The sequence below is a fragment of the Rhinopithecus roxellana genome, chromosome 8, assembly GCF_007565055.1.
Source record: "Rhinopithecus roxellana isolate Shanxi Qingling chromosome 8, ASM756505v1, whole genome shotgun sequence".
Taxonomy (NCBI): domain Eukaryota; kingdom Metazoa; phylum Chordata; class Mammalia; order Primates; family Cercopithecidae; genus Rhinopithecus; species Rhinopithecus roxellana.
Window position 1 is genome coordinate 121,321,682 of NC_044556.1, and position 72,089 is coordinate 121,393,770.

Consider the following 72,089-nt stretch of genomic DNA (forward strand, 5'->3'; position numbering starts at 1 on the left):
ATCCTGGATAAAGAATTCAAAATACTGAATTTAAAGCAGCTCAGTGTGATACAAGAGAATGCTGCAAATACAGGTTTCTTTGTACTGAAAAAAATACAGAGAAATCAGGAAAACAATTCAAGATATGAAAGAGAAATTTACCAAGAGATAGATATTTTTTAAAGAACAAAAAGAAATTTTAGAAGTAAAAAATTTATTGAATGAATACAAAATACATTTGAAAGCTGAACAGACTAATAATGAGTAGTGAGACTGAATCAGTAATAAAAAGTCTCCCAAAAAGAAAAACCCAGGGCTGGATAAATTCACAGCTGAATTCTACCAAATATGTAAAGAAGGAGTAATATCAATCCTCCTGAAACTATTGAAAAAATTGAAGAGGAAAGAACTCTCTGTAACTCATTCTATGAGTCTAGCATTTATCCTGATGCCAAAATCAGAGGACAAAACACAAAAAGAAAACTACTAGTAACAGCCCTGGTCCTCAGCAAAATACTAGCAAATTGAAACCAAAAGTGCATCAAAAAGATAGCACACCATGACCAAGGGAGATTTATACAGGGATGCAAGAATGGTTCAACATACACAAATCAATAAACATGATACATCACATCCACAAAATGAAGCTGTCTCTGTAAGAACCACTCGGTAAAAAATTAACTACAAAGAAAATAAATCTATAAAGCGGAATGAAGGACCAAACCACATGATCATCTCAATACATAGAGAAAAAGCTTTTGATAAAAGTTAACATCCTTTCATGATAAAAACTAGCAATAAACTCGGAATAGAAGGAACATCCCTCAGTATAATAAAGACCTTGTATGAAAAACCACAGCTGACATCATACTGAATGGGGACAAGCTGAAAACCTTTCCTCTAAGATCTGGAACAAGACAAGGATGCCCATTTTTACCACTCCTATTCAACATAGTACTGGAAGTCCCAGCCAGAGCAATTAGACAAGAGAAAGAAAAAGAAGACATCCAAACTGTAAAAGAGAATGTCAAATTGTCCCTCCTTACTGATGACATGATCTTACATTGAGAAAACCCTAAATATTCCATCAGAAAACTCTTATAACTGGTAAACAAATTAAGTTAAATTGCAGGATAGAAAATCAACATACAAAAATCAGTAACATTTCCATTCACCAATAATGAACCAGCTGTGAAAGAAATCAACAAAGCAATCCCATTTAGAATAGCCAAAAATACATACATACATACATACATACATACATACATACATAAAACACTTAGGAGTAAATTTAATCAAGAACGTAAAAGATATCCTCAAGAAAAACTACAAAATGCTAATGAAAGAAATTGAAGAGGACACAAATAAATGGAAAGATATCTCACGCTCTTGGGTCAGAAGAAATAATATCATTAAAATGATCATACTGCCCAAAGCAATCTACAGATTCAATGCAAACACTATCAAAAGGACAATGTCATTTTTCACAGATTTCAAAAAAAAATCCTAAAATTTATATGGAACCAAAAAAGAGTCAAAAGAGCCAACGCAGTCCTGTACAAAAAGAACAAAACTGGAGGCATCAGACTACCTGACTTTAAAATATATCACAAGGGCTGGGCACAGTAGCTCATGCCTGTAATCCCAGCACTTTGGGAGGCTGAGATGAGTGGATCACGAGGTCAGGAGATCGAGATCATCCTGGCTAACACAGGTGAAACCCCATCTCTACTAAAAATATAAAAGATTAGCCGGGCATAGTGGTGGGCGCCTGTAGTCCCAACTACTCAGGAGGCTGAGGCAGGAGAATGGCAGGAACCCAGGAGGCAGAGCTTGCAGTGAGCCAAGATCATGCCACTGTGCTTCAGCCTGGGTGACAGAGTTAGACTCTGTCTCAAAAAAAAAAAATGTGCTTCAGCCTGGGTGACAGAGTTAGACTCTGTCTCAAAAAAAAAATGTGTGCCCAAAAATATGAAAATATTCATATATATATATGACTACATTAACCAAAACAGCATAATATTGATATAAAAACAGACAGACATGATCAACGGACTAGAATGGTAAGTCCAGAAATAAATCCGTGTGCTTATAGCCAAATGATTTTCAATAAAGGCACCAAGAACATGCATTGGAGAAAGGACACCCTCTTCAATAAATGGTGCTAGGAAAATTGGATATCCATATGTAGAAGAATGAAACTGGATCCCTTTCTCTTCTCATATACAAAAATCAACACAAAGTGAATTAAAGACTTAAACATAAGACTGCATGCAGTGGCTCATGCCTGTAATCTCAGCACTTTGGGAGGCCGAGGCAGGTGGATCATGAGGTCAAGAGATTGAGACCATCCTGGCCAACATGGTGAAACTCTGTCTCTACTAAAAATAGAAAAATTAGCTGGACGTTGTGGCACATGCCTGTAATCCCAAGTACTTGGGAGGCTGAGGCAGGAAAATAACTTGAGGTTGCAGTAAGCTGAGATCATGCCATGAAAAAAAGAAAGAAAGAAAGAGAGGGAGAGAGAGAGAAGGAAAGAAGGAAAGAAGGAAGGAAGGAAGGAAGGAAGGAAGGAAGGAAGGAAGGAAGGAAGGAAGGAAGGAAGGAAGGAAGGAAGGAGGAGAGAAAGAAACAGAGAAAGAAAGAGAGAAAAAGAAAGAGAAAGAAAGAAAGAAAGAAAGAAAGAAAGAAAGAAAGAAAGAAAGAAAGAAAGAAAGAAAGAAAGAAAGAAAGACTTAAAACCCAAAACTATAAAACTACTAGAAAAAAAAAAAAAACAGGTAAAACACTTCAGGACATCAGTCTAGGCAAAGATTTCATGGCTAAAACCCCAAGAGCACAGACAACTGTAATAGAAATAGACAAATGAGACTATATTAAACTAAAAAGCTGCACAGCAAAGGAAACAATCAACAGAGTGAAGAGACAACCTATTGAATGGGAGAAAAGATTTGCAAACCATGTATCTGATGAGATGCTAATATCCAAAAAACAAAAATCGTAACAACAAAAACCACAGGCCAGGCCCAGTGACTCATACCTGTAATGTCAACACTTTGGGAAGCCAAGCAAAAGGATCACTTGAGCTCAGATGCTCAAGACTAGTCTGAGCAACATAGTGAGACCTCATCTCTGCAAAAAAATTTTAAAAATTAGCTATGCATGGTGGTTTGTGCCTGTGGTTCCAGCCACTTAGGAGGTTGAGGTGGAAGGATCACTTCAGCCCAAGCGGTGAAAGTTGCAGTGAAGCCATGACCTAGCCACTGCACTCCAGCCTGGGCAGTAGAGTGAGACACTGTCGAAGAAAGAAGAAGAAAGAAGAAGAAAGAAGAAGAAAGAAGAAGAAAGAAGAAGAAGAAGAGGAAGAAGAGGAAGAAGAAGAAAGAAGAAGAAAGAAGAAAGAAGAAGAAGGGGAAGAAGAAGAAGAAGAGGAAGAAGAAGAAGAAGAAGAAGAAGAAGAAGAAGAGAAGAAAGAAGAAAGAAGAAGAAGAAGAAGAAAGAAGAGAGAAGAGAGAAGAAGAAGAAGAAGAAGAAGAAGAAGAAGAAGAAGAAGAAGAAGAAGAAGAAGAAGAAGAAGAAGAAGAAGAAGAAGAAAGAAGAAGAAGGAGGAGGAGGAGGAGGAGGAGGAGGAGGAGGAGGAGGAGGAGATATTGGTGTTTATTAATGAAAACTGTTCTTTTGTCCTATCTGTGGGCTTGATATTGAGAGGTGAAGCCAGCTGGACTTCCTGGGTCGAGTGGGGACTTGGAGAACTTTTCTTACAGGAGGATTGTAAAATGCACCAGTCAGCACTCTGTAGCTACCAAGAGGTTTGTAAAATACACCAATCAGTGCCCTGTAAAAACACACCAATCAGTGCTCTGTAGCTAGCAAGAGGTTTGTAAAATGCACCAATCAGCACTCTGTAAAATGGATCAATCAGCAGGATTCTAAAAGTAACCAATCACGTGGAGGATTGAGAAAATGGCATTCTGATAGAACAGAAACAGGACATGGGAGGGGACAAATAAGGGAATAAAAGTTGGCCGCCCAGTCAGCAGCAGTGACCATCTCGGGTTTCCTTCCATGCTGTGGAAGCTTTGTTCTTTCACTCTTCACAATAAATCTTGCTGCTGCTCACTCTTTGCATCTGTACCATCTTTAAGAGCTGTAACACTCACCGCGAAGGTCCATAGCTCCATTCTTGAAGTCAGTGAGACCATGAACCCACCAGAAGGAACTAACTCCAGTCACAATATTTTTCATTTTTCATTTTAAAACTTTTTTATTTCTTCTAAAAAGAAAAAAAAGGGATACATGTGCAGAACGTGCAGGTTTGTTGCATAGGTACACGTGTGCCATGGTGATTTGCTGCACCTGTTGGCCCGTTCTCCTCTAAGTTCCCTCTCCTCACCTCCCACCCTACAACAGGCCCTAGTGTGTGTCATTCCTCTCTCTGTGTCCATGTGTTCTCATTGTTCAGCTCCCACTTATGAGTGAGAACATGCAGTGTTTGGTTTTCTGTTCCTGTGTTAGTTTGCTGAGGATGATGGCTTCCAGCTTCATCCATGTCCCTGCAAAGGACATGATCTCATTCCTTTTTATGGCTGCAAAATATTCCATGATATTTTTCAAAAGAAAGTATTTGCTTCCAACAGAAGATTTTATATTAAAATCTGCATTTGCAGCTTTTACTGAAAAGAGCCTAAGGCCTTGCCATATTGGGCTCATTTTATTAAATAGCAATATTTAGCTAAATTGAATAGACAGAGAAAGTATTTTCCAGTCAGATCATATCTGACCCACTTTCCTCAAGTATGTTACCCTCCTCACTCCTGTAGGCATTTGCATGTGTAGTCACAAGCACATGTGGTTTAGAAATTGTTCAGTGAACCATGTTGGAAAATATCCCTAAGCACAAGTCCTAAATATGGTCTGTTATGTTATCTTCCAAGCACACAGTGGAAGGAAAAAAAGTAAGTTTTCTATTACTGCCACAGCTTCTATAATTACTACCTTTCTTGTGCCCTAGGTTAATATCTAAAATTAGCTTTATGCTTTCTCAAACACATTTCACCAGCTCCCTCTGCTGATCCAACCTGAAGGATAAAACAGCTTAAATTCCTTGTAAGTCCTGAACTTTAAAATCATTTCTGGGGTTGGAGAACTCCAAGCATGAAAGAACTTGATGAGGTAATGGTCATCTAAATAACTTTCTCCTTTGGACAGCTCCTATGGTAATTCAAGCAAGAGTCAGGGTGTAGAAGTTTGTTTCCAAAAGTAGAACTCCTGTTTCGCTGAGAAAGCTGATTTGGGGTGATTTGGCGCCCTCTACAGACTATAATGGCAAGAGCGACGCTATCATGTGCTTCCCGTAAGTTTTAGGGCTTTGCCAGAACTATGACGTGGAGGAGGGTGGGGTAAAGGGGCAGGAAGGGTTTATGTTCTGCCAATCCAACAGCTGTATTCTAACTCACCATTCGGCCCTCCCTTAAGATCACGGAAGTATTACGCTTGTCTCCTACACAACTTTTTTTCCTTGGTCCGTATACTTTCTGCTGTCACCAGCAAAGCAGAAAAGACAAATGGCTTTTGTTTTAAACTGAGGGTACTTTTACAAAAGTCATCTTTCCGTTTATTTTTCTTTTAGAAAAAAGAATTTGGGTTTTGAGCTTTTTTAAAAAAAAAAAAAAAAGACAAACACTTTCCTTGCCTATTTGACTTTGAGAAATAATTTAAGTCAAAGACTGCTCTATGCTAACCAAGGTAAGTGTCCTGGATTTTTTTTTTTTTTAATGGGGAAATGATCCAGAAACTGCTTTCACAAAAGATGAGTGTTCTTCTTTGAGTGTGTTCCTTAAGAATGAATGTGATTATCTTCTTTTGGGGTCTCTTGATTAGGGCTAAAGCAAGAGAATTAAGGAGAAAGTCAGGAAGCAAAGGGAAGTTGTAAGGAAACAAAGTTATGTTGTTAGAACCATCTAAAAGGAAGGTGTCAATGAGATAAACAGAATCATGAGTCTTTCAGTGACTCCAGGCTCACCTGATTTCATCTTATGAATGAGATGGAAATGCCAGCCATTGGGAAACAAAATACCCCACAGATGGTGTGAAAAAAAATACTGTAACAAAGTAAGAGCATGGTAGGATGATAAGAAACATAAAATGATCAAATTCCAAATTCAAAGAAATCATAATTGATTACATGATTTGCAAATCACCCAAGTCTTTCCATGTCTCATAAAGGATTCCTGCATTTGCTGATCAGTCAGGTGTGGGTTGGGGTTTTCCCGTTGTACAAAGGTCTAGTTCAATAGGTCAGGGCTCCTGTCTGCCAACGGACTAAATATAAGCAGCCTATGGCCGGCACGGTGGCTCACGCCTGTAATCCCAGCACTTTGGGAAGCCAAGGCGGGCAGATCACTTGAGATCAGGAGTTTGAGACCAGCCTGACCAACATGGTGAAACCCCGTCTCTACTAAAAATACAAAGATTAGTCAGGCATGGTGCTGCATGCCTGTAGTCTCAGCTACTCAGGAGGCTGAGGCAGAAGAATCACTTGAACCTAGGAGGCGGAGGTTGTAGTGAGCCGAAATTGTGCCACGGCAGTCCAGCCTGGAAGACAGAGTGAGACTCCATCTCAAATAAATAAATGTAAGCAACCTTTGAGCAACCAAGTACTTTATGAAGTCCACTTTATAGTTTACAGAGTTTGCACACACATATTCTCCCAATCCTTCAAGCCTGCAGTGTTCTCTCCTACCTTTGAATTCATATCTTTTTTTTTTTTCACCAATTACTTGGTTTTGAGACATAAGAACAGTCCTTTCAAGCTAGAAGGAAACAAAGAGAGAGCCACTTGAACCCTCTGTTTTACAAATGTGGAAGCACTGGCTCAGAGAAATCGAGAATTTTGTCCAGGGTTACAAGCTGCTTAGAGGCAGAAGCAGAACTAGAACTCAGATCTCTCAATTTCCACTTCACTCACTACCTTCATCTACTGACTCGAGGCAAAATTTAAAATGGTTGCTCCCATTCAGAAATGTATAGTCTGTAAATATGGATTAATTTTAAAAAGTGCAAATTCCCAAGTTGTTTCTACTGCCTGTAGAGTCTCTAAGTCAGTCCTTAAAGTGCTCTTGCCCAGCACCTTTTTAACCCACAGCCCACTCTGTCACTAACTAGGTCTCTAGGCAGGGATAAACAGGCCAGGAGAGTGCAAGCATTCGTGCCTAGAGCATGCTGCTACCATAGGACTTAGAACAAGGTAGCGTCAGTGTCTCCATATACAACATCTTAAGAGCAGTCACTGTTTTTTTTTTTTAATTCTAAGACTTTACTACTATTTCTTAGTTGCAGCGTCTTCATTATCTTCAGGGCCCTACACTTGGCTTAGTACCTGCACTTAGAGGTACCCAGGGATATTTGTTGAATGAATTAATTTGCTGCCAGTCTATTCATGCCAGTATATTTTTCACTTTGGCAATTTAGTTAGCAGCCATTTCTTTTTATGTTATTATTGCAGAGAGAGAGCACAGCAAAGATCTGCCAGCCCCAGGCCTCTACCTAGTGGCCTGGAAATTCAAGTATTCTTATTGGTGGAGGCCATTTATTTCTGGTTAGAAGCTGTCTAAACCTCCTACTCCTCAACTCAAAGGAAAACACAGGTATGTCTGCCTACTCCTTTCCAAACTTGTTGATACATTTTATCTGTGTGAACTGTCTTTGCCAAGGAGAAGAAAAGGAAGAAAGGAGACAAGTAGGGAGGTAGAGAATGAACACTGAGTAAATATTTTGTGTAAGGCACTTTTTTTGTGTAAGTAATATCATGTTTTTTAAAATGCAAACAATCCTTCAACATAGGTATTTTTCTTATTTTACAAAGAATATATCTAAGGTTGCTCCAGTAGGTTGCCCAGGGTCATATGGCCAGTTGGTAGCAGAGAAAGTTCGAACCCAACTCTGCTGCCTCCAAAATCCATTTTCATTGCATCCCATATAGCTCTCTCAACTAAACGGGATTCCCAAATAAAAAGTCTAAGAGGAAAAATTATACCTTTTGTAATAGATAATGAAGCCGGGTATGGCAGTCTCAGCCTTGCAAAGGGCAAGGCAGCAAATACAGTCGGAAATTGAAGCCCCTAGGAAATTCTTCTGATCCTCATTGCAAGTTCATGTGTCTGCCTTAGAGTCAGGTAAGTCTGAGGGTTCCTGGAGGACTCAGGAGTCTTTCTTTACTCCCTGCAGTCAGTAAATTCACTTTGACTCTGGGCCTTCTGATCTGATTAAGAAGCAAGCTACAAAGCCATAGAGAAAAACTCCTCCAAGCCCATCCCAAAGGTGCAGCAGCAAACCTGAGCAAAGATGAAGAGGCAGGAGAATCACTTGAACGCAGGAGGCGGAGGTTGCAGTGAGCTGAAATTGCGCCACTGCACTCTAGCCTGGAAGACAGAGTGAGACTCCATCTCGAATAATTAATAAATATAAGCAACCTTTGAGCAACCAAGTACCATATGAAGGTGAGGGGAACCACAGGATACCTCAGGTTCTCAGACCAACAGCATGTTCACATCTTGGTTTCAGATCCTGAAATCCATACTCAGTGCCAACTCCGCCTCTTATTAGCAGTGTAGCCTTAAGTTGTTTCAAATGATTATGCTAATTTCCCATTTACTCGCCCTAATAGCTCAAAAAATATAGGCTCTCTTGTTTCCCCAAGGCAAATACCACTGTGATAAGTGACATGAGGCTACAAAAATCACACAGGGGTTATACAGCTAGATCTCTCCTCAAAAAATACTGTATCTTCAAAGGCAAGGTGAAATGAGTTATATATGTTTCATAAAACAACAGAATACTTTGAGGTCTCAGCTATTGTTTGTGTGTCTTCTGAATTGGCCAAGGGAGTTGCAGGGAAAAGCAGCACTTGCAACTAAGTCTACATGAGATATTAAGGGCCTCAGTGTGACATAAACTTGATTTGCTAGAATTAACTCAGCCCATTTGATTGAGGCAAAAGCAATGTGAGATGTGCAGAAGCCTAAATGATAAAATCCAGAAAAACTGGTAAAAACTGGTCCTATATCCCCATGTATGTGTATGTGTACACTTCCTCCAGTTGCCGCTGACAAGCATGAGCATCCCCATTTCTAGCTGACATCGTCTTGGGCTCCAGAATATCCCTTATGACGTTCCTTGGGGACTTTGTTTTCTATTATGGTCAGTCTTGCCTCTTTGCAAGGTTAAGAACCTCCCTGCAACCCATGTAATATCCTTGTTTTATGGCAAGGCATGGCCGTGACCAGCTATTCTTCAAGACTCTAAATGCTTTGAATCAAAACCAACATTTCTACTGACTGAAATTCCTGGGATTCAGAGACACAAAGTGATAGCAAAGAGCCCCTCTAATACTGAGAAATTCTAGCACCCCAATGGGGTCGAGGTACTGTCTACACTCTAAAATACTACAGATTGAGTACTCCTTATCCAAAATACTTGGGACCAGGCCGGGCATGGTGGCTTACCTCTGTAATCCCAGCACTTTGGAAGGCTGAGGCCAGCAGATCACTTGAGGTCAGGAGTTCAAGACCAGCCTGGCCAACATGGTGAAACGCCATGTCTACTAAAAATACAAAAATTAGCTGGGCATGGTGACAGGCACCTATAATCCCAGCTACTCAGGAGGCTGAGGCACAAGAATCACTTGAACCTAGGAGGTGGAGGTTGCAGTGAGCTGAGATTGCACCACTGAACTCCAGCCTGGGTGACAGAGCAAGACTCTGTCTCAAAAAAATAATAATAATAACACTTGGGGTGAGAACTGTTTCAGTAGGATGAACATGGTGGCTCACTCCTGTAATTCTAGCACTTTGGGAGGCCAAGGCAGGAGGATCACCTGAGCCCAGGAGTTCAAGACCAGCCTGGGCAATATGGTAAGACCCCATTTCTATAAAAAAAAATTAATTAAAATAAATAAAAAATAAATGCTTCCGATTTCAAGTCTTTTCAGATTTTGGAATATTTTCATTGTACTTACTGGTTGAACATCCCAAATCTAAAATCTGAAATACTCTAGTGAGCATTTCTTTTGAGTTTCATGTCAGTATTCAAAAAGTTTTGGATTTTGGAATATTTCAAATTTTGGATTTGGGGGTTTGGGCTGCTCAACCTGTAACAGCTAAATTTAGTGGAGCATTTACTATGTAGCAGGCACACTTCTAAAACCATTCCAACATTTATCAGTCATTTAATCTTCATAACAACCCTTTAAAGTCATTATTATTATTATTACTATTCAAACAGAAAAGTTTCCTGACCCCTTGCAGAACTTGCTACAGCAGTGTGGCTTGTTTGCATGTTCAAACCCCTTATGGGAAGGGGAACATGCAGATGGGCAGGTGCAGGAGCCAGGGCTAGTGCTTTTGGGCTCCAGCCCCACAGTAGGATCTAGAGGTGTGTTAAAATTAATGCTCTTTTAGCAGTTGCCATTTACAGACAGCTAAGTATGACCAGTTCAGTGGAGATTCAGGTGACACTCTTTTACACCCTACCCTCTTGGTACCCAGGTCCTTGTCCAAAGTCCAGGAAGAATCAGGTCACATGAACTTGAAGGGTGGTGAATGCGGGTATTTTATTGAGTGGTGGAGGTGGCTCTCAGCGGGCTTATTGGGGAACTGGAAAGGGGATGGAGTGGGAAGATGATCTTCCCCTGGAGTTTAGCCATCCTGGGCCAATCTCCTCTCCAACCATCCCCAGTTGAACTCCTCTTGACATTCAAACACTCCTTCTCTTCTCTCCTTCTCTGCCATGCTGCTCTGCTCTGCCAGTGGAGCTCGGGGTTTATATGGGCATGGAATAGGGGCACGGCGGGCCAGACTGGTCTTGGAAAAGGCAACACTGGGGTGCAAAAACAGGAATGCTTGTTCCCATTTAGGGCTATAGGTTTCCAGGCTTGAGAGTGGGGCCTTTGCCAGGGAACTGTTCTCTTCTACTCAGTATTTCCTTGCCTCCTGTTGGTATCACTATTATTACCATTCACATTTTACAGATGAGAAAACTGAGGCATAGACAGCATAGTTAGCCTAAGATCACACAGTTAATAAGTAGTGAAGCCAAGACTTAAACCAAAACAATCTGATTTCAGAACCTGCATTTTTAAGCAGCATGTGATTCTGCCCCCACTCAAAGATGAAAAAAAAATGCATATATATCACTATAAAAGTTGAGTCTTGTGACAAGGGCTCCCTTCCAAACTTGTTAAATAAAGAAGTTCTGCTTGACTTTCCTCTAACAGAGCATACCATGGCCAAGAAAGTTGCAGTGATTGGAGCTGGTGTGAGTGGCATCTCTTCCATCAAATGCTGTGTGGATGAGGACCTGGAGCCCACCTGCTTTGAGAGAAGTGATGACATTGGGGGATTATGGAAGTTTACTGTACGTGGTTCACATCCTCTTATCTCTATCGGTCATGATCTGGCCATTTGCTTTGTCTCTGCTCAGACATGGTGGCTTTAGCCTGTCTTGGTGATCAAGTAAGGGAGCGGCTTCCTACAACAGCACAAACATGTGCATAATGCAGTGTTAAACACTAGGCAGGATGCAGTCTGATTGGTGAGGAATCTTGAGAATGTGCAGACTTGGGTCAGGGACAGTTGGAAGAGAGAGAAAAAAAGAGTTAAGTCTGACAGATAAGCATAGTATTGGACATTTGTGATGATTTTTGGACTGTAGACTTTCTAAGACAAAGCTGCAGAGTGTAACATCAGGCAAACTGAATAGCATTGGTGAACATAAAAAAGATTACACTCTAGGGAGAATGGAAGTTGGCAACAGGGAGTGGAACCACAACCCCCAGACATTGTTCAGGTCTTTAGGAACCGAACTGGCAAGAGTGAGGCAGGGCCCCAGACCTTGGAAGGCCTTGGGGGAGGGGGAGGGTTCGCTGTCACATTTTCAGAATAGAAAGAACTCAGGCACTAACCAATCCTTCTTAGAAGTGGAATATTTAGCCTCGGAGGCTACACTTAGGTCACCTATTAGGTGACTTGAGCATCAGACAGTGGGGATGCAGGTGGTTAAATACCACCTGCCTCTGGTCAGGATTGGTGCTGGTTACTGGAAGTAGCAGAGTATCCAGTAGGCACTGAGGGATCTGCCCCAGTGGTGAAGTATAAGAAGGTATCAGAAGGTTTATGCCTGTAATCCCAGCACTTTGGGAGGCTGAGGTGGGAGGATCACTTGAGGCCAGGAGCTCGAGACCAGCATGGGCAGCATAGCGAGACCCTGTCTCTACAAAAAATAAAATTAAAAACAAACAAACAAAAAATAAGATGGAAGCTAGGCAGGCCCAAGTACTAAATGCTATAGGGGAAAAGAATAGTGACATTCATTCAACAGGCATGAATGAGACAAGCCTTCATAGAAGACATGTTGTTTGCTATTAATAGATCTCTGATGGATGATGAATAAAACAGAATAAGCAACTACATATAAGCAGGAGTAGTCATAACCCTAGGATTATAGTATACTAGGAGAAAGAAAAACTTTGGTATATTGTTAACCTCATCAAGCCACCAAATGTTAATGTGGAAGGAAAATATTGGGTCTGGTTTATGTAGCTTCTGCTATTTGGCCCCACAGTTGGTTTGGTTTACTTCTGCTGTTCTAAAGTAATACAGATTAATTTTAGAAAACAATCTTGAGTTAAACAAATAGGGAAAAAAGGAAAAATATAAATTAAGTAAGTAACAATACTCACAAATTAGTACTATTAAAATTTCAATGTAATTTCTCTCAGTCATAAATATACAGTTGTCTCTTGGTGTCCGTGGGGGTTTAGGTATCCCTTTGGTTTTGCCGTGGATACCAGAATTCACAAATGCTCAAGTTCCTGATAGAAAATGGCATAATATTTGCATGTAGCCTACACACATCCTCCTGAATATTTTAAATGTTCTCTAGGTTACTTATAATGCCTAATACAATATAAATGTTGGCTGGGCACAGTGGCTCAAGCCTGTAATCCCAGCACTTTGGGAGGCCGAGACGGGCAGATCACGAGGTCAGGAGATCGAGACCATCCTGGCTAACACGGTGAAACCCCGTGTCTGCTAAAAACTACAAAAAACTAGCCGAGCGAGGTGGCGGGCGCCTGTAGTCCCAGCTACTCGGGAGGCTGAGGCAGGAGAATAGCGTAGACCCGGGAGATGGAGCTTGCAGTGAGCTGAGATCCGGCCACTGCACTCCAGCTTGGGCGACAAAGTGAGACTCCATCTCAAAAAAAAAAAAAAACAAAAAAAACATACAATATAAATGTTATATAAATAGCTGTGACACTGTAATGTTCATGGAATACTCACAAGGAAAGAAATATGTACATGTTCAATACATATGGAAGCATCCTTTATTTTTCCCAAATATTTTCCATCCTTGGTTGATTGAATCCGTGGATCTAGAACCTACAGATACAGAGAGCCAGCTGTACTATTTTTTTTTCAAAAATGTTATCATAATATTAATTTTCACTCATTCAACAAGTACTTACCATGTCCTTCTGCGAGGACACAATGATGAATAAGATAGACAGGGACTCTGTCCTCCTTGCAGTCTGGTGAGAAACAGAAACAGTAAATAGGGAATTACAACACAGTGTCTTCAGGTTCGTGGTAGAAGTACAGGATGCAGCAGGGCCACATCAGCTACCTTATGCAGCTCTGTTGGGTCATGGATGACTTCTTAGAGAAAGTGACAGCTAAGAAAGAGGCTTAAGGGAGAAACAGAGATTAGCTTCAGCCACAAGAAGTTCATTGGTGTCTTTAATATAGACCTATTTGTTCTGTTGTTTTGTTTTTGAGTGATGGATATTGAATCAAGACAAGTTGAGGATTTCATGAGAAAACAGAGGCTACAGTAAATGGTTCTTCTATGAAGATTGAGATAGGATGGAGAGAGACAGGGCTGAAGGGGACATAGGTTGAGAGGATGTTTTGTTTGTTTTTAAAATTAGAGTATTTTGTGCTGATGAGAAGGAGCCAATAGAGGGAGGTAGATTGGGAATATACGGAGACAATAATGAGAGAAATTAGTAAGGTATTCCCTGAGGAAAGCCAAAAAGGAAGATGCCCAGGGCACGAGTGTAGACAGTAGCCATGCCAGTGGAAGAAGGAAAAGATAAACAAGACAGGTAATGAGCCCTGCATTCATGGAATTGTTTAAGGACAATGTTAGTCTTGGAGAGCCCTATTTAATTTGGTTAGCTTCTTTGTGGTTTGAAAAATATATTGAATTTAATTATACAATCCCACCAATGATTTCTGATAATTATAGTATGGAGACCTAATGCTGGGTTTCCTGGAACTCTTTACAATTACAAATAGTGGCTCAGTACAGTGACTCATGCCTGTAATCCAGGCATTTTAGGAGGCCAAGGCGGGTGGATCACTTGAGGCCAGGAGTTAGACACCAGCCTGGCCAACATGGTGAAATCTTGTCTCTACTAAAAATACAAAAATTAGATAGTCATGGTGGTGCACACATGTAATCCCAACTATTTGGGAGGCTGAGGCATGAGAATTGCTTGAACCCAGGAGGCGGAGGTTGCAGTGAGTCAAAATCGCACCACTGCACTCCAGCCTGGGCGATAGAGTGAGACTTCATCTCAATCAATCAATCAATAAAAATAAATAAAATTGGCCGGGCGCGGTGGCTCAAGCCTGTAATCCCAGCACTTTGGGAGGCCGAGACGGGCGGATCACGAGGTCAGGAGATCGAGACCATCCTGACTAACACAGTGAAACCCCGTCTCTACTAAAAATACAAAAAAAAAAACTAGCCGGGCGAGGTGGCGGGCGCCTGTAGTCCCAGCTACTCGGGAGGCTGAGGCGGGAGAATGGCGCAAACCCGGGAGGCGGAGCTTGCAGTGAGCTGAGATCCGGCCACTGCACTCCAGTCCGGGCGACAGAGTGAGACTTCGCCTCAAAAAAAAAAAAAATAAATAAATAAATAAATAAATAAATAAATAAAATTACAAATGGGACATTAATTGCTATGACCGCCCTCTCAGTGAGGCTAGCATGAGCCACCATGATCTCTGTTCTCTTCCTCCTGTCTCCATTATCCCAACAAGCTAACTATGCCTTCACCACAGGAATCTTCCAAAGATGGGATGACCAGGGTCTATAAGTCATTAGTGACAAATGTCTCTAAGGAAATGTCATGTTACAGTGACTTCCCTTTCCACGAAGATTATCCTAATTTCATGAGCCATGAAAAATTTTGGGACTATCTCCAAGAATTTGCTGAGCACTTTGACCTCCTGAAATACATTCAGTTTAAGGTAAGATACTTTGGGTTATGGAAGATGAATAGAAGGGGGCTGGCCTATTCAGCAATCTAATGAAAATTGGATGTTTAAAGTAAACTTTTTATTGATTTTATCTCTAAATAAATAGGAAGAAAATAAGGACTCCTCTCTTCTGCTGCTACTCAAGTTTTACTCAAATAAATCATTAAAATACTGAACTGGGGACAGGTGCAGTGGCTCACACCTGTAATCGTAACACTTTGGGAGGCCAAGGCGGGCAGATCGCCTGTGTCAGGAGTTCGAGACAAGTCTGGCCAACATGGTGAAACTCCGTCTCTGCTAAAAGTACAAAAATTAGCTGGGTGTGGTGGTGTGCACCTGTGATCCCAGCTTCTCAGGAGGCTGAAGCATGAGAATTGCTTGAACCTGGGAGGCAGAGGTTGCAGTGAGCCAAGATCATGCCACTGCACTCTAGCCGGGGCCACAGAGTGAGACTCCATCTCAAAAATGAAATAAAATAAAATAAAATACTGAATTTGCTGATTCATCCTCTAAATGCCAAACTCTTATTCAGGATGAAATTTTGACTTTTTTTAAGAGAGAAAAAAAGAATTTTGTTCATGAAGCCCATTGGGAAAAAAAAAAAAAAATCTAGACATCTGAACCACAGAAATTATAATTAGACAAAACTAATTTTCCTAAATTTCCCAAAGCACTGGGCATTGTAACTCATCTCCTTCTCACCAGGAATAAAACATGACTGTTTCTTCCTTCCTCTGAAAGATTCAAATGTCTCAAGTCAAAGTCTATATTGCCACCTTTGTGAGTTTGCATAAGTTACTTAACTTCTCAAGATGATAAATCAATATTAATAGACCTCCTGTCATGGGACTTGGCCTACTGAAAGTAACAGACATGGTTACCACACCAGTCATTGCATGAGGTCCAAGGGTGTTGGTGAGAAGTGAGTGTTTGTCTTTCACTTTTAGACTACTGTGTGCAGCATAACAAAGCGTCCAGATTTCTCCGAAACTGGTCAGTGGGATGTGGTCACAGAGACAGAGGGCAAGCAAAATAGAGCTGTCTTTGATGCTGTTATGGTGTGCACTGGACATTTCCTGAATCCCCATTTACCTTTGGAAGCCTTTCCTGGTGAGTCATTTCTACCTGAGACCATGCCTATGCTTCTGGGTTCTTCTAGAAGTAAACTTATTGATTTGCAGTTGGAAATACCTCCCCATGATTACAGATAGCTTTATATTCACTCTGAAAAGTGATATGTGCAAAATTACTTTAAAAGGTGTATAAGGCACTATGTAGGTGGTGTCAGGTCTTATTTATTAATATAAATGTTATTAGTATTGTTTGAGCTTTCTAATGTGTGTCTAATTCAAATTCAGTGATCACATAAGGCTCAAAACAACCAGGTCTGTCACGAAAAAGAAGCTGCTTTGATTTTAGGGATTAAATTACAGGTAATTTGAATCAGGACTGGCCTGTAATAGAACTTACAGGAAATGAGAGTATATATATTTTTTTAAAGAAACAAACCAGAAATTAAACATGTAAAGCAATATATTCAACTTTCTGTAGAGTTGGAGGCTCTTGGACAAATAAAAATTTAAAAAGGAAAAAAAAAGCAATATATTCACCCTTCAAAACAGTCAACACAATAATCTAGACAATTCTTCGTCCGGGCATAGTGGTTCATGCCTGTAATCCCAGCACTTTAGGAGGCCGAGGCAGGGAGATCACTTGAGGCCAGGAGTTGGAGACCAGCCTGGGCATCATGCTGAAACCCTGACTTTACTAAAAATACAAAAATTATCTGGGCATGGTGGCTCACACCAGTAATCCCAGCTACTCAGGAGGCTGAGGCATGAGAATTACGTGAACCTGGCGGGGGGTGGCGGTTGCAGTGAGCAAAGATCATGCCACTGCACTTCAGGCTGGGCCACAGAGTGAGACTCTGTCCCAAAAGTAAATGAACAAATAAATAAATAATCATACAACTCTTAAACCAGGGCTATCCACAAAAAGGAGTTTTAGAACCTTCCATTTGGAAATGCTTTTCACTGTGACAGCATCTTCTTTTTAATAGACTCATGACTGTCAAATTGCCATCATTTGAGGTCAAAACTAATTATTTGAAAAGTCAAAAGCTATTCAAATTCAGCTGAGGGAAATAAAATTAATCAATTGAGGATTACTAAAATGTGATAAAGCTACTCTTTGTTACATATTAGTGGCCCTAACGGCAATTGAATAAGTGAGTTTTTGAAATTTCTTCAAGGAATTAAAAGAACTTTTAAGGAAGGAAAACTGTGAAGAATAAAATAGGCAAACCTTGGCAAAATGAATGAAAATACATCTTATAAATGTAATCACAAATTGAAAAAATATCCTATTCAAAAAGAATCAAGTGAAAATTCAATATATTATTTTGCAAGGAAACACTACTATAAATGGTGGTTGGCTTCAGGCTTGCTACTGATCTGGGGACTAACCACACAACTGTGCAGTACTAAAGGAATATAAAAACACCTCTTATAATATTTTCTATGGGAAAATGTGCTATAAGTGCCTAACTATTGACATGGACACTTTCGGAATTTATTCTTTTCAGGTTTGGGATTGTTTACCCTGTATTCCACACTAAATTCAGTTCCACACAGACTATCTTTTTTTTTTTTTTTTTTGAGATAGGGTCTCATCTCAGCTCAAGCAGCCTCAACCTCCTGGGCTGAAGCAATCTTCCTGCCTCAGCTTCCAGAAGAGTTGGAACTACAGGCGTATGCCACCACACCCGGCTCATTTTTGTATTTTTTGCAGAGACGGGGTCTTGCCATGTTGCCCAGGCTGGTTTCAAACTCCTAGACTCAAGGGATCCACCTGCTTTTGGCCTTCCAAATACTGAGATTACAGGACTATAACTTTTTAAGATTCCATTTCTGCTTTTAACTAACCACCACAGTCTCTTTCACAAATAGCTTTAGGACCCCTGTTGAAATGAATGTTTTCCTTGGGGACATTAACTCTTCTCTGCATTGAAAGTATCAGGACTATTTCTACGCTATTGAAAAAAATCCATAGAAATCGCAAGCTTTGTCTATAACATGTCACCACAACTATTTGAAAGTTGACATTGCAACACATACATACCCTTTTTAAAAATCTATATTGTCAACCTAATGGAAGAAGCTGAGGCACATGTGATTTTGAAGAGTTTACTTGAGTCAAAATAAAATTTTAAAGAGTTTCCTTGAGGATCGCTGCTTGGGAAACATTTCCAAGTTGCCTTGGGAAGTGCTCTGTTCAGCCTTTGTTACAAGCAGGTTTCTAAAGGGAACAGGGAACTAGGAGTGCGCAGATACAAAGTTGTTTGACAGGAATTCTCATCAATTTACAGAAATAGCATTGATTAGTCATTGGCTGTACATTTTTGAACTATAGGCTATGAGTTATGACATCCAGCATATAGCATTGTCAGGTTAATTTATGGCTACTTAATGTCAGTAAGTCTAGAGCCCAAATAGCAAGTGTCTTCAAGAGATGATTACTTAACTCAAGATGGGGAGTGACATGTGATTGCTGTCAAATTTCAATGGCTCTCTGGCCTGATAACTTAAAGGGGACTTGCATTCCTCAGATAAAGTTTCTTTTATTTCCAATATAAACTGACTTTTGCTGTTTTCCTGAAGTAGTAGTTTTAATTTATCAAATATATTTCTTTTTCATTTTTTGGCACTGCATTGACATAATCATTGACTCAGAACTACCTACACATTCTCTATTTTTTCTTCTTCAGTATGTAATTACAGAGAATCTGTCATTTGCAAGTCGTTGTGTTAGGCAATATGAAAGATATAAAATCCATGAGCAAAGTTGAGCCCTCTAGTAAATTCCCTCCAGCAAAACCTCATAAGTGGCTGAATGTCCCACTCTCCAATGCATTTGATGCATATTCTGTTCCCACTTCTTGGAAAATTCTTCATGCTCCCCTTTTCCAATTTCTAATCATTCTTTAACAAATTCTCACTTTAAGAAAATCTCCTTCAAATGCCTTCACTGGCTCAGTCCAGGCTGGACGTCCTACTGGAGCCATCATAATGCCTTCTCTTCTGGGAGGCAGTATAGCATCATGCCTGACAGCTGAGCTCCAGAGTCAGCCATCTTGAGTTCCCATACGGGCTTTGCTATTTACTGTATGGTCTTGGGCAAGTTGCTCAACCTCCCTGTTTTGTGCAGTTGGTTGGCTGGTTGGTTTTTGGTTTTTGGGTTTTTTTTTTTTTTGCACTGCAATCTCAGCAGTGCAAAACAAAAACAAACAGAGCGTTAAGCCATTTGCTCAGGGATTTTTTTTTGTCTCAATCTCAGCTTTGATAAAATTGAATAATACTATGGGATTGCTGTGAGGTTTAAATTTGTTAATACAGACCAGGTGTGGTGGCTCATGCCTGTAATCCCAGCACTTTGGGAGGCCGAGGCAGACAGATCTTTTAAATCAGCCAAAGAGATAATCACCAAAAATGAATCAAAAGAAGAAATATTTGTAGTCTTCCTTACATATGTAACTATGATTATAGCTGTGCTTCTATGGACAGAGTATTAGGAGCTTCATGAAAGATCAATCAGAAACAAGTATAAATAACATGAGAATAAAACACAAATAAGCGGCCAGGCGCGGTGGCTCAAGCCTGTAATCCCAGCACTTTGGGAGGCCGAGACGGGCGGATCACGAGGTCAGGAGTTCGAGACCATCCGGGCTAACACAGTGAAATCCCGTCTCTACTAAAAAATACAAAAAACTAGCCGGGCGAGGTGGCAGGCGCCTGTAGTCCCAGCTACTTGGGAGGCTGAGGCAGGAGAATGGCGTGAACCCGGGAGGCGGAGCTTGCAGTGAGCTGAGATCCGGCCACTGCACTCCAGCCTGGGTGACAGAGCGAGACTCCGTCTCAAAAAAAAAAAAAAACACAAATAAGCATACTGCATAATAACACATCAATGATAAAGCATAAAGTAAAATCAGCATAAAATATAAGTAACATGAACTTAAATCACAAGAGTAATTACTTCATTTACAAAAGAGCTTACCACGGAATCTCCCCTGTGGAGAATTTTAATTGAATCAAAATTTATTATGTAAACATATTATATACACAAGTCACATTCTGATAGAATGTATCTATTGGGCAAAGTAACATTCATCAACAACTTACTGTTTTTGTTTGTTTGTTCAAGATCTTTATTCAGTATCCAAAAGAAGACGTCAGGTAGGTATTTAGATACAAGTGTAGTGGTCCTGGGAGAAGCCACAGTTGGATATAATACTTATTGTAGATGAACTAGAAACAATCTACTTTTTGCCCAGGATGTTCAGCATAGTATATGTTTCTTATTATCTGTGAGTTTGATTTCCTGAAGCAACTGCTTTAAAAGGGCACACTCATATGGAATTCAAGATCTCCTATGTTTATAACAAGGCAGTTTGTACTAAATCCACATCTAGGCTCACAGCGTCCCAGGGGAGAGGGAGGTTATATGCTTTTTCTACTTCCTGCCACTAGCAGCATAAGCAAAGGGCTGCCATAGTTGTGGGACTTAGCTTTTTCCACAGACCATATCCCTGCATAGTGAGAAATTATAGCTTTAGATATTTCAGACTTTCTGATCCTTCACTCCTCTCAGGAATTCATAAGTTTAAAGGTCAGATCCTGCATAGTCAAGAGTACAAGATCCCAGAAGGCTTTCAGGGCAAGCGCATCTTGGTGATCGGTCTTGGGAACACTGGAGGAGACATTGCTGTGGAACTCAGTCGAACAGCAGCTCAGGTATATCATCTCTGAATTAATGTCCCTAATCCCATCATTAGTGATGGTGGCTAGAAAGAGGTATTCAAAACTATGAAGTACATTGGCCAGTTGCTAAATTATGCAGACATAAGAGTAAGTGGAAAAAAAAGAAAAAAACACTGAAAATCTTTAAAGCCACCCATGGCCCTTTCTGAACTATTTAAAAAGCCATGCTTTACAGAACTGAACCATCTCCAAGAAGGGTCTAGGAGAATTGTGTGGATGCCAGACCTCTAAGCATTTTTCAGAAGTGCTTCTTCAGAAACAAGACCATATAGGCAAATTACTTCACCCAGGTCAATTATCTTTTTTTTTTACACTGTCCCTTTGTCATTCTGGCAAAATACCTATGTAAGAATAGAAAGGTCATTTTCTTGAATGTTTCTAAGTTCTCTACTAAAAGTCATATTTGTACCTTGTTTCGAGATAAAAGCAACTCTTGCACAACAAAAATACATAATGATTTTAGAAAGTCTAAGACGAGATTCACAAATTAGAAATCTATTGCACTTTAGCATAAATTAAAGGACAATGATTAGATCTGGAAAGAATAGATTTTTATTTAAAAATAAGTTAAAATTGCTTTTCCATACCTCCACTTTAAATTCTATGTTGCTTACATGTAAAAAATTGCCAGAACAATTACCTGTGTCTACAAATATTATACTTCTACATTTATAATTCTATATACATGGCAAAATATTTAAGAGATATACAGATCTAGTAAAGTGATTTTGAGAACAATGACAGCAATAGGAACAGATAATTGTATGCAGACCTATGTACAAATTCACCAATCCTCTATTGTTATAAGACCAAACTGGAATAAGATCATCTGAAACACAGTGATGCAAAAGACTACAAAATGATGAACACTTATTTATCCTTCTTGCCTGACTTTTTAGGTACTTCTCAGTACTAGAACTGGTACCTGGGTTCTCGGGCGCTCTGCAGATTGGGGCTATCCTTTTAATATGATGGCTATAAGAAGATACTATAGCTTTATTGCACAAGTTCTGCCTTCACGTTTTCTGAACTGGATTCAAGAGAGGAAGTTGAATAAGAGATTTAATCATGAGGATTATGGATTAAGTATTACCAAAGGGTACTTACATTTTTTATTTAGTAGAAAAATTATGAAATCAATATTTCTCATTATATTTTATTCAGAATGCAAAATGTTCAATAATTGTAATATTGCCTTTGTTTATTCTACTCTAAATCTATTTCCCTAAGACATTATCCAACAGGTACCATAGCAGTTCTTAAAATATGTGTATTCTCTCTCTGGTAGCAGAAGTAGTGATTCATGAGGCTGGAAGAAAATAAAAGATGAAAACTTTCATTTCCCGCTGTTACAAGTATCACATATTTTTGTCATTGTTATTGTTGTTGGGGGTTTTTTGTGTTGTTGTTGTTGTTGTTATTGTTGCTGTTGAGACAGGGTTTTACTCCCGTCACCCAGGCTGGAGTTCAATGGTCCGATTTCTATTCACTGCAATCTCTGCCTCCTGGGCTCAAGCTATTCTTCTGCCTTAGCTTCCCAAATAGCTAGGACTACAGGCACAGGCCACCTCGCCCAGCTAATTTTTGTATTTTTAGTAGAAATGGGGTTTCGCCTTGTTGGCCAGGCTGGTTTTGAACTCCTGGTCTCAAGTGATCTACCTGCTTCAGTCTCCCAAAGTGCTGGAATTCTAGGAATGAGCCACCCCACTCAGCCAAAATGATATATTTTAATATACATCTGGATAGAGTTGCACAGTGGCAAGTAAAAGAAAGTCTTTGAAAAGCATGTAAAGTCATTAAATATGATTTTTATTATACACTTGACCCAAATATTTTTCTTTGGTAAGATACCTTTTTGTTTTTTGCTTTGTTTCTTTTTTGCCTGTGTTTTTACCCTTGAAATGTCTTTCAACTTATGAGGAAAACTACTGGCAAAGGATGATTTGATATGTACATTTTATAAAGATATTATGTTTGATGTGATTAGGTAGAACGATGGTCACACTGAAAATATTTATCAGTATAATTTTTTTTTAATGGAGTCTCACTCTATTGCCCAAGCTGGAGTGCAGTGGTGTGATCTTGGCTCACTGCAACCTCTGCCCTCCCCAGGTTCAAGTGATTCTCCTCCCTCAGCCTCCCAGATACCTGGGACTACAGGTGCAGGACACCATGCCCAGCTAAATTTTGTATTAAATTTTTATTTAAAGAGTTCCTTGCTAATTTCCTCTCTGAATAATGTCATTCCTTGGAGACCTAAGTAATGTGAGACCCAAAATTGATCATCAAATGGATTGTTGTACACTGTACGCTGACACTCTGAGAAAAGCATTGCTCCAGAAATTAGTTCTAAGAGATAGAGAGTTTTAAACCCCAAGCAAGAAAGAGTAGGTTTAGTCATTTTCCACATGCCTTCTACTGAGAGCAGAAACACAAACCATGTTCTAAACATACTAAGTCAAGTAGATGACTTTGAATTAGACATTGGTTAATTATCTTCCTTAACTTGGCAGGTAATTTCCCTGAATTGACTAAATAAGTCATTTGCTGAAGTTTCTCATAAAAATAACTACAGTGAATAATTTTCTCCTGTGTGTCAAAGGAAAACAGCAAAATTCATCGTGAATGATGAGCTGCCAAACTGTATCCTCTGTGGGGCAATCACTATGAAAACCAGCGTGATGGAATTTACAGAAACCTCTGCTGTCTTTGAAGATGGGACAGTGGAAGAAAACATTGATGTGGTGATCTTCACTACAGGATATACGTTTTCTTTTCCTTTTTTTGAAGAACCTCTTAAAAGCCTCTGTACAAAGAAGATATTTCTATACAAGCACGTCTTTCCCTTAAACCTGGAGAGAGCAACATTAGCCATCATCGGCCTTCTCAGCCTTAAAGGATCCATCTTATCAGGCACAGAGCTCCAAGCACGATGGGCCACAAGAGTATTCAAAGGTACCGTGACTCTACTGAAAGCCCTCTCTTTGGATCTTACAATTGGTGCCCTGCCATTTAGTTAAAATCAAACAGATGTGAACTAAAGTAACAAAATATTTTTTAAATTAATGTACAATTAATTGTATATGTTTGTAATATGATGGGTGTGCTGTGTCACTTAATGGGAAAAGATATTTTGGCTCTGTGGGTGAGATAAATTTGGACAACAGAATATAATCAAATTTCTCAGATTAGCCGAAATTATTGAAGGCTTCATGATCCTATTCTAGCCTAGTCTCATCTATTTACTCCTAAATCTTTTCCTTTAGTACTAAAAGTATGATTTTTTTTTTTTTTTTTTTTTTTTTTTTTTTTTTTTTTTTGAGACGGAATCTTGCTCTGTCGCCCGGGCTGGAGTGCAGTGGCCGGATTTCAGCTCACTGCAAGCTCCGCCTCCCGGGTTTACGCCATTCTCCTGCCTCAGCCTCCCAAGTAGCTGGGACTAGAGGCGCCAGCCACCTCGCCCGGCTAGTTTTTTGTATTTTTTAGTAGAGACGGGGTTTCACCGTGTTAGCCAGGATGGTCTCGAACTCCTGACCTCGTGATCCGCCCGTCTCGGCCTCCCAAAGTGCTAGGATTACAGGCTTGAGCCACCGCGCCCGGCCTAAAAGTATAATTTTATATTGCTTCCAAAGAAAGATATTGGAATAGTATACACTATGAATGAAGTTGAAATTAGAGGCCTATAAAAAAATATTTTAGACACTGGAAACTACTTTCTGTCAATTATGCGATAAGAGCATAGATGCTGGAGTCAGAGCTACCCAGGTCAAATCCCAACTTTGAAATTATTTAGCTTTGCAAGAACCTTTCTAAATCTCAGCCCCTTCATCTGTAAAATTGGGATAGTAAATCCTCTATCACAAGAATTTTGTAAAATGGATAATGTCTGCAAAGCAATTAGCACTGTACTTGACATATAACTAATGCTTATTAAGTGACAGGGTTTCTCTGACCACTGCTATTGCTATCATACCTCTCTGAAGTAGGGCAAATTTTAGATTAGCAAGCATTTTAGTTTTAAAGAACTGCAGTTTTCTTATTTTCAAATATAAACAGCCATAGCAATTGGGCCAATCAGCTATGCTGTAGAAGAATTCTGTTCTTAATGAATAAAAACAATCACCAATAATTTATAAATAGCACACAATATGGTATGCTAATATGTCATGGTATTAAGTAGTGTTGACTTATATCAAATATTATATTCTAGAAATATAATAGATATCAGTCACACTTAAAACCATACATTCTCCTAAGTTGGCAAAAAAAGGAAATGTTATTTGAATGGGGGGAGGGGAAAGAAGGCAGTTAGAAAATCTCATTTTATTTACATTATAGAAAAAAATTCTACAACCCTCCAGTAAATTACCACAAATTTCTGTTTTTTAAGGCCAATTAAAGTGTTTTCACAGCATTATCTAATTACATTAAAACCACAGAAGACTTCATTAACTACCTGGTTTTTAAAAGTATTTTATGGTGAGCTCCCAAATGGTTATTAGAATGATAAAGCTAACAAAAGAAAACTCGTTTAGCTCACACCATAGGAGTAATGGCATGCTTCTCCTGAGAACTTCCAAAAAGCAATCTAGGAACAACCAATTAAATCTTACTAGTGTTTTAGAGGATAAGGCGACCCTAGTGGAAGGCAGTCCACAGAGCTTAGTTGGACCTATCTCATGTGGAAAGTAAACCCACACCCTGGCCCAGCACTTGGCACCTGACAAAGGCAGGACTGGCCAGAATGGGATGGCGAACAGGGTAGACTAACAAGGGTCACAAGTGGCCTGAGGTGGATAGGGACAGTGAAGGGGCAGGGGGTGGGGACAGAGTTTACATTATAAGAGGGAGTATGGATGTTCTAGGAACCCAGAAGACAAACGGATTTTAGTCTCTAGGGAAGTTGGACAACTGCAGAGAATTATCAGGGTGCAAGCTGTTAAGGAAGAATAAGGTTTAGAATTCAGAAAAACAAGAAGAGCACAGTCCAAGTGCTAAGACTGCCTAGACGGGAGATTGGGAATGAGCAGGTCCTCACAACAAAAGCAGACAGAGCCTGGGTGAGACTGACTGAGAAACTGCCAGGCCCCTTCCACACTTGAGGCTCCTTGTGTAACAAAAATAAAAATGTTCTAAGACAGGGTTATAAAGTGAGTTGTTTTTTAGAGACCGGTCCTCGCTCCATTACCCAGGCTGGAGTGCAATGGCGTGATCATGGCTCACTGCAGCCTCCATCTCCTGGGCTCAAGGGATTCTCCCACCTCAGCCTCCTGAGTAGCTGGAACTATAACCACACGCCACCACACCTGGCTAAATTTTTATTTTTTTGTAGAAAGAGTGTCTTGCTATGTTGCCAGGCTGGTCTTGAACTCTTGGACTCAAGCAGTCCTCCTACCTTGGTCTCCCAAAATGCTGGGATTACAGGCATGAGCCACTGTGACCAGCCTAAAATGGGGTCATTTTAAGTGTTTACATCGAACCAACTAATAGCTTTAACACAAACACACCACACACACACACACACACACACACACACACACACGTACAATGTGGAGGGTATACATACAATATAATATAAATTATATTATTTATACAGTGAAAGCAGATGAAGAGAGACAGTGCAGGCCAACTGGCACAGGTGCAGGGGTCTGGTGAGTGTGGTGCAGGCTGACAGTTGGGTCACAGAAGCATCTTTCTTCACAATTCTGGCAGTGGAGTACCCTGGTTAAGTGAGCTGGAAGGGAAATTTTACCTCCAAAAAATTATTTTCTGTGCTGCAATTCCATTCTGAGCTTTGACTATCATGTGTTCTGAAGTTAGAGCAGTGGGAGGCTAGAAATGAGTGGGAGGAGAAACTCAATAAAGGAAAAGCCACATGTGACTTCAGTGTTGTTTGTGATTTTTCCCACAGGACTCTGTAAGATACCTCCATCCCAGAAATTGATGATGGAGGCTACTGAAAAGGAACAGCTCATTAAAAGGTATGAAATGTAGCTTGCTCTAGGGAAAACTTATAGTGTATTCTGTTACAAAAAAAAAAAAAAAGTATTCAGAGTATAAAAGCCATTCCTAGAGAAGCAGTACAGCAGGTTGGAAATAACTCCGCCTTAGGAATCAGAAGGATACGTTTTTAGTCCTAACTCTACCACCAATCAGACATGTGGCCTTAGACAAGTGAGTTGGGGACACCAGGTCTTTTCAGTGGAACACACAGCCTGGCCCCCTACCGGTGGCAATCCTGTCTTCGCTTAGCCCAGGAAATCTATTCTGTCTTCACTTTCTTCCTACCTCTCAGGCTGCTCTTTCTCTGTATTTGCTGGTATCGCCTCTTCCTCACTCCTAAAATTTAGTGAGCTCCAAACTTAGTCCTCAGGCGTCTTCTCATTCCTATTTACACCCACTCCCAGGTGGCCTCATCCAGGCATGAGGCTTTAAATACCATCATATACTCAGGGCTCCCAAACTGTGTCTCTAATTCAAATCTTTCTCCAGAACTCCAGACTCCTAATCCCACTCCCTCTAGATAGCTCCACTTAGATATTTAATAGGTGTCTCAAATTTAATATGTCTAAAAATTAACTCTTGACCCCTCCACCCCCATCTGTGCTGTAAATGGGCTGATCAGAAACTTTTCCCCATCCCAGTTCATAGCTACTCATTCCAGTTGGTCCAAACCAAGTTCAGTCAAAAACCTTGGAATACTCCTTTTCTCTTCTTTTTTTCTCACACCCCATATCAGCAAATATTGTCAGCTCCTACCTGCCAAATAAATCCAGAATTCAGACACTTCTCACTACCCCTACTGCTACCACCCCAGACCAGACCACCAACATCTCTCATCAGGACACCTGCTGCCACCTCTTACCTGGTCTCCCTCCTTCCACTCTGTTCTACAATCTAGGCTTGTCACAGCATCAAGAGTGAGCCATGTCACATTGCCCTTCTACTCAAAAGCCTGTGGTTGCTTCCTTTTCACTCCCAGGAGCCTCCCTGCAGCCTCTGAGGCCCACAGCACACCCAAATATTGATATACCCTCACTGCCCACTGCTCTCCATTTCATCCGTGCTGCTTCAGACGTTCCAACCTCCTACCTGTTCCTCAAACATGCCAAGCATAACCCCCTCAGAACCTTTACACTCACTCTTCTGTCGGCCTGGAATGTTCCTACGCTCACTCTTCTGTCGGCCTGGAATGTTCCACCAGACGCCCAAAAGGCTCACTCTGTTCAAATGTCACCTCATAAGAGAGAGGCCTTCTCTGACAACACTAAATGTGACAGCAACCCACCCTGTCTCACCATTGCCTTTCCCCTTACCCTCCTTTCTATTTCTCAGAATGCCCGTTATTACCACCTGATATATTACGTATCTACTTAGTTGGGGTTTTTTAATAATTTGTTCATTTCCCCCATTAGAATGCAGGCTTTTTGACAGCAAGGACTTTGTTTTGTTCACTGTTGGATCTCCAGCACCTACAATGGTGCCTGGAAGGTGATAGACACTTAATGTTCATTTATTTATTTATTCACTGAATGAGTGAATGATTGACATCATGAAAGTTTACTGACAGAAATAAGTAAACTTCCTGAAAAGTAAAACATCATGGAAGTTTACTGCCAAGAATAAGTAAATAAGTAAGTTTACTGACAGAAATAGGTATGAATAATGCCTTCATGTTAATATATAATATGCTCATGTCTGTGGAAAGTTCAGCCCTTGTATACCAAGTATGGCCCTCTCAACTCACAATTCACACCAGTAAAAAATTTAGGTACATATGATGCTTTCTGGTCATATTCATTCATTCAACAGCTATTCTGTTTGGACTGATCAGACATTGTCCTCACATCAAATCCAAGAACTGAAAAATTATTTAAAGCTTCTCTTCCAAGTGCCTCCTTTTATCATCTCTAGTAAAATTAATTAGCTTCACAGATACCCTCTGTAGATAAATTCCTTTAATTTCTTTCTTCCTAACATACAAAAACATTCCCAAACGTGGTTTGATTTCCCCCAAAAAATGTAACAAAATGATGGGAGGAGGGGTGGGTCTGATAACTTGAGAAATGCAGGGCAGGAGTGATTAATGAAAGGTCCTCCATCTTTTTTCCTCTCAGGGGTGTGATTAAAGACACCAGCAAAGACAAATTGGACTACATTGCCTACATGGATGATATCGCTGCCTGCATAGGCACAAAGCCCAGCATCCCACTTCTGTTCCTCAAGGATCCCAGACTAGCTTGGGAGGTTTTCTTTGGACCATGTACTCCTTACCAGTACCGCCTTGTGGGCCCTGGAAAATGGGATGGAGCCAGAAATGCCATCCTGACCCAGTGGGACAGAACATTGAAACCTTTAAAAACTCGAATTGTCCCTGATTCCTCCAAGCCTGCGTCCATGTCACATTATTTAAAAGCCTGGGGGGCACCTGTCCTACTTGCCTCTCTTCTACTTATCTGTAAATCTTCACTTTTCTTGAAGTTGGTGAGAGATAAACTACAGGACAGAATGTCCCCTTACCTAGTAAGTCTTTGGCGAGGATGAACCTGATTGTTACCAGGGTTGCACCAAGTCATGCTAATTCTATCTCCAAGTATCTTGTGCATTCCTCCTCTGCTCTCCATCATAACTGCTATAAGCCAAATTTAGGCCCAGTCATCTCTTATCTGAATTATTGTATTGTCTTCTTTGTTTTCAGTACCCTCTTTCTTGCCACTCTTTCCAATGCATTTTCTACCCTGCTACCTCAGTGATTATTCTAAATTAAATATCTATAATATGATTTAGCTGTGTCCCCACCCAAATCTCATCTTGAATTGTAGCTCCAATAATTCCCACATGCCGTAGGAGGGAGGTAATTGAATCATGGGGGCAGGTCTTCCCCCATACTCTTCTCATGGTAGTGAATAAGTCTCATGATATCTGATGGTTTTATAAATGAGAGTTCCCCTGCACAAGCTCTCTCGTGTCTGCCTCCATGTAAGATGTGTCTTTGCTCCTTCTTCACCTTCCACCATGATTGTGAGGCCTCCCCAGCCATGAGGAACTGTGAGTCTGTTAAAACTCCCTTCCTTGGGAACATCACACACCGACCTGATATAAATGAATTGATGGGTGCTGACGAGTTGATGGGTGCAGCACACCAACATGGCACAAGTATACATATGTAACAAACCTACATGTTATGTGCACATGTACCCTAGAACTTAAAGTATAATAAAAAAAAAAAAAGAATTTAAATCTATCTAAAAAAAAAAAACTCCCTTCCTTTATAAATTACCCAATCTTGGGTATGTCTTTATTAGCAGCAATAGAACAGACTAATACAATATGGTAAATTACTCTAAAGTAAATATATGGTTTATAAATATGCAGGAACGTCTGATTCCCATGAAGGTCTCAGTAGAAACAAAATGGCACTCAAATGAAGTTGAGAAAATTTTTTTCTCTTAGAGACAGAGTCTCGCTCCATCACCCAAACTGGAACACAGTGATGCAATCATAGATCACTGCAGCCTCGAACTCCTGGGCTCAAGCTATCCTCCCACCTCAGCCTTCTGAGTAGCTGGGACCATGCCTGGCTAATTTTTTTTAAAGGTTTTTGTAGAGACAATGTGTTACTATTTTTTTCTCTTTCTTTCTCTTTCTTTCTCTCTCTCTCTCTCTCTCTCTTTCTTTCTTTCTTTCCTTCTTTCGAAAAAATAGGGCCAGGATTTTGCTATGTTGCCCAGGCTGCTTTACAGGCATGAGTTATCATGTCCAGCCTCACTATTTTTTCAGATCTGAGATCTTGAACTCTTGGGTTCAAACAACCCTCCCTCCTCCACCTCCCAGGTTGCTGGGATTACAGACATATGCCACCATGCATACCTGGAAATTTTAATACAGAGATTATTTTAAAAGATATGGGCAGAGTATAGGATGATCATAGAGATAATGAAACACTCCCAGACTTATAACAATCGGGTACCTTTACTATCCATAGACCTAATGAGGCAAGAGAAGAAAGCAATTACTAAAGAGAAAAAGCAAGAACTATGTGGAGGGCCACCTAACAAGAGCAATGACCTTCAGCTGAATGACAAAGGCAGGTGCACAATGACTACAAAAGTAGAGATCCGGGGGAATAAAGTATCTAATCTTAGTCTCTTTCCACTCTCTAATCCCTTGCTAATGCTCCCCAATGGCCAAACCCAAACGAAAGTCAGAAGGCAAGATTGCCAACAGATTTTATCCACAGACATCAGGCTCCTAGGGCACAGAGCAGAGCAAAGATGATGGAGAGTATATATGGTGAGGCACACAAAAGGGATCCAGTTTAATCTTGTCACCCTCCCGTATAAAATCATTCATTTTCTATCTTGATTAGAGATAATAGTCCTTGGCTGAGCACGGTGGCTCACACCTGTAATCCCAACACTTTGGGAAGCTGAGGTGGGCAGATCACTTGAAGTCAGGAATTCAAGACCAGCCTGGCCAACTGGTGAAACCTCATCTCTACTGAAAATACAAAAATCAACCGGGCGTGGTGGTGTGCAACTGTAATCTCAGCTACTCGGGAGGCTGAGGCAGGAGAATCACTTAAATCCAGGAGACAGAGGTTGCAGTGAGCTGAGATCACACCACTGCACTCCAGCCTGGATGACAGAACAAGACTCTGTCTCAAAAAAAAAAAGAAAGAAAGAAAGAAAGAAAGAAGACATAGTAGTCCAAATTCCTTAGCCTAACATAGAAGGCCCTTCATGATCTGAGTCCCTTTTCCCGGGTCAGCAGAATGCCTTTATTTCAAACCCTCCCATCCAGCACTACAAAACTATGGACTCTCGTAACTCCTCCCTTGGCATCAGTTCTTGCCTGTCAGGCACACAAATCTATACCGTGCCTGACTGGTGAGATCCTATTTATCTTTCAAGAGAGCTCAGTGCTCTCATTCTGTGCAGCCTTCCCTAAATCCCCAATGCAGAAATAATCACCCCTGTGCAGCAGCTGCACCTTTCTTTTTGTCTGTCACCTAACAAATGGTGAGTTCCTAAAAGGAATCATATTGTGTTCATCTGAAACACTGCCTGATACGAAGCATTGCTAAAGAACTATTTGATGGGCCGGGCGCAGTGCCTCAAGCCTGTAATCCCAGCACTTTGGGAGGCCGAGACGGGCGGATCACGAGGTCAGGAGATCGAGACCATCCTGGCTAATACGGTGAAACCCCGTCTCTACTAAAAAATACAAAAAGCTAGCCGGGTGAGGTGGCGGGCGCCTGTAGTCCCAGCTACTCGGGAAGCTGAGGCAGGAGAATGGTGTAAACCCGGGAGGCGGAGCTTGCAGTGAGCTGAGATCCAGCCACTGCACTCCAGCCCGGGTGACAGAGCGAGACTCCGTCTCAAAAAAAAAAAAAAAAAAAAAAACTATTTGATGAATTGACAGTGGCCTTGCCGGCTGGCACTCTTTGTTTGCCCTCTTCTACCTACATTCTTGTCTTATGCCAACATAAATTTCCTCAGCCTTGCAAACAAACAAGAACAGTCCGCCAACAGCTAATGTTATAAGTAAAAGACAATCCATGTGGCAATTAGAATAGAACTATACAGTCTAATACTTGCACAGGAGCCAAGTACACTGGTTAAGAGCACTAACTTGAGAATGAGAACTCAACTTGTTAGCTATGAAGTCTTGGCCATGTGACTTAGCCTCTCATAATAGTGCCTACCTTACTGTGAACATTAATGAGAAAATGCAGGGTGTTTGGTCCAAGGTAAGTTAACTATTAATAGCTGCAGAATCAGAGGACAGTTTCTATTCTCTGAATTAAAGAAAGGACTTGAAACTACTGCCAAATCCCATTCCCTGTTGTGTAATCTGGAGGCATGGCCTTTGCTCTCCCTGGATTCTCTGGCAGTATTTTCCAGTTAGCAATCGTTTTTGTTATTGTTGCTGCTGATGATGATAAATGGACATGTTTAATGATATATTGGTCTTCACAGAGATGACTACAGAGACTTTTAATCTATAATCCAGTAGGACACAACCATGCATCACAGACTAATTAGCCAGATGTAAAATAAACTAGCTTCTTACCACAAGTACCCTATAAACACTGCAACTATTCTCTCCAAAATGACCCTAATCTTATATGAAAACATCTGCTGTGGGGGAACCGGAAACCTAGCTATGTGACCAAAACTAAAAATTAAAGGAAAAATTGCAATTCACTGGTGAAAGCTGGGGAAAGCAGAGGAAATTCAGTGCCCTTCACTGTGCTGCTTTGATGTTACTTGTGTTCTTTTTGTCCCTTTTCTTCAGCCCATCCATTTTAGTTCTCAGTAGGTTTGAATAAGCCATCCGGAACTTATTCACTTCTTTGAAGCTCACCATAATGCTAATCTTCTTTTTCCCATCAGGAGTTCTTAACAGACACCTGTCTGAATACTGAAAGCCCACAACAGAAACTTTCTAGAATGGGTTTGTTTTAACCTCAGTTCTCAAGGAACAAATGATACCAGGAAAAGTCCACTGTAAGTGAACCCATTTTAAATGAGAATCAAAACATCATAGTAAATAGTATGGAAAAAAATTAGGTTTGGTCAAAACTTCAACTTGAGAAATAAAACCAGAAATTATAAAAATAAGTTTGCTTTACTGTTTATTTAACTGAGTTACATTATAATTGGAACTATGTACCAATGGCAACTGCCTAATTGTCTGACAATTTATATTACAGCAAGATAAAACATTCTCCACTTTATACAACATTCTTTACTTCCCATTTGACTTTCAAAGCAAGATTATAAGATTGCCCTTTTTAAAAAAATATTCACAGTTTTCATTGATTTTGCCAAGTAACTCAAATTTTCATTCTTTTATATTTACATCATTCTCTTTTGAATTTCCCGTCTTGTCATTATGCTTGCCAATTCTCTCCATGTTGTTCTTATATTTCTTACATGATTTAACTCAGCAAGATCTAGACTTGCCAATGGCTTAACAGTTCTCCAGTATTACTTCATCAACTTCAACATTCTTTTTAGTTGCAGGTGATATTGTTTGGCTGTGTCCCCACCCAAGTCTCATCTTGAATTGTAACTCCCAAAATTCCCACATTTGTGGGAGGAACCTGGTGGGAGGTGATTGAATTATGGAGGTGGAGCTTTCCTGTGCTGTTCTCATGATGGTGAATGAGTTTCACGAGATCTGATGGTTTTAAAAACAAGGGTTTCCCTGCACAAGCTTTCTCTTTGCCCCCTGCCATCCATGTAAGATGTGACTTGCTTCTCCTTGCATTCAGCCATGATTGCGAGGCCTCCCCTGCCATGTGAGACTGTAAGTCCATTAAACCTCTTTCTTTTATAAATTGCACAGTCTCAGGTATGTCTTTACCAACAATGTGAAAGTGGACTAATACAGCAGAATATGTAACTTCTCTTTGCCATTGATTTGAATTGTATGCTCTGCATTGTCAGACAATTATAAGAGACTGACCACAAACACATTTATGAAATACATTTATGGGAATGATATCCAGAGTAGACTGTACTGCCAAACAGAACTGTTGGATATGTGTTTGAGGAAAAGTAAACTTTTTTTTTTTTTCTTTTTTGAAGACAGGGTCTCACTCTGTCACCCAGGCTAGAGTGCAGTGGCATGATCACCACTCACTGCAGCCTTGATCTCTCGGGCTCAAGCTGGGACTATAGGCATGCACCACCATGCCCAGCTAATTTTTTCATTTTTTGTAGAAACAAGGTTTCACCATATTTCCCAGGCTGGTCTCAAACTCCTGAGGTCAAGTCATCTACCTGCCTCAGTCTCCCAAAGTGCTAGGATTACAGGCATGAGAAACTGTAACTTTTAAGTGGTCAGTTAATTTGTTCACTCGACAAAACTTATTGAGCACCTAATATGTTCCAAGCACTATTCTAGACCATGAGGAAATAGAAGCAAATAGAAAGAGATAAAATTCTTGACTTCATGGAATTTATAATCCAGTGTGAGAGGCAGAAAATGAACAATAAAATGTTTTATAGTGATCAGTCTTAAGAAGAAAAAGTAAGTTTAAGAGACAAAGGGTAGTGGGAGTTAGATAGGATGCTCAGATAAGATTTCTCTGAAGAAATGACTCTTGAAATGTCCTTATTGGAACTTGCATCATAAAGTGAGGATGTGACCCACATGAATATTTCACAGAAGGGTATTGTTTCTGAAAGACGAATCAGTAAGTAGGCTTGAGTCAGGGATGTTAGAACAGTGCTTTCCAATCTTGTTCACATTATGACACGTAGAAGATTATGGTAATGGGCCAGGCACAGTGACTTATGTCTGTAATCCCAACACTTTGGGAGGCCAAGGTCGGGGGATCACTTGAGCTCAGGCGTTCAAGACCAATAGGCAACATTGCAAAATTCCATGTCACAAAAAAAGAAGATTATGATAATGAAAGAAGACATATGAATAGCCAATGAGCATATGAAAAAATGCTCAACATCACTGATCCTTGGAGAAAGGCAAATTATAACTACAGTGAGATATCATCTTATACCAGCCAGAACAGCTATTATTAAAAAGTCAAAAAATAACAGATGGTGAGAACATGGAGAAAAGGGTAAATTAGTAGTACAACCTCTATGTAAAACAGTAGAGGCTGGGCGTGGTGGCTCATGCCTGTAACCCCAGCACTTTTGGAGGCCAAGGTGGGCAGATCACCTGAGGTCGGGAGTTCAAGACCAACCTGACCAACATAGAGAAGCCCTGTCTCTACTAAAAATACAAAATTAGCCAGGTGTGGTGGCTCATGCTTGTAATCCCAGCTACTTGGGAGGCTGAGGCAGGAGAATCACTTAAACCCGGGAGGCAGAGGTTGCAATGAACTGAGATCATGCCATTGCACTCTAGCCTGGGCAACAAGAGCAAAACTCCATCTCAAAAAAAAAAAAAAAAAAAAACCAGTATGGAGCTTTCACGAAGAACTAAAAATAGAACTACCATTTGATCCAGCAATCCCACTACCAGGTATATACCTATAGGAAAAGAAATTATTATATCAATGATTTCTGCACTTGTATGTTTGTTGCAGCACTATTCACCAACCTAAGTGTCCATAAATGGATAACTGGATAAAGAAAATGTGGTACATATGTATATGTGGGTATGTATGTGTGTATGTGTCTATATGTGCGTGTGTGTCTATATATGTGTGTGTGTGTGTAGATACACATATCATGGAATACTACTCAGTCATAAAAAAATAAAATCGTGTCTTTTGAAGCAACATGAATGGAACTGGAAGCCATTATCTTTTTTTTCCACATGTTCTAATGAAGGCCATTGTCTTAAGTGAAACAACTCAGAAACAGAAAGTCAAATACTGCATATTCTCGCTTATAAGTGGAACTAAATAATGTGTGCATATGTGTATTAGTACATTCTCACCCTGCCATAAAGAACTGCCTGAGACTGGGTAATTTGTAAAGGAAAGAGGTTTAATTGACTCACAGTTCCACATGGCTGGGGAAGCCTCAGGAAACTTAAAATCATGGCAACAAACACATCCTTCTTCACATGGTGGCAGGAGAGAGAAGAATGAGAGCTGAGCAAAGGGGAAAGCTCTTTATAAAACCATCAGATCTTGTGAGAACTTACTCACTGCTACGAGAATAGCATGGGCGCAACTGCTCCCACGATTCAATTACCTCCCACTGAGTCCCTTCCACTACATGTGGGGATTTGGGGAACTACAATTCAAGATGAGATTTGGGTGGGTACACAACCAAACCATATCAACATGGATATAAAATGTGGAATGAAAGACACTGGAGACTTAGAAGGGTGAGGAGTGTAGAAGAGAGGAAGGGTGATGAGAAATTACTTAATATGTACAATGTACCTCATTTGAGTGATGTCTACACTGAAAGTCCAAGACTTCACCACTGACAATATATGCATGCAACAAAATCGCACTTGTATGCCTTAAATTTATACAAATAAAAAAAGAAAAATGACAGTGCTTGTATTTCACACTGGGATAAGCTAGAAGGGATGTGGTTATCTGTGTGAGCACAGGAAAAACTGATCTTTTTATATATTAAAATAAAATTATTTAAGCAAAATATAAATATAAAATTTTAGGAAGAATATGAAATACAGAATTTATAATATACTTCCAAATAAATATTCACAGTTTTTAATTAAAACTTGAGCTAACTTCTGGAAACAAAACTTTTTCTATCATATTTTACACTTGAAATTATATACTTAATGCTTAAGATTTTTTTAATGATGAGCACTTCACATTCGGCAAGTTGGCATGAAAATAATATAAAACCATTTCATAGTCATTCAAAAAAAATCATAGAGCACTTGAAATATTTAAATCCCAAGTGTGTTTTTTTCCTTTTCTCCTATTGAAAAATGTAACATTTAAAGTTTTTTGTGTTATAAGAATTGATTCAAACCCAATCAAACGATTTTAAAACAAGTAATTTAGAATAAGACAAAGTTTAGCCATGAACATTGGCTCGCACCTGTAATCCCAATGCTTTGGGAGGTTAAAGTGGGAGGATTGCTTGAGGCCAGGAGTTCAAGACCAGTTTGGTCAACATAGCAAAACTAACTCTACAAAAAAAATTTGAAAATTAGCCAGGTGTGGTGGCATCTGCCTGTAGTCCCAGGTACTCAGGAGGCTGAGGCAGGAGGATCCCTTGAGTTCAGGAGTTCAAGGTCAGGGACACATTTTATATCATTATATCCATTGCACTCCAGCTTGGGAAACAGAGTGAGATTCTGTCTCAAAAACTAAAAATGAAAATAAATAAGACAAAGTTCTAATTAGCAAAAGGAGCTAACTTAGAGCATTCACCCTGCAGGTAGCTTGGATACACTAAAAGTGCATTTTAGCCACAGATACACAGAATTAACTACTATATGTGAAGATAGAAATTCCAAGCCACTGTTTTTACAGGACCAACAGGTTCATATAACTGCTGTGCAGTAACAGACTAGTACACCAAGACAGCAAGGTTTGCAATAAAGTGTTTAATGATCGCAGGTGACTCAGTGAGGAGAAAGGAGGGAGCCTCAAATCCATCTCCCCAAGGAGTTCTGGGATAGGGATTTTAAGGGAATTGTGGAGGGCAAAGGGCCCTTAGGGTCATTGATTGGTTAGGAAAGGAGGGTGAAATCATCAGGATGTAGAAACTGCATTCTTTGGTGAGTCAGCTCTTCTTGGAGTCCTTTAGACAAGCTAACATCAATAGTTTTTGTTTGTCTTGTTTTGTTTATTTTATATTAAGCTTTTTGTAGAAACAGAGTCTCACTATGTTGCCCAGGCTGGCCTCGAACTCCTGGGCTCAAGTGATCCTCCCACTTCTGCCTCCCAAAGTGCTGGATAAAGAAAATGTAGAAGCCAGGCATCATGGCTCATGCCAGTCATCTCAGCACTTTGGGAGGCTGAGGCAGGAGGATTGTTTGAGCTCAAGAGTTCAAGACCAGCCTGGGTAACATGGCAAGACTCCATCTCTACAAAAAATATAAAAATTGGCCAGGCATGTTGGTGGATGCCTGTGGTACCAGCTACTTGGGGGGCTGAGGTGGGAGGACTGTTTGAGCCCAGGGGATTGAGGCTGCAGTGAGTCATGATTGTACCACTGTACTGTAGCCTAGGTGACAGTGCAAGACCCTGTCCCTCACGCCCTCAAAAAAAATGCCATATATGTAATATATATATATATTACACGCACACACTCTCCCTCACACACCATGGACTACTACTGACAACTGCCAACATTAGGCTGGCCATGGTGGGATTACAGGTATGAGCCACCATGCCCAGCCTAATGTCAGTATTTTTATCAGCATGCAGGACACAAAAGAACATCTCAAATGGAAAACTTAACATTTCAGAGTGCTCAAGTTGTTAACTATAGAGCAGTTAAGGAGAACTATCATCTTGTGACAGGTCTACGTGATTCTGAGGCAATAGACAATTATGAGGAAGTAGGTAAGAGATCAAGCTGACCTAATGATAACGCTAAATGTGCTGCAAGCTTGGTTTATTTTTGCTTCTTCCTGATTAATTTTACAAAATTTACAGGGACAGTTTTACAGACTGAAGTTGTACCTACCAGTAAGCCCTACGTACTCCCTGCCACCTCCAACACCCTAACCACCATCACCACAAGGCACCTATCATAGCAGCTTCACCAACAAGTCCACAACCTCTGTCCACAGTGGGGAATGGCATGCTCTGTAAGACCTGCTAAAGTAGATGCCTAGATGGTTCAGTACCTTTCTGACAAAGCTCAAAGCAACCCAGAGAAATATCAAATGCAGGACTCACACACACACCATGCTGTCACCAAAAGAGGACAATGTAGAACCTGCTGTCCGAAATGCTGTTCTAGGTCCCAGATTCCTGCCCAGGCACTCTGCCCATGGTCTTGCCTTACCAGTCTGAGGGCTGAGGGGATCAATTTCTCAAGCACAGTGCCAACCCAAATGTCCATCAATGACACATTGGATTAAGAAAATGTGGCACATATACACCATGGAATACTATGCAGTATTTACTCATCCATAAAAAAGAATGAGTTCATGTCCTTTGTAGAGACATGGATGCAGCTGGAAACCCTCATTCTCAGCAAACTATCACCAAGTACAGAAAACCAAACACTGCACGTTCTCACTCACAGGGGGGAATTGAACAATGAGAACACTTGGACACAGGAAGGGGAACATCACACATCGGGGCCTGTTGTGGGATGCGGGTAGCGGGGAGGGATAGCATTAGGAGATATACCTAATGTAAATGACGAGTTAATGGGTGCAGCACACCAACATGGCACATGTATACATATGTAACAAACTTGCACGTTGTGCACATGTATCCTAGAACTTAAAGTACAATAAAAATAAAATAAAATAAAAATAAAGGAAATAAATAAAAATAGAAAAGCACTCGTTAGTGAATATTTTTGTATTATGACGAATTCCCTTTCCTACACAGTACTATAACTTTAGAGATTCAGATAATAAATCCCCAGATGAAGAAGTCTCTTTGTGATTATTTTCTACATCTCTTTTAGGTTATGCACTCTTCAAAGGCAGGAGTAGAAAGCAACCTGACTAAAGCCAGCTCAATAAAGCAGTTCATTGAATTAAGTTTCTCCCAAGTCAACAAGGCTTCTAAAACTTTTCCAGCTGGGTGTAGTGGCTCATGCCTGTAATCCTAGCTACTGGGGAGACTGAGGTGGGAGGATCACTTGAGTCCAGGAGTTCCTTGGCTGCAATGTGCAATGATGGCATCACCACACCCCAACCTGGCAGAGATGGGGCAAGGCTCGTTTCAAAAAAAAAAAATCCTCCAGATCAATTGTCAGTAGATTCTGGGAACAGTCTAATGCCTGCTGCTATGGAAGAGGTCTTTGGGGCCTTCAGCATTTCCAATGACTGTACCTCCGGAAACAAATAGTGAGTCATCAGTTCTCCTAAATCAGCAGGAAAGAACAGAAATCGACAATCTATGTTTATTGAAGGTAACATCCTTACATTCCAAAACTTCTAACCTATTGGGTAGAGAATAAGATGAAGCTGTTACTTTTCCAAACAGGGTCCAAAGTAGTTGATCCTCCCACTTCCCACTCCCCTACACACTCAATATTGTCTGTAGAGAGTTGGAGTGGTCCACATGGTCTCTGCAACTCTCTGTGAAATGTACCTTTCTCTCTCTGCATCCTGTATGCTCCCAGACACACTTCTTCCCCACTCCTCATGCATCCTTCCCAAGAAAGGAACCCAATTAACGTAGTCCTGAGCCTCTCTCCATCCCTTTACTTACACTGCTTCTGTGTCGAGACATGTGCAGTGATTTGTCTGACTGGTAAATTTGGGGAGAATAACGCTCCCCACCAACTCTACGCTCTTTCTGGTGGAGGGAGCCCGCCCACACAGAGCACACTCTCAGTTCTGCTCCAGGCACAGGATGAGGAATTTCCTAATTCTGAGGCTTAGTAAGTCATACATTCCAGCTTCATCTTTATCAGTAATGAAATGAATATTTTTGACTCAGTCTTTACTGTCTGTTTTATCTTATAAATTATCTAGAATCCATGCAAGGAAGATAGGTGTTATTCAGGGAGCAAGGACTCTCAGAGACTCCACTATATACTATTAATATGACAATTGTACCTCTAATTCCCACTGCCTAGCTTTTCCATTGAAATCATAATTCTTTACAAGTACATCATCAACATGCCCCATAAAAACTCCCTTACTATTGCATTCCTTCCCTTTTATTTGTTGGCTTGCTACTTTATCAGCTTCCTGCCTCAAAGTGCTATCAACATCCATTAGTAAACAACTTCACTCATTCTCCCTATACTGACTCTATGTCGGAAACAGAGATCAGTTGGCAGTAAAGGTTGACAGAAGACTATGGTTCTACCCTAATCCAAGCTCCTCTCATGCAGATGACTGTAAACAGGTCTTCCCACTTCTAGTCTTACCATCATATCAAATTACATCCATACTTAAAACCTTCCCATTGCACTTCCAATAAAATCCAAGTTCGTTATCAAGTCCTACAAAGTTCTGCTTCATTTGGCCCTATCTCATTCCAGTCTCCTCTTCAATTTCTACTCTTCTTCACCTATATTAGCTATCCTTTAATTCATTTTACATGTCATAGGTCCCTTTTCATCCTTCAGGGCTCAGTTTAAAAGTCTCCTCCTTAGAGGGGTCTTCTTTGATGATCTATTTTAAACAGGAACTTTCCCCATCCCTTTCCCCTACCTTTGTTTGTGAACAATCATTGCACGCATGCATTGGTTTCCTTCATAGTACTTGGCATTATTTCGAATTATCTGTGTGTTTCTTTATTATTTACTCTATCCTCCAATTTAACAGTCAGCACTATGAGTATAAGAACTTGTCTTGTCTTATTTATTTACTAAAGGAAGAAGCAGATAAACAAATGAATGAATAATGCATGCTTTTTTTTTTTTTTTTTTTTTGACACAGTTTCACTCTGTTGTCCAGGCTGGAGTGCAGTGGTGTGATCTCGACTCACTGCAACCTTCACCTCCCGGTTTCAAGTGCTTCTTGTGCCTAGCCTCCTGAGTAGCTGAGATCACAGGCATGCACCCCCAGCCCTGGCTAATTTTTTTTTATTTTTAGTAGAGATGGGGTTTCGCTGTGTTGGCCAGGTTGGTCTCAAACTCCGGACCTCAAGGTGATCCGCCTGCCTCAGCCTCCCAAAGTGCTGGTACCACAAGCATGAGGTCACCATGCCTGGCCTGAATAATATATGCTTTTTAAAGCAAAGATGTGACTTAGAGGTTCTACATAACTCCTGCAATTAAGATTTTTACTGTGATTCAGAATTCTTAAAATATGTATGTGTTCTAAAGAAGCACTCTAAAATGTTTTTCCTGGAGTAGCATGGTGTCATTCTACATTTTCCTCTTTATTTGGCCTCCTGGTGCTCTGACAAGTTACTAGTATATAACTGACCCTCTAATGAGTATAGATCCTTTTGTGGAGTCCATAGTGGTTATAAAATGGTCCCAAAGTGTGCTGGTCACTGCCTTAGCTTAGTGGAATCCTTTGTGGAACACTGCTCTGCATAGATAACAGAGATATCAGTAATCGATTGGCCAAAGGCATGAATTCCACCAAACCATGTTTAAAGTGTAAGGCTGGGGTAGAGAAAACTGTTTTCTTTGCAAATAGAGAAACTATGTACAAAAATACTAGTGAATGATAAATCTCTTATGTGAATTACTCGAGATACATATCACTTTTTTCTAATATCACCAGTATTTAAATCTAAGACAAGTTTCTATATCTTTGTTTCTGTATCACTCTGCCTAAAGTCTTTGTATTCCTCTAAAGTAATCTGCCTCTCACCATAAAGTGTTTCCTTTTCTTTTTTTGAGTCACAGTCTCACTGTGTCACCCAGACTGGAGTGTAGTGGTGCGATCTCGTCTCACCCCGACCTCCACCTCCCTGGATCAAGCAATCCGCCCACCTAAGCCTCCCAAAGTGTTGGGATGACAGGCATGAGTCACCACGCCCGGCCCATAAAGTGTTTCGCAACTGTACACTATTATATTCAAATAATTATGTATTGAAATCACTTAAATTATTATATTCAAATAATTTATACTTCTAAATATATCTTGTTTGGCTGATCTTAGGAGTCTGTAACTGTCATTTTCACTCCTTTATTCCATCCTGGCCCATCCAGGTTTTCTAATCTATTTATTTCCAGCTGCAACTGGGTAGTCTTCCTCAGGATTAGAATATCTTTCCCCATTGATTGAGTGTAGTTCATCAAAACTATGAAGTTAGTGAAGAAAACTTCTTAAACTCTTCTTATGGCCAAACTGTCCACAGAAATATGTCACACTTTACTATTAGCACTTATGCTATTACTGTCTGTCCCTGCATAACCAGGGATGAGACAGGCTTCCTTGCTTTGTTCTCTTAACTGAGTTTTCTCTCCAATTGCTCTGTGTGTGTGTGTGTGTGTGTGTGTGTGACACCCTTCCACATTTTCTGTCTTAACTAAATCAGTAATAGCTGATACTAAATAGTTGCAATTTTCTCTCTCAGTTTTAGGGCCTCATTTTCAATGCATACAACTCTCACTTACCTATAGCAAGTTCTGTGACCATCTGATAAATGTGCTTCATGAATTTCCATATGCTTATCAATCTCTTTAGAGAGTGTGGTCCCAAGTTATTTGTTCTAAGAAAATTCCTATGGCTGGCTGGTCATGGTGGCTCACGGCTGTAATCCCATCACTTTGGGAGGCCAACATGGACAGATCACTTGAGATCAGGAGTTCAAGACCAGCCTGGCCAACATGGCAAAACCCTGTCTCTACTAAAAATAAAAAAAATTGCCAGGCATGGTGACACACACCTGGAGTCCCAGCCACTGAGGAGGCTGAGGCAGAAGAATCACTTGAACCTGGGAGACAGACGTTGCAGTGAGCTCAGAATGTACCACTGTACCCCAGCCTAGGCAAAACTTCCCATCTCAAAAAAAAAAAAAAAAGAAAGAAAGAAAATTCCTGTGCTTGCTTTAACACCCTATGCTGCCTCTCGCCACTGACCGGGGATCACTGAGGAGAAAGAAAAACCTGAGCTCATGCTCACTGATATGCTCACTGAGCATTTTGAATCCCTGATTCCCTCTAAAATCCTTCCTTGATGAATCATGTATGCCTGGGTCAGACAGGCCTCTCCCCATCTCCCCATCCTTGCTTTTCCCAGCTTGTAAGTAGATTCACTACTCTACCACTCCTCCTCCTACAGGCTTCCTCTCCCCCTCCACTTTCTGAGTCAATGCTAACAGGTGGAAAGCACACAGCAGTGTAACTTCAAATATGGCCCATGAACTACCTTCATCAAAACCACCTGGGTGGGTAGTTTCAAATGCAGAGTCCTGAACTTCTGGCCTGTCCATCCTGAAAACTGTATATTTTAACAGATTTTCCAAATGATACATAGAGTTCTTATCATGTGCCAGACATTGTTCTAAGCACTTTATGTATAACTAATTTAATACAACAACCTATGAGGTAAGGATGATTATTATACTCATTTTACAGATGAGGAAAATAAGGTATATAATTTTCCCAAGGTCATAGCTACTATAGGATGGAACCAGGATTAAAACTGAGGCAGGTCTTCATTCTGGGGTCCCCGCACTTAACCACATATTACACTGCTTCACCCACCTAAAGTTAGAGAATCACAGACATTACAGATTAGAATGGAGGTTAGCTGCACACACTTCTCAAGAAAAACAACAAAGAACCTGAAAATCAGGTCATGAATGTAATTCTGAAGATTTTTTTTTTTTAGAGAAAAGGTCACACAGTCCTTCTAAGGATTGTTTTATTTTTTAGGAGACGTTACCATTTTCGAACTTTTCTATTTACTATTAACTAGGGACTTTAACTTTTGTGAAGTTATATCGACTTGTAGATTTATGTCCGATAAAGATGCAAATGGACCAGGTGCTGTGGCTCATGTCTGTAATCCTAACACTTTAGGAGGCCAAGGCAAGAGGATTGCTGGAGCCCAGGAGTTTGAGACCAGCCTGGGCAATATAGTGAGACTCCATCTCTACAGAAAATTTAAAAATTGATAGAGTGTGGTGGTGCATGTCTGCTGTCCCAGCTACCGGGGGGCTAAAATGGAGGATCACTTGAGCCCCGGAAGCTGAGGCTGCAGTGAGCTGTAATCATGACACTGCACTCTGGTCTAGGCAGCAGAGCTATACCCTGTCTCAACAACAACAACGAAAAAGATGCAAATGAAATCTCTCCAGTAAAAGACATCATTCCAAAAGTTAGAGTTTACTGCCAGGTAAGACATTAATCAGCTTTGTTTCTAACTTAGAAAATTTATTCTAACATTTGTTTATTTAATTCTCTGTAAATACCCTTAAAATTAGCTTTACCATAGTACATTTCCTCTGACTAATAAAATTATTAAATCTTTGACATGTGTTCATTCTATGTTTGCAAAAAAAAGTTTATTTTAGCTTCTGAAAATTACACTTTTACACTTCAGACATAGGTAAATCATTTACAAGAATTCTTCTGACATAGTATTTTTCACAGTCAATTAAGTCTGGGGAGAACTGCTTGCTTGGTGCCAACTACTGCTCTAAAGTAACTGGCAGCATGATGCCAACGAACGGGCATGAATTGAAGCTAAATGGGTCTATTTTCTTTTTCTTTTTTTTTTTTTTAGAGAGGGTCATGCTCTGTCTCCCTGACTGGAGTGCAGTGGTGCAATCATAGCACACTGCACACACTGCAGCCTCTGACTACTGGGCTCAAGGGATCCTCCCACCTCCACCTCTGAGTAGCTGGGATTATAGGTGCAAGCCATCACGCCCAGCTGTCCTCCAAAGTCTATGTGGTACTTCCTTAAATTTTTAGCCGGTACTCAGCCCTCCCCTGAACACTGATGCAGAAAGTTGCTCAAATCAGTCCCACGTGAAAGTAGAACATTTTGTGATGGGCTGGAGGACCACAGCACAGGGGCAAATTTCCTGATAGAAGTCACTGGCCTACTTGAGTCCCAAGGACTAAAAGGTCACTCAATTTCTTCAAGACTGATTTCCATCAGTGAATTGAGTGTTCCAGTGCCAGCCACTGCCTCAGTTGAAGGTAAGCTTACCACCTATGTACTATGACTCAAATATCAGCCTCTGTAATTAAGAGTTCTCCAGGGTCTCCCTTGTTTTTTGCTTTTTGATCTTTTTTCTTTTTGATACAGGGTCTCCATATGTTGCCCAGGCTGGTCTCAGACTCCTGGGCCCAAGCCATCCTCTCTCCTCTGCCTTTCTGAGTGCTAGGATTACAGGCGTGAGCCACCACACCTGGCAGAGTCTGCTTTGAACTTCAGTCCACACACCAATTTTGTTCTCTTCTGCATACGTTTCCTACCACTACTCATACTTAATGCCTTCTCTTTAAGTTACAGGTTAAGATCAACATTTACTCAGTTTGACTCTTCCAGAGAAATAATTTTCATTTTTAACTACAAATATTTACCCATGGTCAGAATTAGAATGTCCCCATCTAAAGGTATATTTTTTTCTGATAGAAGATTTTAAAATATGAAACTGATTTAAATGTAAGACGGTATTATCACTATTAATTAAGAACCTGGGTCAGGCGAGGTGACTCACACCTGTAATCTCAGCACTCTGGGAGCCTGAGGCAGGAGGATCACAAGGTCAGGAGTTCAAGACAAGCCTGGTCAAGATGGTGAAACACTCTCTACTAAAAATACAAAAATTAGCCGGGCCTGGTGGCAGGCACCTGTAATTCCAGCTACTCAGGAGGCTGAGGCAGAGAATTGCTTGAAGCCAGGGGGCAGAGGTTGCAGTGACCTGAGATCAAGCCACTGTACTCCAGCCTGGGCGACAGAGCGAGACTCCATCTCAAAAACCTAATTTATATGAGAGGTCAGTTAGGTATGCATTCAAGTCACCTAAGTAAGCAGGCAAAGATAAGTCTTCGTATTCTTGAGACTTTTCAAATGTCTCATCTGACGCTGCAGAATTCTTTCTGGCATTTTTGCAATTTCAACCATTTAGCATGAGTGTTAGCGAAGTTCGACCAGCAGGCCATATGCTGCCAACCAAAGCTTACAATGCAGCTTAGAATTTAAGTTCAGGAATCCTTTAATCCTAATAATGGAGAGACTGAGATTCACTTAGATAAACTCATCCTAGACCTAGTTTGACCCTTGACAATCAATGATTTCTGATCAGGTCTCGCAGACAGGGAAGGACCAATCAAATGCAGCAGGCTGACCTGCCATGTGTACAGTTTATGGCAAGGAGTAATTGGAAAATCCAGCCTGAGCCTGGACTTGGGCCTTTATAAGGGGTCATGGTTCAAGCTGAAGCTGACAGTTTCTCTCAGATCAGCAGCTATGAGTCTTGCCCCTCCCTGGTTGAGAATGAAACACAGAAACCCCATCCGAAGGTCACCAACATCAAAGACCAAGGGGAGATAAATCCACAAAGCGAGGAAAAACCAGCACAAAATGGCTGAAAATTCCAAAAAACCAGAATGCCTCTTCTCCTCCAAAAGATTAAAACTCCTCACCAGCAAGGAAACAAAACTGGACAGAGAATGAGTTTGATGAATTGACAGAAGTAGACTTCAGAAGGTGGATAACAACAAACTCCTCCAAGCTAAAGGAGCATGTTTTAACCTAATGCAAGGAAGCTAAGAACCTTGAAAAAATGTTAGAGGTATTGCTAACTAGAATAACCAGTTGAGAAAAGAACATAGATGACCTGAAGGAGCTGAAAACACAGCACGAGAACTTCGTGAAGCATACACAAGTATCAACAGCTGAATCAATCAAGCGGAAGAAAGAATATCAGAGACTGAAGATCAACTTAATGAAATAAAGCATGAAGACAAAATTAGAGAAAAGAGAATGAAAAGGAATGAACAACGCCTCCAAGAAACATGGGACTATGTGAAAAGAACAAACCTACATTTGATTGGTGTACCTGAAAGTAACAGGGAGAATAGAATCAAGTTGGGAAACACTCTTCAGGTTATTATCCAGGAGAACTTCCCCAACCTAGCAAGACAGGCCAACATTCAAATTCAGAAAATACAGAGAACACCACAAAGATACTCTTCAAGAAGAGCAACCCCAAAACACATAATCCTCAGATTCACCAAGGTTGAAATGAAGGAAAAAATATTAAGGGTAGCCAGAGAAAAAGATTGGGTTACCCACAAAGGGAACCCCATCAGACTAAAAGTGGATCTCTCTGTAGAAACCCCACAAGCCAGAAGAGAGTGGGGGCCAATATTCAACATTCTTAAAGAAAAGAATTTTCAACCCAGAATTTCATATCCAGCCAAACTAAACTTCATAAGCAAAGGAGAAATAAAATCCTTTACAGACAAGCAAATGCTGAGAGATATTGTCACTACCAGGTCTGCCTTACATGAGCTCCTGAAGGAAGCACTAAACATGGAAAGGAACAACCAGTACCAGCCACTGCAAAAACATACCAAATTGTAAAGACTATTGACACTATGAAGAAACCACATCAACTAACAGGAAAAATAACCAGCTAGCATCATAATGACTGGATCGAATTCACACATAACAATATTAACCTTAAATGTAAATGGGTTAAATGCCCCCAGCTAAAAGAAACAGACTGGCAAATTGGATAAAGAGTCAAGACCCATCAGTGTGCTGTATTCAGGAGACCCATCTCACATTCAAAGACACACATAGGCTCAAAATAAAGGGATGGATGAATATTTACCAAGCAAATGGAACGCAAAAAAAGTAGGGGTTGCAATCCTAATCTCTGATAAAACAGACTTTAAATCAACAAAGCTCAAAAAAGACAAAGAAGGGCATTAGATAATGGTAAAGAGATCAATGCAACAAGAAGAGCTAACTATCCTAAATATGTATTCATCTAATACAGGAGCACCTAGATGCATAAAGCAAGTTCTTAGAGACCTACAAAAACACATAGACTTTCACACAATAGTAGTAGGAGATTTTAACACCCCACTGTCAACATTAGACAGATCGAGACAGAAAATTAACAAGGATATTCAGGACTTGAACTCAACTCTGGACCAAGCAGGCCTAATAGACATCTACAGAACTCTCCACCCCAAATCAACAAGATATACATTCTTCTCAGCACCACATTGCACTTATTCTAAAATTGACCACATAATTGAAGTAAAACACTCCTCAGCAAATGCAAAAGAATGGAAATCATAACAGTCTCTCAGACCACAGTGCAATCAAATTAGAGCTCAGGATTAAGAAACTCATTCAAAACCACACAACTACATGAAAACTGAACAACCTCCTCCTGAATGACTACTGGGTAAATAACAAAATCAAGGCAGAGATAAATAAGTTATTTGAAACCAATGAGAACAAAGACACAACATACCAGAATCTCTGGGACACAGCTAAAGCAGTGTTTAGAGGAAAATGTATAGCACTAAACGCCCACAGAACAAAGTAGGAAAGATCTAAACTCAACATCCTAACATCACACTTAGAAGAACTAGAGAAGCAAGAGCAAACAAATTCAAAAGCTAGCAAAAGACAATAAATAACTAAGATCACAGCAGAATTGAAAGAGATAAAGACACGACAAACTTTTCAAAAAAATCAATGAATTCAGGAGCTGGTTTTTTGAAAAGATTAACAAAATAGGTAGACTGCTAGCCAGACTAATAAAAGAGAAAAGAGAGAAGAATCAAATAGACACAATAAAAAAGTATAAAGGGGATATCACTACTGATTTCACAGAAATGCAAACTATCATCAGAGAACACTATAAACATTTCTATGCAAATAAACTAGAAAATCTGGAAGAAATGGATAAATTCCTGGGCACATACACCCTCCCAAGACTAAACCAGGAAGAAGACGAATCCCTGAAAAGACAAGTAACAAGTTCTGAAATTGAGGCAGTAATTAATAGCCTACCAACTAAAAAAGCCCAGGACTAGATGAATTCACAGCTGAATTCCACCAGAGGTATAAAGAGGACATGGCACCAGGCCTTCTGAAAATATTCCAAACAACAGAAAAAGAGGGACTCCTCCCTAACTCATTTTATGGGGCCACCATCATCCTGATACCAAAACCTGGCAGAGATACAACAAAAAAAGAAAGTTTCAGGTCAATATACCTGATGAACACCTATGTGAAAATCCTCAGTAAAATACTGGGAAAACGAATCCAGCAGCACATCAAAAAGCTTATCCACCACAATCAAGTCAGCTTCATCCCTGGGATGCAAGGCTGGTTCAGCATTCGCAAATCAATAAACATAATCCATCACATAAACAGAACCAATGACAAAAACCACATGATCATCTCAATAGATGCAGAAAATGCCTTCAATAAAATTCAACATTCCTTCATGCTAAAAACTCAACAAACTAGAAATTGATGCAACATATCTTATAATAGTAAGAGCTGTTTATGACAAACCCACGGCCAGTATCATACTGAATGGGCAAAAGCTGGAAGTCTTCTCAGTGAAAACCAGCACAAGACAAGGATGCACTCTCTCACCACTCCTATTCAACATAGTATTGGAAGTTCTGGCCAGGGCAATCAGGCAAGAGAAAGAAATAAAGGGTATTTAAATAGGAAGAAAGGAAGTCAAATTGTCTCTGTTTGCAGATGATATAATTATATATTTAGAAAACCGCATCGTCTCAGCCTGAAATCTCCTTAAGCTGATAAGAAACTTCAGCAAAGTTTCAGGACACAAAATCAATGTGCAAAACTCACAAGCATTCCTATACACCGATAATAGACAAACAAGAGAGTCAAATCATGAGTGAACTCCCATTCACAATTGCTACAAATCCTACAAAATACCTAGGAATATAACTTACAAGGGATGTGAAGGACCTTTTCAAGGAGAACTATAAACCACTGCTCAAGGAAATAAGAGAGGACACAAACAAATGGAAAAACATTCCATGCTCATGGACATGAAGAATCAATATTGTGAAAATGGCCATACTGCCCAAAGTAATTTATAGATTCAATTCTATCCCCATCAAGCTACCATTGACTTTCTTCACAGAATTAGAAAAAACTACTTTAAAGTTCATATGGAACCAAAAAAGAGCCCATATAGTCAAGACAATCCTAAGCAAAAAAGAACAACTCTAAAGGCATTTTGCTACCTGTGTTCAAATCTATTACAAGGCTAGAGTAACCAAAACAGCATGGTACTGGTACCAAAACAACATATAGACCAATGGAACAGAACAGAGGCCTCAGAAATAACACCACGTATCTACAACCATCTGATCTTTGACAAACCTGACAAAAACAAGCAATGGGGAAAGGATTCCTTATTTAACAAATGGTGTTGGGAAAACTGGCTAGCCATATGCAGAAAACTGAAACAGGACCCCTTCCTTACACCTTATACAAAAATTAACTGAAGGTGGATTAAAGACTTAAATGTAAGACCTAAAACCATTAAAACCCTAGAAGAAGCCAGGGGTGGTGGCTCATACCTGTAATCCCAGCACTTTGGGAGGCTGAGGCGGGCAGATCACGAGGTCAGGAGATCGAGACCATCCTGGCTAACAATGCAAAACCCCGTCTCACTAAAAATACAAAAACTTGGCTGGGCATGGTGGCAGGCACCTGTAGTCCCAGCTTCTTGGGAGGCTGAGGCAGGAGAATGGCCTGAACCCAGGAGGTGGAGCTTTCAGTGAGCCGAGATGGTGCCAAAGACTTCATGACTAAAACACCTAAAGCAATGGCAACAGAAGCCAAAATTGACAAATGGGACCTAATTAAGCTAAAGAGCTTCTGCACAACAAAAGAAATATCATGAGAGTGAACAGGCAACCTACAGAATGGGAGAAAATTTTTCCAATCTATCCATCTGACAAAGGGCTAATGTCCAGAATCTACAAAGAACTTAAACAAATTTACAAGAAAAAAACAACCCCATCGAAAAGTGGGCAAAGGATATGGACAGATACTTCTCAAAAGAAGGCATTTATGCAGCCAACAAACATATTTTTAAAAAGCCCATCATCACTGGTCATTAGAGAAATGCAAATCAAAACCACAATGAGATACCATCTCACACCAGTTAGAATGGCAATCATTTAAAAGTCAGGAAACAACAGATGCTGGAGAGGATGTGGAGAAATAGGAACACTTTTACACTGTTGGTGGGAGTGTAAATTAGTTCAACCATTGTGGAAGACAGTGTGGTGATTCCTCAAGGATCTAGAACTAGAAATACCATTTGAACCAGCCATCCCATTACTGGATATATACCCAAAGGATTATAAATCATTCTGCTATAAAGACACATGCACATATATGTTTATTGACACACTGTTCAAAATAACAAAGATTTGGAACCAACCCAAATGTCCATCAATGATAGACTGGATTAAGAAAATGTGGCACATATACACCATGGAATAACATGCAGCCATAAAAAAGGATGAGTTCATGTCCTTTGTAGGGACATGGATGAAGTTGGAAACCATCATTCTCAGGGGACTAACACAGGAACAGAAAACCAAACACCACATGTTCTCATTCATAAGAGAGAGTTGAACAATGAGAACACATGGACACAAGGAGGGGAACATCACACACTGGGGCCTGTCATGGGACAGGGGGCTGGGGAGAGATTGCATTAGGAGAAATACCTAATGTAGATGATGGGTTGATGGGTGCAGCAAACCACCATAGCACATGTATACCTATGTAACAAACCTGCATGTTCTGCATATGTATCTCAGAACTTAAAGTATAATAAATAAAAAACATATATATACATACATGTGTGTGTGTATATATATACACACATATATAAGTAATATATATTATTAAAGGCATTTTATCTTCTGTAAATTATCGTAGAATTCATATATTTAAACATAAAATTATAATTCAAATGAAATAATGCAATATTAAGAAGCATTTTGAGGCAAACCATGTTTCACAGGATTGTTCAAGGAAATTTAAAATAAACCAGTTATAATAGTCTTTTGCACAATATTAAAATGTGTTCAAAGCTCAGCATTATAGTTAGATACTTCTGTTACGCAATTTCTGGAAATTTATCTCCTCAAAAAGAAGCCCTTCAAGTGAAGGGGGAAATCTCTTTTTTTTTCTTTTTTTTCTTTTTTTTCTTTTGTTCCTTTTTGAGACAGAGTCGCTCTCTATCACCCAGGCTGGAGTGCAGTGGTGTGATCCCAGCTCACTGCAGCCTCCACCTCCCAGGATCGAGTGATTCTCATGCCTCAGCCTCCCGAGTAGCTGGGATTGTAGGTGTGTGCCACCACACCTTGCTAATTTTTGTATTTTTTAGTAGGGATGGGGTTTTGCCATGATGGCCAGGCTGGGGTTGAACTCCTGGCCTCAAGTGATCCACCTAACTCGGCCTCCCAAAGTTCTGAGATTTACAGGCATGTGTCACCACACCCAGCCTAGGAAATCATTTTTTTAAAAAAAGACTGAGCTTCATATTTTGTACTTTCTACTTTAACAATAATACATATGATAACTTAAGAGGAAATAAATGAAGCTCAAAAGCATTTCTTTTCATTTTCTTGGCTCACCTATATGCATACATGTTCTAATACATTCACCTCTGTGAATTTGGGCTTACTCTAAGTGTTCAAGCTGAATTGTGAATCTCTATGGGAAGAGTAATCACAATGCTTAACATTTACCCTGCAGGAGAGAACCAGAACTATACCCCCTCTACATATGCATAGAGTTTATTTGAACTCATTTTACTTGTACCAAGCAATCTAACCTCCCTTGACCACTCTCAATTAACTTTCAGGTACCTATGAGCAACAGTTCAAAAGGTCAAATGTAATGATCCCTGACCGCGGCAAATGCAGTAATAGACAAAAGCAGAGAAGAGGAACAATCACATCACGCACTGGGGCCTATCATGGGGAGGGGGGAGGGGGGAGGAGGGAGGGATTGCAATGGGGAGTTATACCTGATATAAATGATGAATTGATGGGTGCTGACGAGTTGATGGGTGCAGCACACCAACATGGCATAAGTATACATATGTAACAAACCTGCACGTTATGCACATGTACCCTAGAACTTAAAGTATAATAAAAAAAAAAAAAAAAAAAAAAAGAGAAGAGAGAGAGAGGCAGAAACTCCAAGCAGAACGGTAGAGGCCCCTAGGTCATGTGGAAGAATTAAAACCGTTTCAATAGTCCTTGAGAACACCATCAACTTGAAAGACAGAAAACCAAACAACCTCAATAGCACAGCAGTCTGGGGCATCTAAAACAGGACACCTGAGCCTCTCAAGCAGCGGTCTGGGAGTAAAACAATGCATTAAAGCATAGATCTGTCATCAAGGAATTTTAGTTGAACTAAATAATCATCTTTTGAGAATAAATTTGATTTCTGAAAGCAGTTAAAAATCACTTACTCTGGGCCGGGCGCGGTGGCTCAAGGCTGTAATCCCAGCACTTTGGGAGGCCGAGACGGGCGGATCACGAGGTCAGGAGATCGAGAGCAGCCTGGCTAACATGGTGAAACCCCGTCTCTACTAAAAAATACAAAAAACGAGCCGGGCGAGGTGGTGGACGCCTGTAGTCCCAGCTACTCGGGAGGCTGAGGCAGGAGAATGGCGGGAACCCGGGAGGCGGAGCTTGCAGTGAGCTGAGATCCCGCCACTGCACTCCAGCCTGGGTGACAGAGCAAGACTCCTTCTCAAAAAAAAAAAAAAAAAAAAAAAAAAAAAAAAAAAAAAAAAAAAATCACTTACTCTGGCCAGGCATGGTGGCTCACAACTGTGATTCCAACACTTTGGGATGCCAACATGGGAGGATCACTTGAGGCCAGGAATTTGAGACCAGCCTAAGCAACATAGCAAGACCCTGTCCCTACAAAAAAAAAAAAAAAAAAAAAAAAAAAAAAAAAAGTTTTTAATTAGCCAGACACAGTGGTGTGTACCTATAGTTCTAGCTACTTGGGAGGCTAAGGCAGAGGATCACTTGAACTCAGGAGTTGGAAACTCCAGGGAGTCAAGATCACACTACTGCACTCCAGCTTAGGAAATAGACTGAGACAGTATCACAAAAAAAAAAAAAAAAAAAAAAAAAAAAAAAAATCACTTAGCTGCAGTAAGCAACTCGAAAAATTAAAAATTAAAAAAATTTGAAATAACTTAGACCCCAATTTGCATGAGTAACATATGAAGACAAACTGAGAAATGTTATTTCAATTAGTAATAAAAGCTTTGGTGGGAATGCTTTATGGGACATAAAACAAATAAAACATAAATAAATATATGAAAGCTTTGCTTGAGCTCAGGAGTTCAAGACCAGCTTGGGCAAGGCGGCAAAATCCTGTCTCTATAAGAAACACAAATATTAGCTGGGTGTGGTGGCTCATGCCTGTAGTTCCAGCTACTCAGGAAGCTAAGGTAGGAGGATGGCTTGGGCCCAGGAGGCAGAGGTTGCAGTGAGCTAAGATCAAGCCACTGCACTTCAGCCTGAACTGATTCTGTCTCAAAAAACAAATTTAAAAACTAAAAATAAAAACTGACATAATGAAACTGGTTTACTTTTGTGATTCCAAACAAGGAATTCTAAAAATGACTGGAGAAAGGACACTTGGTTAAATAAATAGACTGTCCACCTATTCATTTTAAATTATTTTCTAGGGTGTTCAATAAAAAGCAATCTTATTAAAACTTCTGGTTGAACATGGCAGGTGGAACACAGGTAATTATTTTTATTTCATCTCTTTGGAATCCCACCAAAACAAAAAATGAAAGACAACAGCAGATGAGCAATGTCATCACATTTTCAGTAGACAGAAAGCAGATGGAAGTATACTAACTAACAAAGTGGAAAAAGTTTACAACCTAAATCATAATAGAGATAAATACCATAAGAATCCACAGAACCTAGAAAAGCTCAGAATTTAATAACATCCAGTACAGCAAAGGGAAAGGATGGAACAAGTGGACATAGCCAGATGGGCTCTAAATTTAGAGTATCTCTTCTGGTTTTATTTTTGTTTTGCTTTGAGATATGATCTTGCTCTTTTGCAGTGGCTGGTCTTGAAATCCTGGCCTCATGGAATCCTCCTGCCTCAGCCACCCAAGTAGCTGGTATTACAGGTGTGCACCACCACATCCAGATTAAAGTCTCTACTCTGAATGAGCTCCAAATTGCTTTCCCCTGCCTGCACCCACCAACAGCTGGGCAGAAGAGTGGTCTTTTTTCCCTGGAAGATCTGAATGGCTCCAGAGAAAAATTCCTGGTACTCACTCCCAGCAAAAAAGTTAGGCTCTCAGCCTGATTACCTCACGATAAATCCTACTACTTAAAAAGTCCTCCACAAACATATAGAGCTGCAAATCAATAGTTTGGTGCTGTGCTCTAAAACATGCGCAGAAGGTAAAGCGTCAACAGACATTTAAGGAAACCATGTAATAAAGAAGGCAGAGATGAAAACAAACACAGAAAAAAGAACTTGGAGAAAATAAAAATAATGCACAAGCTGCCGGGCGCAGTGGCTCACGCCTGTAATCCCAACACTTTGGGAGGCCAAGGCAGGTGGATCACAAGGTGAGGAGTTCAAGACCAGCTTGGCCAACATGGTGAAACCCCGTCTCTACTAAAAGTACAAAAAAAAAAAATTAGCCAGGTGTGGTGGTGTATGCCTGTAATCCTAGCTACTGGGAGGCTGAGGCAGGAGAATTGCTTGAACCTGGGAGGTGGAAGTTGTAGTGAGCCAAGATTGTGCCACTGCACTCCAGCCTGGGCGACAGAGCAAGACTCTGTCTCAAAAAAAATAAATTAAATTGAATTAAAATAACAACAGTGCACAAGTTAACATCAAAAGAACTGTTATCCATGTCCTCTGAGAGACAAAACGTAGTATTGCATCCAAAAAACAAGAACAGAATACTATTGTAAAAGGAACAATAGAACAAGAAAGAGCTTGCAGAAATTAAAAATAGAAATGAAAATTCAGATAAAGATGAAGTGAAACAAAAGGTAAAATGGTGATCAACTTAAAAAAACTAAGAAAATTATAATATCTGTCTAGAAGATTGAACATTTGAATAACAGGACACTCAGAAGAAGTCAGAAAGCAAGATAAAATTATCAAAGAAATAGCGGGCAAAGGATATGAACAGACTTCTCAGAAGAAGACATTGATGCCGCCAACAGGCACATGAAAAATGGCTCATCATCACTGGCCATGAGAGAAATGCAAATCAAAACCACAATGAGATACCATCTCACACCAGTTAGAATGGCGATCATTAAAAAGTCAGGAAACAACAGGTGCTGGAGAGGATGTGGAGAAATAGGAATGCTTTTACACTGTTGGTGGGAGTGTAAATTAGTTCAACCATTGTGGAAGACAGTGTAGTGATTCCTCAAGGATCTAGAATTAGAAATACCATTTGACCCAGCAATCCCATTACTGGGTACATACCCAAAGGATTATAAATCATTCTACTGTAAAGACACATGCACATGTATGTTTATTGCCACACTGTTCACAATGATAAAGACTTGAAACCAACCCAAATGTCCATCAATGATAGACTGGATTAAGAAAACGTGGCACATGTACACCATGGAATAATATGCAGCCATAAAAAAGGATGAGTTCATGTCCTTTGTAGGGACATGGATGAAGCTGGAAACCATCACTCTCAGCAAATTATCGCAAGGACAGAAAACCAAACACCGTGTGTTCTCACTCATAGGTGGGAAATGAACAATGAGAACACGGACACAGGGTGGGGAACATCACACACCAGGACCTGTCGTGGTATTGGGGAAGGGGGGAGGAATAGCATTAGGTGATATACTTAATGTAAATGATGAATTAACAGGTGCAGCACACCAACATGGCACATGTATACACATGTAACAAACCTGCACATTGTGCACATGTACCTAGAACTTAAAGTATAATAATTAAAAAAAAAATCAAAGAAATAATACAAAGGCTCACTGAGCTCTCAACACCACGAGTGAAACAAGCCTCAAAGCATGGCACATTAGTGGCCTGTTACAAATATCAATGAGAATATCACGTATAATAAATAGATACAGGAGTCCAGAGCTCAGGGAAAAGTCAGGGTTGGAGACAGAAATTATGAGCTCATGCCCGTAATCCCAGCACTTTGGGAGGCCAGGCAGATGGATTACCTGAGGTCAGGAGTTCAAGACCAGCCTGGCCAACATGGTGAAACCCTGTCTGTACTAAAAATACAATTAACTGGGTGTGGTGGCAGGCACTTGTAATCCCCAGCTACTCAGGAAGCAGAGCCAGGAGAATTGCTTGAACCCGGCAGGTGGTGGTTGCAGTGAACCCGGGAGGTGGCGGTTGCAGCCTAGCCACCACACTCCAGGCTGGGCTACAGAGTGAGACTCTATCTTGAAAAATATATATGAAAATTGTAAGCCACACATTCCTACCAACTCTAATAGAAAAGGATACTATGTATAAATCTGAAACTCAGTCATCTTGCTTACTCTTGTCCCTGGATCTGTATCCAAGTGGAGATGCCTAGCAGGTAGCGGGATATTCATGTCTAGAGTTCTTGAGAACAGTGGGTGATATAGAACACGGCAGTCTGTAAATAAGTTACACAACAGTATGTCTTAAAATATTGTTTTATGTATTAACAGATTAACTCAAATCACTAAAAGCAATTCTAGGAGGGACCAAAATAATCTAGTACAAGTAAGCAGGTATTTGATGTTCTAGAAGGACTGCGTATCACTTAGAAATCTTCCCTTAATATTATCCCTCTCAAATGAACTTTTGGCAAGAATTTGACTCCCTACATATATATAGTCTCTTGAGGAATTCTCTCTCCACACATTGATGATCAATTCTGCCAATGTATATGGAAACATTTAGACAACAATGAGAGCCCAAATTTCTATACCATAGAGCTTGCCTGTAATACTTTTAGCCTAGACGATTCTCTAAGCTCATGTTACCAGTTGTACAACTGGTTAAAGGAAAAAAGAAAAACGTCAATGAAGTGTTTTTATTTTCATCTTAGCAGTGTACTTTGTGGTGGGCTCTTCCAGATATTCTAATTGCAGCATGTAATCCTGCGTAATTAAATGAATTTGCCTGCTTACTTATTTTGTATGGACCAACTAACTGTTGGAAATATCTACTGAAAATGAATATATAAAATAGGTATATTTTCTGCTGTCATGGATGGAAACTAAATAAGCCATCACAAAATATTTAATTACAGATTGTATGGCTGGATGCGGTGACTCACACCTAATGCCACATTTTGAGAGGCCAAGGTGGGCGAATTGCTTGAGCTCAGAAGTTCGAGACCAGCCTAGGCAACATGGCAGAACCCCATCTCTACAACAACAACAAAAAAATTAGCCAGGCATGGTGGCACACACTTGTGGTGCCATCTACTCCAGGAGGCTGAAACAGGCAGATCACTTGACCCCAAGAGGCAGAGGTTTCAGTAAGCTAAGATTGTGCCACTGCACTCTAGACTGGGTAATAGAGTGACACTCTGTCTCAAAAAATAATAATAATAATAATAATTACAGATTGTGAAAAATGTTTTGAAGGAACAGTCCAGTAGAGAGAATGACAGAGTAGCTGTCAGGCCTCTGAGCCCAAGCTAAGCCATCATATCCCCTATGACCTGCACACACACATCCAGATGGCCTGAAGCAACTGAAGAACCACAAAAGAAGTGAAAATAGCCAATTCCTGCCTTAACTGATGACATTCCACCATTGTGATTTGCTCCCGCCCCACCCTAACTGATCAATTGACCATGTGACATTCCTTCTCCTGGACAATGAGTCTCAGGAGCTCCGCACCCTGCACCTTGTGACCCCCGCCCCTGCCCGCAAGAGAAAACCCCCTTTAACTGTAATTTTCCACTACCTACCCCAACCCTATAAAACTGCCCCACCTCATCTCCCTTTGCTGACTCTCTTTTTGGACTCAGCCCACTTGCACCTAAGTGAAATATACAGCCTTGTTGCTCACACAAAGCCTGTTGGTGAACTCCCTTCACATGGACTCATGTGACAGTAACCTAATTTAAACTGTGAATGGGGTGTATCAAGGAAGAGCTCTTTGAGAAAGTGAGGTTTAAACTGAAACATAAAGAATGAGTAATAGCTCTTCCAATAAAGAGTGTAAGATTAGGCCTATTCCAGGCAGAAGTACAGCACGTAAGCATTCCCTGAGATGAAAAAAAGAGAGTACTTCACATTGCTGAAAATAGGCCCTTAGGGCTGGAAATCAGTTGGCAAGAAGATGGTCAGGGAAGGATTCTGAAGTCAAAGCCAAATAAACCAAATAAATGAAGATCTTATTAGGTCATGGTACAGAGTTCTGATTGTACCTAAGATAAGTATCGTAAACAAAAAGATGACATGATTTGATTTATGTTTCTAAAATTTAAAAAGTACTACAGACGGATTTTATAATAATCACCCACTTTAAGATAGTTTAAAGAGTTTTAGTAAATTTACACATTTGTGCAACCATCGCTGCAGTCACCCAAAGTTCATTCGTGCCCATTTGTGCCTGTTTGTACCCACCCACTGCCCAAGGAAACCACTAATCTGATTTCAGTCTCAGTAAGTTTGCCTTTTCTAGAAATTTCTTTTTCTTTTTTCTTTTTCTTTTCTTTCTTTTTTTTTTTTTTTTTTCCTTTTTGAGACAAAATCTAATTCTGTCACTCAGGCTGGAGTGCAATGGCACAATCTCGGCTCACTGCAACCTCTGCCTCCTGGGTTCAAGCAATTCTCGTGCTTCAGCTTTCCCAGTAGCTGGGACTACAGGCATGGGCCACTATGCCCAGCTAATTTTTGTATTTTCAGTAGAGATGGGATTTCACCATGTTGGCCAGCCTGGTCTTGAACTCCTGGCCACAAGTGATCTATCTCCCTTGGCCTCCCAAAGTGCTGGGATTACAGGCATGAGCCACTGTGCCCAGCCAGCCAGAATTTTCATATAAATTAAATACACTATGTGGAGTTTTGCATCTGACTCGTTCTATTTAGCACAATGTTTTTGAGGATCATCAGTATTATTGGAGCTGTCTTCACAAGGTTAACAAGAATTCTGGAGAAAAATGTAGTTATAATTAAGCATTATTCAGGTTGCACTTTGACCCACTTTCTTGTAACCAAAAGTCACATGACACTAGAAACTGACCATTTGCATCCCAGTTGTTCCTATAGATAGAATTTCTGATATTAGGATCATTAGGTTTTTGTTTAATAAATGCTTAAGCATATCCTGAATTCTAGTGGAACAGCTGACAGCAACCAGATTAAAGACCCCAAGGAGGAACCAAGTCAGCATGAGAACACTTTCTTCATCTCCTGCCCCCATGACTTCACCCTGCACTCTGACCAATCAACAGTCTCCACACTTCAGCCCACTGTGAAACGCTTAAAAACCCTACCCCCAAGCTCCTCAAAAAGATGGATTTGAGGTTTCCTCCCATCTCCTTGTTCAGCAGCCTTATGATTAAAACTCTTTCTCTGCTGCAACCTGGTGTCTCAGTGCATTGACTTGCTGTGTGCACGGGGCAGTGAACCTATTACAATTACACCGTGGGTATCAACAGTTTGTTTCTTTTTATTGCTGAGTAGCATCTGGTGGTATGTATATAACACATGTTGTTTATCCATTCACCAGTGGATGGACATTTGGATTGCTGGCTATTACAAAAGACCACTGTGAACTTCATCTACAAGTATTTGTGTGGATATATGCTTTCTTTCTCTTGGCTAGGTTCCTAATAGTGGAATTGCTAGGTCCTATGATAAGTTCCTGCTTAACTTTTTAAGAACTTGCCAAACTGTTTTCCCAAGTGGTTGCACCATTTTGCATTTCCATTAGAAATGTATAGGGCTTTCCATTTCTCTACATCTTTACCAGCACTTTTTATTGTCTGTCTTTTTTATTTTAGTCATTCTAGTTTGTGTGTGGTGGTATCCCTCTGTGGTTTTAGTTTACATTTCCCTAATCAGCAAAAACATTGAACATCTTCTTGTTTCATGTGTCCATTTGCCAGATGTATATATTCTTTGGTGAAGTGTCTATTCAAATATTTTGGCCATTTTATAGATTGGGATTTTTGTCTTATTTTGAGTTATAAGAGTTCTTTATCTATTCTGGATATTACTCTTTTATCGGATACCTGATTACAAATATATTCTCCTAATCTATGGGTCGCCTGTTTATTTTATTGCTGTTTAGGAATTTGAATAGATGGGGAAATGAGTTTGCACGTTATGCAAGTTATAAAGCTACTGCCTTAGTACAGGCAAAAGATGTTGGTTTAAAAATGGGGGAAGTAAAGGCCAGGTGCAGTGGCTCACGCCTATAATCCCAACACTTTGGGAGGCCAAGGCAGGTGGATCTCTTGAGTCCAGGAGTTTGAGACCAGCATGGGCAAGAAGGCAAAACCCCGTCTCTACAAATAATACAAAAATTAGCCAGGCGTGGTGGCATGTGCCTGTGGTCCCAGCTACTGGGAGGCTGAGGTGGGAGGATTGCTTGAGCCCAGGAGGTGGAGATTATACTGAGCTGTGATTGCACCACTGCATTCCAGTCTGGGTGAGAGTGAGACCTCATCTCAAAAAAAATTAAAAATTAAAATTAAAAAGGTGGGCAAGAGAAGGCAGAGAACAACTGACAGATTACAGACATATTTTGAAGGTGGAATCCACAGGACTTAATGATTAATTGGGCATGTGATGCAAAGGAGGTCTCAAAGATACTCCTGGTTTACTGGCATGAAAATAGATTGAAGAGACATCATTTTTGGATATAAGGGAGATGGCATGAAAATCAGATTTGAGACTCAGAAGGTTCAGAGTTCAGTTTAAAAATAAGAAAATTGAGGGCATGTAGTTTTAAGATCTTTGCACAACATCCAAATGGAGCTATCCAGTGACTAGCTGGAAATGGAAATAAGGACCTAATGCTCAGAGACAAACAAACAAAAACAAATGTGCACACATAATTCTTTTTTTTTTTTTTTTTTTTGAGACACAGTCTCACTATGTCACCCAGGCTGGAGTGCAGTGGCACAATCACGGCTCACTGTAGCCTCCACCTCTCGTGTTCAAGCGATTCTCATGCCTCAGCCTCCTGAGTAGCTGGAAATACAGGAGACCGCCACCACATTTAGCTAATTTTTGTATTTTTAGTAGAGATGGGGTTTCGTCATGTTGGCCAGGCTGATCTCGAACTCCTGACTTAGGTAATCCACCCACCTTGGTCTCCCAAAGTGCTAGGATTATAGACATGAGCCACCATGCCCAGTGTGCAAATAATTCTATAGGCTAGATTCCTAGAAGCAGGATTGCTGAAGCAATAGATAAAATTTTGACAGATACTACAAAATTATACTCCAAAATGGCTACAACAATTTATACTCCTTCGCTTTTTTTTTTTTTTTTTTTTTTTTTTTTTTTTTTTTTTTTTTTTTTTTTGAGACGGAGTCTTGCTCTGTTGCCCAGGCTGGAGTGCCGTGGCTGGATCTCAGCTCACTGCAGGCTCCGCCTCCCGGGTTTAGGCCATTCTCCTGCCTCAGCCTCCCAAGTGGCTGGTACTACAGGCGCCTGCCACCTCGCCCAGCTAGTTTTTTGTATTTTGTTAGTAGAGACGGTGTTTCACCGTGTTAGCCAGGATGGTCTCGATCTCCTGAACTCGTGATCCGCCCGTCTCAGCCTCCCAAAGTGCTGGGATTACAGGCTTGAGCCACCGCGCCCGGCCCCACTCCTTCGCTTTTCACTTTTCAGTGCCGCTTTTTTCACATCCCCACTAAATCCATGTCTTTTTTATTAGCTCTTTTATATAATTTTCATCTCTCATTCTATAACTTAAAAATAAATGTGAAAAACAGAATCCTATTTTGATTCACATTTCCCTGATTTGGTGGTTGAGCAACTTTTTAAGTAGATGAACCATTTTGATGTCATCCTTTGTAGTTCCACAATTCTTATTTTTTGGTTTTTTTATTGTTATTATTGATGGTTACAGGAGCTCTTTATGCTTTGTCAATATTAATTTTTGTCTGTTATCTTTGTTGCATGAATTTTCTCCCAGATTGTCTCTTATTTTGTTTTTGGTAACTTTCATCATGAAAACACTTTGAGTTTTATTACAGCACATCTGTTCATCTATTTCTTTGCAGCTTCTGGGTTTGGTGCCTTGCAGGTGTCTTTGCCTTTTGAAAATTACCAAGATAATCTTTGTTTTGTTTCATCTAGTATGAAACAAAATGCATGAAACAAAATGCATTAACCTCTTATGCATTAACTTCTAAGTTATTTGGAATTTATATTATGTATGCTATAAGATAGGAATGAAATTTCTTTCTTTAAATAGTAATTTACTTTCTCAAGAGCATTTGTTGAACAATTCATTATTCCCCCATTGATTGGAAATGCCAACTTTAATATATTAACTTTCCATAAATACACACACATTACTGAATTCTTTCATTTTTAAATTTTTTGTTGTGACAGGGTCTTGCTGTCTCGCCTAGTCTGGTCTCAAACTCCTGGCCTCAAGCAATGCTCCCACCTCAGCCTCCTGAGTAGCTGGAACTACAGATGCAAGCCAACATGTCCAGGCTAATTTTTAAATTTGTTTTTTGCAGAGACAAGGTGTCACTATGTTGCCCAGGCTGATCTTGAACTCCCGGGCTCAGGCAATCCTCCTGTGCTCCCAAGGTGCCAGGGTTACAGGCCTGAGCCACCACTCTTAATTCTTCAAAGCTCATCTAAGACATTGTTTCGTGTTGTTGTTGTTGTTGAGACAGGGTCTCACTATGTTGCCCAGACTGGAGTGCAATGTAACAATCATGGCTCACTGCAGCCTCAACCTAGGCTCAAGCAATCCTTCCACCTCAGCCTTCTGAGTAGCTGGGGCTATAGGTGTGCACCAGCTCCCTTTGCTAATTTTTGTATTTTTTGTAGAGACAAGGGTCTTGCCATGTTGCCCAGGCTGGCCTTGAACTCCTGGGCTCAAGCAGTCTTCCCATCTCAGCCTCCCAAAGTGTTGGGATTACAGGTGTGAGCTGCTGCACCTGACCTCAACATTCTTTTTTTACAATAAGAGAGTACAGTAATTAGACAATAGTTCCTGATAATAAAACATGGTATCAGCATATGTGTGCTGGTCTTTTTTAGCAGGAGGTCATGCACTTTGTTCAGAGAGATATGATGCCAAGCTATTATGGAAGAGCTGCTTTAATATGAGAGTGTAGACTACATTACATAACATTTTATTTTCAGCTAAGTTAAATAGCTACTGACCTAGATTTTCATGATGCTATTAAGATACAGGCTTTACATTAGCTTCAGTAGCTCTGAGGGCTATATGTAGCTAAACAGCTACATTCAGAATAGATTCCTGACCACAGAAATAAATGTCAAGGAAAAATCAATAAAAGCTGCAAATAATTTTATGTTGCTTCTAAGAGATTTTGTCACAAGGTGATAAACGAGTAAGACCATGGTCAATAATGGGAGAGCAGTGCCTAAATCTCTCCTGCTTGTCCTGTAAACTATTTACCTGAGATACCCCAACTGGAATTTGCCCAGGAGGAAACATACTGGCTAGCATTTTAGATGTCATAACTAGTGAATTAAAGGTTTATAATCTGTAGGGAATGGAGAATTGACCTTTAAAAAATAAAGTAGACCACACTTTAAGTCCCACCAGATGGGACCATCCTAATGGAGTTAAAATACAAGCAAGTGCTACAAATTAGAAACCATTATTCCACATGCCTTGAATATCCTAGAAACAGGAAATTTCCACCAGACACTTTGTTTATTGGGACCACATTCAGAATATCATAATCTGTTCTAAAAGACACTTTCTAACAATGACACTGATTGACTGAATGCAATCAGTAGAGGGTGACCAGGATGGTAAGGCATCAAGACATCATGTGCTATAAAGAACATCAGGAGGAGTCTGAAGAACAGGGATTGTTTGCTTGGAGCCCCTGGAGAGATAGTTCCTCCCACGTCTTTACCACTAGAAACCACCCAAGAGTCCAAGCCAGAGAAAGAGGCTATAAATGAACTGACTTCACACCTTCTAAGGAGCTAATGCCATCATGCCTTGCTTCCTATTTACCTCAGTCATCCACAAAAGTCCAAGTTCCAAAATTTAGGGTCATCACTAGATTTTTCTCCCCACAGGACGCTGTACATACCTGACTGGTCCAATCTTCTGTCCTTCCTGAGCCACACAAATATCTCTACTATGTCCTATGGAACTCACAGATGTCATCAACAAAACCCCCTCTATCCTCAAACACTTCTCTGAGTGTTTCCTACTCTGTGTGCTCCTCAATAATCCCTCTGAGTACACTTCTACACCTGGGTCCTCTTCATGTGTAATTTTTTTTTTCCACATTCAACATATCACAATGCCCCGAGATGGTATAAATATCCTTGCCCCTCATTCTCATATACAAAAGTTTTACTCTTTAAAGAACATTCACCATAAGCAAAATACCCCCATTCCTTTTACCTTGATTTATTACCTGAAATCTTCATGTGAGTCTACCTTTTTTTAAATCACCTATTTGACCCGCTAGAATGTGATCTCTATGACAGCAATGTTTATATCCTGTTCACCACTATCATCCACACCTAAAACAGTAACTGAAACATGATCAATGTTCAATAAATATTGATCAATATTCAATAAATGTTGAATAGCTAAATGGCCCACTTGGGGCATTGAATATATAAGCATCTTTCTACTAAGAAAAGTGACTTCTCCCTTTTAGGAAAACAATCATAATTACATGAATTATGCATATGCTGACTATTTTGACATCTGAAAAAGTTTTGCTTAAAAGCTGTGACAGTTGGAATTTTTGACTGCCTAGTGTATTTCCCCTCTTTGTGACAACACTCCTAATTTTTTACAGAAAAGACCTTCTCCATTGTGTGCAGTCTTGATGAAACCATAAATCGAAGTCCTCTTGTCATCCCACCCCATCACACTATTCCCTTTCTCTGTTTCCCTTCTCCTTTCTTCTCGCTCTCTTTGTCTCTCTTTCACTAGGCTAAGAGATAGAATCACAACACAAGCCAGAATAATTTTTTCACAGTACTTTGTTTATTGAGATTTGTAACTTAAAGGATTGAAAATGTGGGTGGTTAACTCCATGCGGACTCACCCTTCACAGTGCAATCCCTGATGGAAGCTCCACTCCTGATTGTCCTGCTTCTGGCAGGCCTAGCAGCCCCTGCCCACGTCCACCTGAACCAGATCAGTAGCTTTCCCTGGGATAGCTGTGACAAAGGGAAGCATCCCGTGGTGATCAGAAGCCTGTCTCTGGAAGCTGACCAGTTTTTTTCGTTCCTGGGAACGTGATCGTCAGTGCTGAGGGCAAGACCAGCGTCCCCCTCAAATATCCTCTGAAGGTGGAATTAACTGTAGAGAAGGAAGTGGCTGGCTTCTGGGTCAAGATCTCATGCATGGAACAGATTGGCAGCTGTGCCTATGAAAACTTCTGTGATGTGCTTGATACTTTCATTCCCCCTGGGGAGCCCTGCCCAGAGCCCCTGCATACCTATGGGCTTCTTTGCTACTGTCCCTTCAAAGAAGGCACCTACTCACCATGAGTGAGTTCACTGTGCCTGACCCGGAGCTGCCCAACTGACTCAGCACCAGAAACTACCGCATTGAGAGCATCGTGAGCAGTGGAGGAAAGCGTCTGAGCTGCATCAAGATTGCTGTCTCTCCCATCCTGGCTAACAAGGTGAAACCGGTGGCCGGCGCCTGTAGTCCCAGTTACTCGGGAGGCTGAGGCAGGAGAATGGCCTGAACCCAGGAGGCAGAGCTTGCAGTGAGCCAAGACTGCGCCACTGCACTCCAGCCTGGGCAACAAAGCGAGACTCCCTCTCAAAAAAAAAAAAAAAAAAAAAAAAAAAAAAAGAATTGCTGTCTCTCTAAAGGGAATATAACATGGCATTAGCCACAGCAGAATGAAGGGATGTGAGGAAGGTTCCTTTTCTTTTGTCTCATGTTTGCCAAGGCCAAATTTTGACTCTCTGCCCCTCTTCAAGCCCCTTTCTGCAATGAGTCAGCTACCCTCACTGAAAACCATTTTGTGCCACTTACATTTTAGGCTGGGACAAGCAGCCCTGACCTAAGGGAGGATGAGTTAGACAGTTTGTTTGTTTTTTTTTTTTTTTTTTTTTTTGGAGACAGAGTCTCGCCCTGTCACCCAGGCTGGAGTGCAATGGCACAATCCCAGCTCACGGCAACTTCCACCTCCCAGATTTAAGTGCTTCTCCTGCCTCAGCCTCCTGAGTAGCTGGGACTACAGGTACACACCACCACGCCCAGCTAATTTTTGTATTTTTAGTAGAGACAGGGTTTCCCCATGTTGGTGAGGATGGTCACGATCTCTTGACATAGTGATCCGCTTGCCTCAGCCTCCCAAAGTGCTGAGATTACTGGCATGAGCCATCGTGCCCAGCAATTATTTTTCTTAAATACTGTGCAGCCCAAAGGGGCCGAGCAGATATGTGAGTGGGGAAAGCCAGCTTGTGGGTGGCCATATTGCAGCCTGTGATCTAAGACGGTGCATGCCTTTTCCTCTTAAAACAACTCCTGTGGCACCACTTCTCTCTGCACAGGGCCAAATCCATTGTGTCTGATCTTAAGGAGAAGGCTCTTCCAGTTCTAGGAGAGGTATGGGCAGCCTCTCATATGTGAGCTGTGGGGATTAGGAGGCTGCCTGCCCCAGTCTTGGAGCTCTGTAGGGTGAATGAGGCAGATGAGAAAGAGTTGGCCCCACCAACAGCTGCTTTGTGGAGCAGGGGTCCAAGGAAGATAAGGTGGACTCAAGGTCAGGCTGCCTGGATTCGTCCACCACCCTGTTATGCCATGACAACTTCTGACCCACACATCGGACCTGAGTTGTGGGGCTCATTTGAAGCCTGGAATAGCAATAAATATTTTTAACTTGCAAAAAGAAAAAAAAAAAAAGAAAAGAAAAAGGCAGGTGTGGTGGCTCACACCTGTAATCCCAGCACTTTCGGAGGCTGAGGTGAGCAGATCACTTGAGCCCAGGAGTTCGAGGCCAACATGGTGAAACCCTCTCTCTACTAAAAATACAAAAAATTAGCCAGGCATGTGCCTGAAGTCCCAGCTACTCGGGGAGGCACCAGAATCACTTGAACTCCAGAGGTGGAGGTTGCAGTGAGCCGAGATCGTGCCACTGTACTCCATCCTGGACAACAGAGTGGGACTCTGTCTCAGGGAGAAAAAAAAGAGAGAGAGAGAGAGTTATTATTAATTCCTTAGGAATAACTAGATTGATACAAAAACTACTGTTTGTTCTTTTTTTTTTTCAGACAGGGTCTCACTCTGTCACCCAGGCTGGAGTGCAGTGGTGTGATTACAGCTCAATGCAGCTTCAACCTTCCAGCCTCAAGCTCTCCTCCCACCTCAGCCTCCTGTGTAGCTGGCACAACAGGCACACACCACCAAGTCCAGCTAACTTTTGTATTTTTTGTAGAGACAGTGTTTTGCCATGTTGCCCAGGCTGGATTGTCTTTTATATTTAGTTATGTTTAATTATATGTGATAAATGCTATAGAGTTCTCATTAAAATGAACTGTAGCGAATTTTTAAGTAAAAAACAATTTGCATAATATATTTTTAAAATAAGCACTACTAAAATAATACTGTGTATTTTCATCAGTTTATTTGTATGAATATGTATATAAATGGATAAATAAAGACCCCAAGGATATATGCAAACTAAAAATAGTAATTAATTATGTAGAAGAAAAAATTGGGGGAGTCAAGAGTGACTGTAGCTTAATCTGTCATATATATCACGTGAACTTAAAAACATAATTTTAAGAAGAAAAAAATTTTAAGTACGTGCAGAGGCACAAAGTCTGATTTTGAACTCCTTTAAAAATATACAAGTGCAGACATAAAAGCTCCACGGGGTGACGATAAAATTGTAAAGGCTTGTGTGCTATTACCATGAGCGTAGGATGACCAATCATAGTGATTTTCCCAGGATGGCTGGTCATCTTACATAATGGTATCCCTTAGAGTAAAAAACAGTGTTTTTTTCTTAAGTTTGGCAGGATAATTGCTGGTATATGTAGCAAATGAAGTTTTGGGGAACTCAGGTTTTTTTCTAATGCCTGGGGATTGATAATACAACCAGCCTATATAACATTTATTAATTTAACAAACAGTAATTTATCATTTGTTGTGTTTCATCACTATAATAGTGATATAGGAGATAGAAAGAAATCATTTAGATAGATAGATAGATAGATAGATAGATAGATAGATAGATAGATAGATAGATAGATAGATAGATGATAGGATGAAGAGACTTCCCAGCAGAAAACTTTCTAACAAAAAGCAGCTCAGAAATTGCTCCCTTTCTAACCTCAAGCAGTTCAAAGAAATCACTTCTCTTGTAACAAAGAGCAGCCTGGAAGATCAGGCTGTAAAACACAGATAAGCAACCTGGACACAGAGTGGGAAGCTTCCTGGTTGTCACCAAACTTCACAAACGTACAATGCGCCCCAGTAAAAACAGTACACCTTAGTAAGCACATTCCTTTCCCTTTCTTTAGCCTAAGATAGAGAAGCTGGAAGCATGCACTGGGTGGGGGATGCCTGCAGCTGCAAGAAGGTGCCTGGGAACGGGCATAGAAACTCTCCCTCCCCTTTTAGCACACGCAGATAAGCAGCAGCAGAGCAGCACAAACTAAGAGCCTGCCTGCACAATCAAAGAATGGGGTGGGACTATTAGAAACTCTGCTCTACGCAGATGGCACACCTGGTCCTAACCGGTTCTGCAGGCCCTATAGAGATAAGACACCCCGCCCATCACTAGCCCATTTTTTAAAAACCCTGACATTCTTACTACAACTTGCAATCGGTTTGGACCCCTCTCTGTGACAGAGAGCTGTTCTTTTTTCTCACCTTTTAAACTCCTGCTCCAATCTCATTCTGTATGCGTCTGCATCCTTGATTTCCTTGGCCATGAGATCAAGAACCTTGGTATTTACCCCAGACAATGAGGCTGTTTCTGTAGTTCCTAAAGATCCTATAATAAGGGAGGCACAATCCCTTTATTTATTTTTGTTTGTTTGTTTGAAACGGAGTCTCGTTCTGTCACCCAGGCTGAGGTCCAGTAGTGGTGTTCCCAGACCAAACCAAGGGTCGGGTTGCTTATTCTCATGGCCCAATAACGAGATGCAGATGAACTGGGAGAGAAGAGAGTTTTTATTTCTGTAACTGATTACAGGGAGAAGGGCTGGAAATTATCACCAGACCAACTCAAAATTACAAAGTTTTCCAAAGCTTATATACCTTCTAAGCTATATGTGTACATGTAAGTGTGCATTCAACTAAAGACATAAGCGATTAATTTCTTTTAACCTATAACTAAGATCTGAGTCCTGAAGACCTTCCTCTGGAGCCTCAGTAAATTTACTTAGTCTAAATGGGTCCAGGTGCTGGGGTGATTACTGTTATCTTGTCTCCTGCTAAAGTCATGGAGGTTTAGGGAGTTACTTTAGTCCCCAATAAAGCTTGTTTGTGGAGACCTGGAGAGTTTCTTCAGGCCCACAATAAAGCTTGTTTAATCCTGAACAGGTTCTGTTAAGAATTCCTTCATTATCCTGTCATGCTTTAAGGCCTAAGAAAAGCCTAGGCAAAACTCTTGGTGTGCTTTTGTCACATTCCAGACTTTGTACAAGGGCACTAGCTCTTTCAGCTTTCAATATTTAACTTAACCCCTCAATCAGTGCTGAAACAGCTGTTATGGAGGCCTACATCAGTGGGACCTGGCCTGC

At 40.5% G+C, this 72,089-nt stretch overlaps 1 protein-coding gene across 4 annotated transcripts; it reads left to right on the plus strand.

The window, feature by feature from the left end:
• Nucleotides 1-5,462: 5,462 nt before the first annotated feature.
• FMO4 (flavin containing dimethylaniline monoxygenase 4) lies at nucleotides 5,463-29,903 on the plus strand. 4 transcript variants are annotated; one of them, XM_030936900.1, is made up of 11 exons: nucleotides 5,463-5,724; nucleotides 7,484-7,625; nucleotides 8,027-8,153; nucleotides 11,252-11,391; nucleotides 15,104-15,292; nucleotides 16,249-16,411; nucleotides 20,948-21,090; nucleotides 22,017-22,216; nucleotides 23,720-24,072; nucleotides 27,029-27,098; nucleotides 29,235-29,903. In XM_030936900.1, the coding sequence occupies exons 4-11, from the start codon at nucleotides 11,260-11,262 to the stop codon at nucleotides 29,659-29,661; spliced, it is 1,677 nt and encodes a 558-aa protein (XP_030792760.1). In that variant the 5' UTR covers nucleotides 5,463-5,724; nucleotides 7,484-7,625; nucleotides 8,027-8,153; nucleotides 11,252-11,259; the 3' UTR covers nucleotides 29,662-29,903. The 4 variants fall into 4 exon arrangements, with proteins under 4 accessions (XP_030792760.1, XP_010369603.1, XP_030792762.1 ...); XM_010371301.2 differs by lacking the exon at nucleotides 8,027-8,153; XM_030936902.1 differs by lacking the exons at nucleotides 8,027-8,153; nucleotides 15,104-15,292.
• Nucleotides 29,904-72,089: the final 42,186 nt, after the last annotated feature.

Excerpts from the sequence above, each read along its gene's own strand:
- FMO4 (XM_030936900.1), top strand. The coding sequence starts at position 11,260 with ATGGCCAAGAAAGTTGCAGTGATTGGAGCTGGTGTGAGTGGCATCTCT. Across the intron at positions 15,293-16,248 it reads TGAAATACATTCAGTTTAAG|ACTACTGTGTGCAGCATAAC; the intron begins GTAAGATACTTT and ends TTTCACTTTTAG. Across the intron at positions 21,091-22,016 it reads TCAGTCGAACAGCAGCTCAG|GTACTTCTCAGTACTAGAAC; the intron begins GTATATCATCTC and ends CTGACTTTTTAG.